General features: G+C 46.9%; 1 protein-coding gene across 1 annotated transcript; it reads right to left on the reverse strand.

Annotated features, from left to right (window-relative positions):
• Positions 1–20,562: 20,562 nt before the first annotated feature.
• On the reverse strand, positions 20,563–48,622 carry LOC142289906 (promotilin-like). The gene is made up of 4 exons (XM_075333846.1): positions 48,581–48,622; positions 45,448–45,569; positions 24,381–24,467; positions 20,563–20,770 (listed from the first exon to the last, which is right to left on the reverse strand). The coding sequence occupies exons 2-4, from the start codon at positions 45,565–45,567 to the stop codon at positions 20,666–20,668; spliced, it is 312 nt and encodes a 103-aa protein (XP_075189961.1). The 5' UTR covers positions 45,568–45,569; positions 48,581–48,622; the 3' UTR covers positions 20,563–20,665.
• Positions 48,623–72,089: the final 23,467 nt, after the last annotated feature.

Raw genomic sequence — 72,089 nt, forward strand, 5'->3', positions numbered from 1 at the left:
GCTGCCTTTCCGCTTGGTGGACACACAGGATTTTAGAGACCTTATGTCTGTCGCTGTGCCCCGGTACCAGATGCCCAGTCGCCACTACTTCTCTAAGAAAGGTGTGCCTGCGCTACACCAGCATGTCGCACACAACATCACCGCTTCCTTGAGAAACTCTGTGTCTGAAAGGGTGCATTTCACCACCGATACTTGGACCAGTAAGCATGGACAGGGACGTTACATGTCGCTGACTGGGCACTGGGTAACTATGGTGATAGATGGTGAAGGGTCTGCTGCACAAGTCTTGCCGTCCCCACGACTTGTGCGTCAATCCTCTGTCTGTCCAAGTTCCGCCACTGCTTCTGCCTCCTCCACCTCGTCTGGGCCCTCCACCTCCGCCCCAAGCCTGCCTGGTCAGGCCACCAGCGTTGTAACTGCGCAGAAGGAATCACGCACCCCTCATTACTATGCTGGCAGCAAGCACAACGGCATCAGGCGGTCTTTAGCTTGAAATGTTTTGGAAATAAGAATTGATGATAGAAAGAAAGGAGGGCACACTAATAGGGGGATGAGGTGCTAGTGAAGGGGAAGGTCCCACACAAGTACATATATAGTTACACTGCACACTCAAATGTCAATAAATGATGATTTTATTCAGAATCAAAAAAGCCAAGCAAAGGAATAGAACTTCTTTGGGGTAAACAAGTAATCTGACGTTTCGGCCTATGGCCTTATTCACAGAGTTAACTATGAGAAATGAGATACAAAAAATAAAACGAAAACAATTACATAAAGAAGAAATTACATTTCTTTACAATCAACTAGGGAAGAACACAGATACAGCTCTTGTCCATAGTAGAGGTACAGGATTTTTTAGCGGGAATATACATATACAAATAAACATACATATATATAAGCCATATGTCAAGTCCAGAGTAACTATCATTAAACATGAAACATTGGGAAAAATAGGGGCTGGAGAGTGGAAAAAGGGGGGGGGGGGGTAGAGAGCTGGTATCAGCATATACTGAGAGATATGTGCACAAAAGTTAGTATTGGTAGGGAAGGAGTGTTTAGAGACAGTGAATTCAGGTATAATACCTGTCCCCGATGGTTCATAGTTCCAAAGAAAATAGCTGAAGAAAAAAAGAATGTGAAGAAAAAAAAAAAAAAAAAAAAAAAAAGGAAAATGACAATTTAAATAGTGAGTGGGTGTTTTACCTGTGGCTATAGGTTTGGGTGGAACAATTAGACAATAGGGTCCTGTATGCCAATGGCATGTAGTCTGCATGGAAAGAAAAGTACATCATGTATAAAAGTCCAGTCAGGCAGAAAAGGAAAAAACTCCAGAGTATAGACTTACCAGAGCCTATGTGGATGCTGGCACTCCCATGCCTTAGCTGTGTGTGAAGGCTGCTAATCAGCTGTAGCATGTGGCTTTAAATGTGCTGCATGCTGGGAGGGGTATGATGTCACGAACAAGTGTGGTAACGCCCCTTGAGGTTATAGAGATAGGAAGTAATCACATTGGCCTAAAACGTAGGCGCAGTTAGCTGTACCACGATTCTATGGTGACATTACACTAGCTGACGGTGGAGTGGAGTATAAGATGACGTCGGCATCTAAATGTTCAGAGTGTTTTTGTGAATTTCCATCCCAGTTTCACATGCTAAAAAGCCGAGCGCGCACGCGCGCGATGTGACTCTAAACACTTTTTACTACATCCACTATACCACAAGCGAAGACTACTACCGCGCACGCGCGCGACGTCACTCGCCAGCCTGTCATTCCTTTTCACCGCCCCCTTCATTCTATTCCCCCTCCTTCTCATCTCTGAACATTTAGATACCGACGTCATCTTATACTCCACCCACTGCATTCCCTACAACAGAGACGGTGATGACAGCCGCGCATGTGCGCGACGCTGTCCACCGATCTTCAACTCCTTCCATTACTACTAGTATTGGGAGATCGCTGCGCACGTGCACTACGTCACCCTTCCCAGATACACATGACCCCGTCTCACAGCGTCAGCTAGTGTAATGTCACCATAGAATCCTGGTACAGCTAAGGCCGGTTTCACACATCCGGCTTTTTGCCGTTTTGCCGGATGCAGCGCTCTCCCGTACAGTTAATACAGTACAATGACAGCGCTGTAACTTCCGGGTCACATGCGCCAGTCACATGACAGCATGTAACCGGCGCTTGTTGCGCTGTCATTGTACTGTATTAACTGTACGGGAGAGCGCCGCATCCGGCAAAACGGCAAAAAGCCGGATGTGTGAAACCGGCCTAACTGCGCCTACGTTTTAGGCCAATGTGATTACTTCCTATCTTTATAACCTCAAGGGGCGTTACCACACTTGTTCGTGACATCATACCCCTCCCAGCATGCAGCACATTTAAAGCCACATGCTACAGCTGATTAGCAGCCTTCACACACAGCTAAGGCACGGGAGTGCCAGAATCCACATAGGCTCTGGTAAGTCTATACTCTCTGGAGTTTTTTCCTTTTCTGCCTGACTGGACTTTTATACATGATGTACTTTTCTTTCCATGCAGACTACATGCCATTGGCATACAGGACCCTATTGTCCAATTGTTCCACCCAAACCTATAGCCACAGGTAAAACACTCACTCACTATTTAAATTGTCATTTTCCTTTTTTTTTTTTTTTTTTTCTCGTTTTTTCTTATTCACATTCTTTTTTTTTTTCTTCAGCTATTTTCTTTGGAACTATGAACAATCGGGGACAGGTATACCTGAATTCATTGTCTCTAAACACTCCTTCCCTACCAATACTAACTTTTGTGCACATATCTCTCAGTATATGCTGATACCAGCTCTCTACCCCCCCCCCCCCCCTTTTTCCACTCTCCAGCCCCTATTTTTCCCAATGTTTCATGTTTAATGATAGTTACTCTGGACTTGACATATGGCTTATATATATGTATGTTTATTTGTATATGTATATTCCCTCTAAAAAATCCTGTACCTCTACTATGGACAAGAGCTGTATCTGTGTTCTTCCCTAGTTGATTGTAAAGAAATGTGATTTCTTCTTTATGTAATTATTTTCGTTTTATTTTTTGTATCTCATTTCTCATAGTTAACTCTGTGAATAAGGCCATGGGCCGAAACGTCAGATTACTTGTTTACCCCAAAGAAGTTCTATTCCTTTGCTTGGCTTTTTTGATTCTGAATAAAATCATCATTTATTGACATTTGAGTGTGCAGTGTAACTATATTTGGAAATAAGAGTCACACAGCGGCTGAGTTGTGGGCAGCTCTAGAAACTGAGTTTAATAAATGGTTGTCTCCACTCAACCTGCGTCATGACGTATAGCCTGGGCCAACAAGATGCAGAGGTGGGGCAGATCACCCTGATGGAGTGGTCTCAGATCAAGGACCTATGCACCCTTCTGCACAGTTTCGACATGGTGACGAATATGTTTAGCGCTGACAATGCCATTATCAGCATGACCATTCCAGTCATTTACATGCTGGAGCACACGCTAAACACTATTCGGAGTCAGGGGGTGGGACAACAGGAAGGGGAGGAACTACAGGAGGATTCATATGCGCAAGACACAACAACATCACCAAGGTCCAGACCTTCATCATCACCAACGCGGCAGGCATGGGACCATGGGGGACAGGGATCAACAAGGGCGCATAGTAGCAGGCGAAATGTTGAGGAAGGTGCAGGAGAACATGATGAAATGGAGGACGGACTGTCCATGGACATAGAAGACTCAGCGGATGAGGGAGACCTTGGTCAAATTTCAGTTGAAAGAGGTTGGGGGGAGATGTCAGAGGAAGATAGAATGGTTAGCACCTCTATGCCACAAACAAAGCGTGGACTTGGTCCGCATGGCTGCGCAAGACACATGAGCGCCTTCTTGCTGCACTACCTCCAACATGACCCTTGTATTGTCAAAATTAGAAGTGATGATGACTACTGGCTTGCCACACTATTAGATCCCCGGTACAAGTCCAAATTTTGTGACATAATTCCAGCCATAGAAAGGGACGCACGTATGCAGGAGTATCAGCAGAAGCTGTTACTCGATCTTGGCTCGGCTTTTCCAACAAACAACCGTGGTGCACGGAGTGAATCTCCCAGTTGTAACTTGACAAACATGGGACGGTCTCGTCATCTTCAACAGTCTACCCGTACTAGTAACACCGTATCTGGTGCTGGTAACAGCAATTTTATTGAATCTTTTCATATTTTTTTTTAGACCATCCTTTGCAAGGCCACCAGAGACAATAAGTCTGACACATAGTCAACGGCTGGAGAGGATGATACAGGAGTATCTCCAAATGAACATTGATGCCATGACTTTGCAAATGGAGCCTTGCTCATTTTGGGTTTCAAATCTTGAAAAACGGCCAGAGCTCTCCACTTATGCCTTGGAGATTTTGTCGTGTCCAGCTGCCAGCGTTGTCTCTGAACGTGTCTTCAGTGCTGCTGGGTGTGTGCTGACAGATAAGCGCACGCGTCTGTCCAGTGACAATGTGGACAGACTGACGTTCATCAAAATGAACAAGTCATGGATCCAGAAGGAATTTACTACCCCTGTGTCATCTTGGGGAGAGTAAATGCTTGTGGATTTTAAATGTGCTTGATGCAAATCTACCTGTGAAGTGTACAACTGGGGCACAAATGCTGCCACTGAAGGGGTGGGTGTGTGTGGGGCCCAATTTTTGGAAAAAAGGGAGACTCCGCTTGGAGTAACCTTGCGGTGTTTTACATGATTTTAGAAGGGCATGCCATGCCTATATCTGTGTCTCCCCCTCTTTTTCCTTGTCCAGCTCTTTTGTTTTCGCATGAGTATATGTCCTTGTCACTTTCCCATGTGTTTGTGTTGTGAGTTGCTTGTCACCTTTTGGACACCTTTTGAGGGTGTTTTTATGTGTTTGTGATTGCCTCCCATTGTTTCCTATGCGGTTCGAGTGGTTTGCCGAACCAGTTCTCCGAACCGAACTCGAGCCGAACCGCGACCGGTTCGCTCATCTCTACCACTAACATGATCTCTCACATCACAGGAGCAAATGTATGTCTGTAACACTACAGAAAGAAACTGAGATACTGCTCTGTCCTGTGACATCACTGTGTGTATTATCCCTGTACTGTGACATCATTGTGTGCATTATCCCTGTCCTGTGACATCACTGTGTGTATTACCCCTGTACTCTGCAGAGTTTTATTATGGTTCCTAAAGAGTGCTTTACATGCTGCAACATCGTAAGCGATAGCTAGCGATGTCGTGCACGATAGCACCCGCCCCCGTCGTTCATGCGGCATTTGGTGATCGCTGCCGTAGCGATAATGTGTCACACGCACATACCTTTTCAGCGACGTCACTGTGACCGTAGAACAATCCCTCCTTCAAGGGGAAGGTGCGTTCGGCGTCATAGCGATGTCACTGTGGCGTCACTAAGTGGCCGCCCAATAGCAGAGGAGAGGCGGAGATGAGCGGATGGAATATCCCGCCCACCTCCTTCCTTCCTCATTGCCGGTGGACGCAGATAAGGAGATGTTCGTCATTCCTGCGGTGTCACACATAGCGATGTGTGATGCCGCAGGAACGACGAACAACATTGTACCTGCAGCAGCAATGATATTATGAAAAGGAGTGACGTGTCTACGATCAACGATTTTTGACGCTTTTGCGATCGTTGATTGTTGCTCCTTGGTGTTACACGCTGTGATGTCGCTAACGGCGCCGGATGTGCGTAACTAACGACTTGACTCCGATGATATATCGTTAGCGATGTCGCAGCGTGTAAAGCACCCTTTAGGCTATAAAGGGGGTCATCATTTGTTACCATTATATGGGGAAGACAGATGTGAAAATTTATATTGTGTGTGTGTGTGTGTGTGTGTGGTGAGGGGCACAAAGGGAGGACATCGCTACTTTAGACCAAGTTCACACACTGCAGATTTTGGGAGGGATTTGCAGTGTGAACCCACTGGTCTTTGTGCAGTGGACTTTGCTCAGAAACAGGATGGTAGTTATATTAAGACTCTATATGGTAATAATATTTGGTCATGGTGGCAGCATTATATTGCATAGTATAGTGGTGTTATAGGTTTTGGTATGGTGGGTGTTGTTCAGTATCACTGTCGTATGTATTATTTGGTAATTGTATGACTAGTTTGCTGATGCGTTACTAAGAAGAAAATTAAAAAAATTGTATTTAATTATTTTTATGGTGGCAGTAAACGTATCACTAAATACTGTGAAGCACTTTAGCATGACTATTTTTATTTTTAGTACTGTTTACTCTGGAGTTCTTTGTTTTGTTGGCTGCAGCTGATTCCACTGTTTGCAGGCACTGCGGGGGTCAGCGAGTGTTAGAGGCCCTTTGCACACTACGACAAGCAGATGCTGCGATGGCGAGCGCGATAGTTCACGCCCCCGTCGCAGCTGCGATATTTTGTGATAGCTGCCGTAGCGAATATTATCGCTACGGCAGCTTCACATGCACTTACCTGCCCTGCGACGTCGCTCTGGCTGGCGACCCGCCTCCTTCCTAAGGGGGCGGGTCGTGTGGCGTCACAGCGACGTCACACGGCAGGTGGCCAATGGAAGCGGAGGGGCGGAGATGAGCGGGACGTAAACATCCCGCCCACCTCTTTCCTTCCGCATTGCAGACGGGACGCAGGTAGATGTTCCTCGCTCCTGTGGCTTCATACACAGCGATGTGTGCTGCCGCAGGAATGAGGAACAACAACGTACGTTGCTGCAGCCAAAATAATGAAAATGACCGACACTACACCGATCATACGATACCGACGCTTTTGCGCTCGGTAATCGTAGTTAAAACTATTTACACACTACGATGTCGAGAGCGACGCCGGAAGTGCGTCACTTTCGATTTGACCCCACACACATCGCACCTGCGATGTCGTAGTGTGCAAAGGGCCGCTTAGGCACTGCGGTGCTGAGAGAGCGTCAAGCCCTGCAGTGCTCAGCGAGCGTCAGGCTCTGTGGTGCTCAGCGAGCGTCAGGCCCTGTGGTGCTCAGCGAGCGTCAGGCCCTGTGGTGCTCAGCGAGCGTCAGGCCCTGTGGTGCTCAGCGAGCGTCAGGCCCTGTGGTGCTCAGCGAGCGTCAGACCCTGCGGTGCTCATCGAGCGTGGGGTCCTGCAGTGCTCAGCGAGTGTCAGGTGTCGCGGGCGGAGGAGGGGACGCTGCGCTCTCCCACTGCTCGGGTCCGGCTGCTGCTGCTACTGCTGCTCGGTGGTGGCTCGAGCGGTAGGCCGGATCCCGGGGACTCGAGCGGCGTTCCTCACCCGTGAGTGAAAAGGGGATTTTGTTTGTGGGGATTTGATATTGTCCGTGACGCCACCCACGGTTGTGGTGATATTGGTGACACCACCGCTGCTCTGGACGGGGGATCCCGGGAGCGATGACAGGGAGCAGCCTGGATGTTAGTTCTCCCCTCCGTGGGTAGGGGTTGGTTGTCCCGGGGCCCGGTGATGGGGTAGGGATGGATGGCAGGCGGGTTACGGGGCCTGGCGAGGTGCAGGGTCGCGGAGATAGCCCTGTGTCGCACGGCACGGTGGTACTCACTCAGCCAATGATGAGGACACAGTTCTCGGTAAAACACACGGCTGGATGGACGGGTCCCACAGACGGCTGCGGTGTTTCTCCTCCCGGCAGGTTGATGGTGACTGCCTTTCCCTGCACCTATGTAGTGTAACGGTTCCAATGGGTTCCCACCGGTAACCCGCTCCCCAGCTTGGATATGGGCTGGAGGAGCCCCTTTTGCCCGCAGGCTCTGGCCCTGGGAACTTTAGCCTTGGCGGTGACTGTTTCCCTCTCTCGTTTGGACTGTTGCCTTCTGTCGGGACTTGGCTGCTGGGAAACCCAGGAGGTTCCCTTCGCTAACGAATTTGGCAAATTCAAGGCGACTCCTAGCCTTGCTGGGGTCCGTAAGCCCCTGCTGGATGGTGCTGGCTTCTCTTTGCATACCGGTCTGGTACCGCCGGGCCACCGCCCGTCCACGGTCCTTACGGTTGGCTCCAATAGGCCACTCCTGCAGACGGTCACCACCGTCTGCCAACCTTGCTGATCCGTCCGGGCCACACACCCGGACCAACTTCTGTCTGCTCAACTGCTACTTCCCACCTTCCACTTTCACCTCCAAAACTGAACTCTCTACTTTTCCCGCCTCCAGGACTGTGAACTCCTCGGTGGACGGGGCCAACCGCCTGGCCCACCTTCCTGGTGTGAACATCAGCCCCTGGAGGAAGGCAACAAGGGTTTTTGTCTGACTTTGGTGTGCCTGACCGGGAGTGTGGGGTGTGTAGGTGTTGTTCTCTGTGGCCCCTGGCTTGTCCAGGGCACCACACAGGCACTGTAGTGCTCAGCAAACATTAGCACTGCGGTACTCAGTGACCGTTATGCACTGTGGTGCTCAGCAAGCGTCAGGCCCTACGGTGCTCATCGAGTATTAGGCACTGATGTGCTCAGCGAGCGTCAGGCTCTGTGGTGCTCAGAAAGTGTCAGGCACTGCAGTGCTCAGTGCATTGCACACAGTCACAAAACAGGCGCACAGCACTGCCTAGATTAGTCCTCTGCTGACGGAGCTGCAACTGATAATATTCTACTTACTGGACTAGTAGATGTATAGCCTGACTAGGATAAAGATTAATTCATAATGTGTGCCCACTCAATAACTTGTATGTCCCCCCCCTCACTAGCCCCTAGTAACTTGTGTGCTGCCCCCAGTAACTTGTATGTCCCCCCCAGTAACATGTAAGCCACCCCCCAGTAACGTGTATGCCAGCCCCCAGTAATGTATATCTTGTTTATTATGTTAATATTTTATTGTAATTTTTTTTATGGGGTGAGTGCCCATTCAGACTTTTGCTATGGGGCACCATGATTTTTATGTATGTGTGCCGCCCCCTTGCCAGCAGCCGGCGCTGCTCGGATCCGGATCTATGGTATGGCTCGAGGGGTTCTGCCAGACCCGGGGGTCGCATAGACACTCCGACAAAAAGGGGACGTATTTGTACGGGGATGGCAGTAAACTGTCTGTGACGCCCACCCACGGTGTGTGGTGAGATGTGGCACCACCGCTGCTGTTGTGGGACACCCGGGGCGATGGGATGGCAGCTTGTTGTTAACCCGGTGACTTGGTGCAGGGGACGGTGATGGCAGGGACAGGTGCGCCTGGTCAGACCAGGGAGTCTCAGCTTACTCACGATTAAAGAAGTCAGACAAGTCCATTGGTTAACCAAGGTGATGGTGGCCGGCCGCCGCGGCCAGGTGTATTCTAGTCCCCCACCCGGGCTGGTGGTCCATATCTCTTCCCTCTGCACTGTGCTGTAGTGTTTTGGACTTCCCGATCTGGAACTCGGGAGTCCGCTCCCGGTAATACTGTTGGGAGCCGTGCCCGCTGACCCGTGGGATCTACAGGCTCTGATGGATGCCCTATCTCTCTCTGTGGGTGGTTGTCTCTTTTCGGGACTTAGGTTGGGACAGGACCTATAATCCTGCCCTCAATCGGTTGATTAGCTAGGCCGCTGGTTCCGGTCCTGGCTTCAGGGTCTGAGTACCCTCTCTGTGCACGGTTTCCAGTCGTGTCTCCGGTGTCTGTACCGGCGGGCTCCAACCCTGTCCAACTCGGATCTGCCGAGCCGTCTTCCCGTCTCCTGCTAGGGCCCACCATCTGCCACCTAGCTAATGTGTCCGGACTCCGACCCTGATACCTGTCAGTTCAGCCTCAGGCCTGAATCAGAGGCCTGGACTCCACTCCACTCACTCCTTCCTCCTAACTCCAACAACAACTGCTGTCTCCTGCCCCGGGCTCTCCAGACCCCTAGGTGGGCATTCCCTTCTGTGTGGTCCCGCCCACTGGTGTGCCTTTCTTTCACTGGGGGAGGTGACTAGGGTTTTCTGGTTGGCTGTGTGTAACCTAGGTGAGGGAAGGTGTTTTGTGGGGGCCTATGTGTGACTACCTGCAATGTCAGGGCGTCACATTCCCCCTTGGTTAAATACAGACCATCCGCGGGCTGTCCGACCACCACCATTTTTTAATCTGGAACTGTAGAAAAAGGGGATAAAATAGGTTTACAAGTATAATAACATATTTACATCGAGATAACTTTCTTCCCTTACGAGAGGCACAAAGCTTAAATGTTGCATAACGGACCGGGCCACCTTCTGTTCGCCCCCGCCACCCAAACAACCTGTTCCCTGGTGCCACCACTAAGACAGGTAACACCGCTCTACCCAAGTTCAGGAACGGGCCCAGGTAGCGAACACACAGGCCGGGTAATAAGTTCCTTACCCGGCAGTCCTTGCTACGGGTCCCCACGGTCTGGAGGGTGGTCACCAGTTGCAATGGTGACGGGCCTCGGCCAACTCCACCGCAGGCCCTTCCTCCAATCTGCCTCTCCGGAGACCGGGTTGGTGCTGTATGAAGGTGGACGGTAATTATTTGCAAGACCCAATAGTTCTTGGGTTGGCCTGCCAGTTCACGGCCGTGGTTCATGTTTAAAACGGTGTAACTGCAGAATGGTCCCAACGGGGAAACATAACTAGGGTAGCCGGGAATCTGCTACCTACTCATTTTGCTATAAGACAATCAGGTTAAGTATTCGGGTAATTGGAATTCATTCTCACACACACTATTTTCACAACGAGCAAACGCCACTCACCAGTAGAGATAAGCTAACTGGCCGTGGTTCGGCTCGAGTTTGGTTCGTCGAACGGAGGTCTCATTCGAGTTCAGTTCGGCGAACGTTCGACGAACCGAACTCAAACCAATACGATATAATGGGGGGCAATCACAAACACATAAAAACGCATTATAAATGTACACATACAGTTAATAAACATTGCCATAACACTTACCGGTCCCCGCGATCCCTCCTGCACTCTGTCTCCTGCCGCTATTCCATCCGATGATCGCTGAATCCTCCCGGTGACCGGCACTGCCAGCAGAGATGCAGGACCTATCGTGACGTCAAAATAGCCATGTGACCAGTCACGTGGCTATTATCTCATTGGCCACAGACTGGTCACATAACTATGACGCATCATGTAGGACCTGTCATTGCACTCTCCGGTACACGGTGCACATTTGTGTATCGCCGTGTACTGGCGACATGCTCTAGCACACGGTCAACTCCCCGTTCCGTTAGGGACCGGCTGACACAGCCGGTCATTAATGGAGATCACCGTTGCCATAGCAACGCAGTTAGCGGTGACGTCACCGCTAACCGCGACTCCGGGAATCACCTGATTGGAGCCCTGTTGCTATGGTAACGCGTCTGTCACCGCCAGCAGCACTGATCTCTCACGGAGTGAAGGCTGCACGCTGCTTCCCGTGCAGCCTTCACCGAGTGAAGGCTGCACGGGAAGCAGTGTCTTCCCCCATGCAGCAGTGATGTAGCAGAGCTGCATTTGTTGAATGAGAAAGACAGAAGACCATGGATCGTGGAGGGCTGACAGGGGGTAATAAAGATGGAGTCTCTAATGTGTCTGTGTATTTATTTCTATTAAAGTATTTTTTCTCTGTGTGGTGTCTTTTTTTTAACCCTTTATTGGAGATTCTTAATGGCCGGGTCAAACGTGCCTGACATTAAGAATCTCTGGCTTAATACTGGCTAGTAAAACAAAGCCAGTATTAACTCATGATTACCCAACAAGCCACCCGGCTCCAGGGCTGTTGGAAGAGTTGGATACAGCGCCAGATGATGGCGCTTCTATGAGAGCGCCATTTTCTGGGGCGGCTGCGGACTGCAATTCGCAGCAGAGGCGCCCAGAAGCCTCGGGCTAACCTGTGCTGTGGATTCCAATCCCCAGCTGCCTAGTTGTACCTGGCTGGACACAAAAATGGGGCGAAGCCCACGTCATTTGTTTTTTAATTATTTCATGAAATAAGTGAAATAATTAAAAAAAAAACGAGCTTCCCTATATTTTTGGTTCCCAGCCGGGTACAAATAGGCAACTGGGGGTTGGAGGCAGCCCGTGGCTGCCTGCTGTACCTGGCTAGCATACAAAAATATGGCGAAGCCCACGTCATTTTTTTGGTGGGCAAAAAACTTCTGCATACAGTCCTGGATGGAGTATGCTGAGCCTTGTAGTTCTGCAGCTGCTGTCTGCTCTTCTCCATACAGACAGACAGCAGCTGCAGAACTACAAGGTTCAGCATACTCCATCCAGGACTGTATGCAGAAGATTTTTGCCCACCAAAAAAATGACGTGGGCTTCGCCATATTTTTGTATGCTAGCCAGGTACAGCAGGCAGGTACGGCTGCCCCCAACCCCCAGTTGCCTATTTGTACCCGGCTGGGAACCAAAAATAAAGGGAAGCCCTTTTTTTATTATTTCATGAAATAATTAGAAAACAAATGACGTAGGCTTCGCCCCATTTTTGTGTCCAGCCAGGTACAACTAGGCAGCTGGGGATTGGAATCCGCAGCAGAGGTTGGCCTGAGCTTTCTGGGCCCCACTGCTGCGAATTGCAGTCTGCAGCCGCCTCAGAAAATGGCATTTTCATAGAAGCGCCATCTTCTGGTGCTGTATCCAACTCGTCCAGCACCTGCCTGTTATACCTGGCTAGCATACAAAAAAATGGCGAAGCTCACGTCCTTTTTTTGTAGTTTTTTGGCAAAAAAAATAAAAAATGCTTCCCTGGATTTTCCATTGCCAGTGAAGGTAACACCAAGCAGTGGGGGTTAGCAGCCAGTAGCTGCTTGGATTACCCTTAGCTAGCAATACAAAAAATGCAGCGGGAGCCCATATATATTTTTTTTTAATTATTTATTTAAATAACTAAAAACAAATTGGGCTTCCCTGTATTTTGATTGCTGGACATCACAGTGCTGTAAAAATAAATCTTTAAAAAAAATGACGTAGCGCTCCGCGGTATTTTTGATTCTCAGCGCAGATAAAGCAGACAGCTATGGGTTGCCACCCCCATCTGCCTGCCGTTACCTTGGTTGGCAATCAAAATACAGGGAAGCACATTAATTTTTTCTATTTAAAAATTAGTTAAAAAAAAAAATGACGTTGGGTCCCCCCATTTTTGAGCAGACGGCTGTAGCCTGAAAACCACAGCTGGCAGCTTTACCGTGGTTGGGGTTCCAATGTGGAGGCCCCCCCAGGCTTTTTTTTTTTTTTTTTTTATAATTATTTTATAAATTATTAATAATTACACAAAAAAAAGTAGGGTCCCCCCCCAAATTGGATCACCAGCCAAGGTAAAGCGGACAGCTGTGGTCTGGTATTCTCAGGGTGGGAAGGTCCATAGTTATTGGGCCTTCACAGCCTAAAAATAGCAGGCCGCAGGCACCCCAGACGTGGCGCATCCACTAGATGCGCCAATCCTGGCGCTTCACCCCAGCTCATCCCGTGCCCTGGTGCAGTGGCAAACTGGGTAATAAATCGGGTTGATACTAGCTGTAAAGTCACCTGAGATCAAGCCCAGCAGTTTGTGATGTCATGGTGTCTATTAGATACCCAACATCATAAACTGTCAGTACTAACAAAAAAAAAATCGACAAAAGAAATTTATTTGAAAAAACAGTCCCCAAAACATTTCCTCTTTCACCAATTTATTGTAAGAAAAAAAAATAACGGGGTCCCATGACGACTCTGGACCGTCTAGAATATGGGGGGGGAGACACTCAGGGAACGTATCCCCCATTTTCTAGGAGTGCGGACCCTTCATGTGAGGAGTGTGGGTGCAATGATCTGCACTCACTCTCCCCGGGTCCACAGCAGCAGAGTCAATGTCGTAATGATTGCTACCAAAACTGCAATGCCCTGCTCCTGAGGTAAGGGCATGCCTAATCAGGAGAACTATTCTACATTTCCAAATATTGGTATTTGCTGATATTATTGCTATTCCACCTACTATATATTGGGGATAGGATCTTGGAGATGGAATACCCCTTTAAGTCCAGTTATCCAGCTGAATGAATACTTAACAACAGAGATCGCTATTTAGATGTGTTTTCTTGTGACGTATAACGGACTCTCATGTTTGGTAGTCGTTCAGCAGGGAAACTATAAAAGCAAATCCCTCAATTTGGAAATGTAGTATATAACTCTCCTGATCAATTATGTTCCTTACCTCATGAGCAGGGCATTGCAGTAATTTTAATAATTTATTCATTTATATAGCGTTATTAATTCCATAGCGCTGTATGTCTTTGGAGTGTGGGAGGAAACCGGAGTACCCGGAGGAAACATACGCAAACACGGGGGGAACATACAAACTCCTTGCAGATGGTGCCCATGGTGAGAATTGAACCCAGGACCTCAGTGCTGCAAGACTTCAGTGCTAACCACTGAGCCACCGTGCCGCCCATTTAGCTTACAGATGCATAACCACCACTCACTGTGTCTGAACACAGGAAGCTGAGCTGACAGCCGCTCTGTGCATGCGGCAGCGTCTATTGTGAAGGAGAGGGCCGTGGGGGGATCAACGCTGCACAGGTACCGTGGGACACCGGGGAACACCGGTGGGGTTATAGGGGGTGACCTGGCAGGGCCTGGGGAGGAGTTTTCTGTCGCATGTGTCATGGTACATACAACAGAAATCAGAGGAGTAGGGTGAATGCGGCCGGCGCGCTGCTTTGCGCGCGGCCATCTTGGATTTCTGGGAGGGCATCAAGGGGGGCACTTTGGCGACACCGGGGGACCGGAGGGGACCAGGGAGGATATTTATCATGTTTGTTCATGCCAGATGGGAGATAAATAATTATTTACCGGCGCTGTCATTTACTGTAACGTGATCATCGGTATACGGTGTATACCTGTGATCACTTGAGCGGGGACCGGAAAAACCGTCCTGAATCATGATCTCCAGGGTCTCAGCTAGCCCTGAAACCCCGGAGATTTTCTGACGCTGGGGGGCGTTATTCACTTATTTCTGCCTGCTGTTTATAAACGGCAGATCAGAATAAGGCTACATTCACACGACCGATCCATTTTTGTGGTCTGCAAAAAACAGTCCGTTTTTTTTCACGGGTGCATCCGTGTGGCATAAGTTTCCGTTCCGTAGACGGTCCATATGTCATCTGTTTGTCATGTGTGTGCCTTCCGTTTTTTTTTTGTGTACTGCAAAAAAACTGAAGGAGGGAAAATACATAAATTTACCCAGGATCCTTAGCTTCAACCTACATGAGGCGGTCACATGTTCACTCCAGTGCCATTTTCTACTGCTTTTCACAGCGTAGAGCGCTCTGGTGATTTTCCTGTGCTTGTACACTTCATATCAGTCTTTTCTGTCATTATAATGGCAGAAAGACACATAATGTCCCACTCTCCTGCATTTTGTAATTTTGCACCCTTTGGTGCCTTTCATGTGGCACTAAGGGGTGCTTAGCTTTGTATTTTAGCCAAAAAAATGAAAAAAAAAAAGACGTAGGGTTCCCCCTATTTGTGTAGCCAGCTTAGGGTAAAGCAGACGGCTGCAGCCTGCAGACCACAGCTGGCAGCCTCACCTTGGCTGGTAATCCAAAACTGAGGGCACCCCACGCTGTTATTTTAAGTTAAATAAATAATTAACAAAAACACGTAGGGGTCCCCCCAAAATTGGATCACCAGCCAAGGTAAAGCAGACAGCTTGGGTCTGATATTCTAAGACTAGGGAGGTCCATGGTTATTGGACTCTCACCAGCCTAAAAATAGCAGGCCGCAGCCGCCCCAGAAGTGGCGCATCCATTAGATGCGCCAATCCTGGTGCTTCGCCCCAGCTCATCCCGTGCCCTGGTGCGGTGGCAAACGGGGTAATATATGGGGTTAATACCAGATGTGTAATGTCACCTGGCACCAAGCCCTGGGGTTGATGAGGTCAGGCGTCTATCAGATACCCGACATCACCAACCCAGTCAGTAATAAAAAAAAAATAGACAAACACATTTTTATTTGAAAAAACACTCCCCAATACATTCCCTTTTTAACCAATTTATTAGAAAGAAAAATAAATCCAGGTCTGTTGTAATCCAAGGGGTTGCCATGACGATCCACACTGTCCCAGTCAATGAAGAGCAGGATGTTCCCATTGGCTGGGAGAGCAGTGCAGTGACCTCAGCTAACATCAATGGGTCAGCCCAGGTCACTGCAGGGGATGACAAGTGCTGCTGTCAGCGAGGTACATTACCTGCGCTGATCTCCTGCACTGCTGACAGCACCTGTCACTGAGTTCAATGACCGCCGCCTTCACAGCCAAGTATCGCGAGAGGCCCGTGACGTCACCGCTAGTCAGTCTCGGGTCGGAAGCGAGCGAAGGTGATGTGACAAGCGGCGGCCATGGAGGACAGTGACAGCGCTGAGGTCGGGACTTCATCACCGCAGGTAAGCCGAGCGGGACCATGTGTGCAGAGTGCCAGGAGGACGTCAGTGTCGTGGACTGCATGGCTGGGGACGTGTCTGTGTGTGTGTGTGTGTGTGTGTGTATATGCCGCGTGCAGGAGGGGGCGGAGTGAGCTGAGCGGGGAAGTGTGGGCTTCCTGCACGTAACTAGGATAAACATCGGGTTACTAACCAAAGCGCTTTGCTTGGATACCCGATGTTTATCTTGGTTACCAGCTTCTGGCAGGCTGCCAGCGATGGCTCCTTCACACTGTAGCTGTAAAAAGCCCTGCTTTTTGCTGCTAGAACCGTTCTCGAACGTATCTAGAACTATCGAGCTTTAGCAAAAAGCTCGAGTTCTAGTTCGATCTAGAACAGCCCCCAAAATCACTCGAGCCGCGAACTGGAGAACCGCGAACCGTGCTCAACTCTACTCACCAGATCTCAGTTTCTCTGTATCTAAGTGGTAGCCGACCTAAGTTAGAGTGTGTGGACGTTCTTAGCCCCCTACTCTCACTTAGTGCTGGTGGGATAGAGTGAGTTACGGGCTCTTCTTCTCTAAGGTCAGGTACAGCTGGTAAGGATCTACGGGGGCGTGGTGATGGTAAAGGGTCATCTTTGGGTGTAGGTGTTAGTGTATTGCCGATAGGCCTCCCTGGCTCTGCATCTTCCACGGGTTGTGGGAACATTTTAACGGGAACAATCACCGCTCCATTTTGCATGTGCCAATAAGCTGGGAAATCACCCATAACTGTGTGAATCACCCCTTTCATCTTGAATATCTGCAGGGCATCGGGCTTTCCATCATACTGAGGTAACCAGGCAGCGCCGGGCACATAGGGTAAGGTAATCGGCATTACTTGGGTGATCGCTGGGGCCGCAGCTCCCGCCGCTCCTGCGACCGGAGCGGGAGCCGCCACGCCTCCGTCATTCACCGTGTTCGCGGGCACCGCCGCTTCAGCAGCGGGCGCAACTCCACCATCAGCATTGGGTGAGGACATCTTCCCGCTTCTCCCCCTTGGTCTTTTGCGAGCACTCTCTTCGCTCTGCTTTCTAGTTTTGATTTTGGCCTCAGGGTTCTCCTTCTGGCCGTGTTCCCAGGGGACGGGGCTTCGGCTTCGCGCCCTTTCTCGGGGAAGAAGATGCTGGGTTGTCCTTTTTCGCGCCTAAAAATGGCGGCTAAAAGGGCGGTTTTCCAAAATTTTGCAGCGGAGCACCGCTGACAGTCTAAAACAAGGTGCACTTTCACCAGGTAAGTGAGCGGGTAAGTATCCTGTTCGTGACGCCAGAAATTGAGGTGTGCCAGCAGCCAGCGCTGCTCAGATCTGGATCTACAGTACGGCTCGAGGGGCTACTGCCGGACCCCGGGGTCGCGCAGACGCTCCAACTAAAAGAGGATGTATTTGTACAGGGATGGTAGTAAACTGTCTGTGACGCCACCCACGGTGTGTGGTGAGATCTGGCACCACCGCTGCTGTTGTGGAACACCTGGGGCGATGGGATGGCAGCTTGTTATTAACCCCTCCGTGTATGGGAATGGTGGCCCCGGGACCCGGTGACTTGGTGAGGGGACGGTGATGGCAGGGACCGGTGCGCCTGGTCAGACCAGTGAGTCTCAGCTTACTCACGATTAAAGAAGTCAGACAAGTCCATTGGTTAACCATGGTGATGGTGGACGGCCGCCGTGGCTGGGTGTATTCTGGTCCCCCACCCGGGCTGGTGGTCTGTATCTCTTCCCTCTGCACTGTGCTGTAGTGTTGTGGACATCCCAGTCTGGAACTCAGGAGTCCGATCCCGGTAATACTGTTGGGAGCCGTACCCACTGATGCTGACCCGTGGGATCTACAGGCTCTGATGGATGCCCTATCCCTCTCTGTAGGTTGTTGTCTCTTTTCGGGACTTGGGTTGGGACAGGACCTATAATCCTGCCCTCAATCGGTTGATTAGCTAGGCCGTTGGTTCCGGTCCTGGCTTCAAGGTACAATTAATCCCTCTGTGCATGGTTTCCGGTCGGGTCTCCGGTGTCGGTACCGGCGGGCTCCAACTCTGTCCCGCCGGTCCACCTCAGATCTGCCGAGCCATCTTCCCATCTCCTGCTAGCTACGGGCCCACCATCTGCCACCTAGCCAATGTGTCCGGGCTCTGACCCTGACACCTGTCAGTTCAGCCTCAGGCCTGAAGCAGAGGCCCGGACTCCACTCCACTCACTCTTTCCTCCTAACTCCAACAACAACTGCTTTCTCCTGCCCCGGGCTCTCCAGACCCCTAGGTGGGCGTTCCCTTCCGTCTGGTCCCACCCACTGGTGTGCCTGTCTTTCCCTGGGGGAGGTGACTAGAGTTTTCTGGTTGGCTGTGTGTAACCTAGGTGAGGGAAGGTGTTATGCGGGGGCCTATGTGTGACTTCCTGCAGTGTCATGGCGTCACATATGCCCCTGTTAAGACTTGCATACAAAACACCATTCTTCATGAATCAGGACCTTAAGACCCCATACACATTAGATAGCTGTCTAATCAAGTTTTGTCTGATGGTTTTTAGACTGACTTCTCCATATACAAGAGAGCTCAACTGTGGTTTTTGAGAGATCCGCTGCCAAACGTCTCTGGTGGCTAATGTAATAAAAAAACAAATGATTAACTCTACCAGGGGAGAGTCTAGAGACCTCCATACACATTAGACTGTTGATGATATCGAAGAGTTTGGCCAACTTTAGTCTATTGTGTATGGGGGACTTTATTTTACAGTGACTTTTGTTTTCCATCTGCCAATACCTGTGGATTTGGTTTGGATTGATCTGAACATAGTTTGGATACTATGTGTCTGTGATACATTATATACAGCTCTAAGGTCTCTGGGTGTCATATAGAGAAAGCAATCACTTTCTATATAGAAATAGCCAGATAAAAATGTATGTGCCATTGACTAAAATGAAATAACCCTTACAGATTAGAGATGAGCAGATCCCAGGGTTGCCAACTTGACTTTTTATTGTTTTCTGGACAGATTATCAAAAAATCATGGGCAGACAATATTTTTAAGGGGAAAAACCATAATAAATCATTATAACTGATCCATGTCTACTGACCATAATTTTTAAAAAGCTGGAAATACAGAAAGACGCAAATGGTGTCTTACCTGGTATTACCAGTGATTTTAACAAGGAATCACTAACCTGATGTGCTTGTGTGAGGCACAACCACTGTGATGAGTATAGGATAGTGTCGGCTGCTGCAGACCCCGAGGTTAACAATATTGTATGGAGTGGATAAGAAAAGGGTTAAACTGCACTCCCAGGTAACGGAATGATCACTGAAGGCCAGTAAGATAAGTCTTGTGATTTTATTATTCAACGCGTTTCGGAGAATAGTAACTCCTTCTTCAGGAACAAAATCAATTATGTAAATCATTGAGTTTGTTCCTAAAGAATTAATTACTATGCTCCTAAACAGAGTGATCATTCCATTACCCAGCAGCTTGGTTAACCCATTAATCCTCCACTCCATACAATACTGCCTATAACTGTGATATGTAGGCATCAGCTGCTTTCATTGAAAATTGCAAAATGATAATGACTATAGTCAAAAAAATTTACACAAGTTTCTTCAGCTTCAAAAACAATTACAGATGCCTTCAAATTTTTTATGGACAGGGACAAAAAGTGTCCTGCAATTTCTGGATAGTTGGCAACTTAGGCAGATGCATCCCCGGTGGATCCACTTCGAGTCTTGGTAGTTTGTTATTTTAAAAACTAAACATTGGAACAAATACGGGGTCTCCTTTATTAAGAGAAACTGGTCTTACTACCCGTAGCAACAGATGGGGTTTATCTTTCACTTGTTAAGCTGCCCTATAAGAAATAAAGCTTTACTTTGATTAGTTGCTACAGGTAACAAGTCCAGCTTTTCTGTTAGACAGTTTAGATAAATGAGGTCTAACGTGTTGCTAACAAAATGATGGGCCATAGATTAATAGCATGTGTGCTTTAATAATGTAGGATAAGCTACAGTGCTTCAATTCTCCTTCTGCAGGAATGATTTATTTTGTTTACCTCCATGTTCAGATCATGCTGCCACACCGCTCGGATGATAGTAAAGCATTCATATTGTCATGGAAACAGAATTAGTCTCCGCAGTGTAATGCTGAGCATTTTCAGACAGATTAACACGACACGTCCCAGTCATTTTATGCCCAGAATACAGAACTGAGAATTTTTATATTTATTCAATACATCTAAAAGATTTTAGCACTTTTATGCATATTTTATGTTAACATCTTTATTTGTGTTGCATAGCTATATTGATAGGAGTTTTAGTAATGCATTTTTTACAAAGAATCAAGCAACTTCATGGCATCCTAGGACTTTTGTGGTTCACCTCCAAAGTTGTCCTCCACAGTGTTTCGATAATTTTCTATTTGCTGGGAGTCCAATCTCACTTCAATCTCCATGGGAGCTTTTAGCTGTGAAAAATGGAAATGAGCATTGTTTGCATTGATGCATGAAGGAATGACAGGCACCATACTGTATAATGAATACATGACCAATATATATACTAAAACATTTCATTTGTAAGACAAATCAAGTTATTTCTTGCAGGGTAAAATTCCAAATTGCGAGTCCAAACTAGGCTGATATGTGGTCAGCCGGGTTTTCAAATAGGTTTTTCATTGGTCACACAATTTTGCGTATAGTAACATGGCTTCACTTACAAAACCACATAGTTATTAATATGGTAATGGCTTTCTTTCATTAGGTCACTAAAAGCAACTTCAGTAGTGATGAGTGAGCACTACCATGCTCAGGTATTGTCTACTCATAATGAGCAGTCCGGATGCTCGGCAGGCTCGACTCGTGTTGACTATTATAAAAGTCAAGATCTTCCGTAAAAATGGTCCCATTGACTTCCTTTATACTCGTTACATGAGTTGTGCCCATCCTAGCATCCAACTGCTCATTACGAGTACCAAATACCCGAGAACGTTAGTACTCGCTCATCACTAGTCATCAACAAACACTTTTCTCACAATGGACTCAAAGCATATTTGAAGAATAAATTACAGATGCCATAACCTTCAATCTTCAAGCTGTGACATTCCAACTTTATGCTTTACCATATGTACAGTGGCATGTAAAAGTTTGGGCACCCCTGGTCAAATTACTGTTATTGTGAACAGTTAAGCAAGTTGAAGATGAAATAATCTCTAAAAGGCATAAAGTTAAAGTAGATAAATCTCCTTTGTATTTGTAAAAGTTTAATCTTTTACATTTTAAAACGAACAAAAAAGGAAAATGGGATGATGCAAAAGTTTGCACACCCTTCATAGTTCGTTTCTAGTAGCACTCCCTTTGGCAAGTATCACTGATTGTAAATGCTTTTTGTAGCTAGTCAAGTCTTTCATTTCTTGTTTGAAAGATTTATCTCCATTCTTCCTTGGAAAAGTCTTCCAGTTCTGTGAGATTCCTGTGTCGTCTTGCAGGCACTGCTCATCAGATTTCCAATGATGTTCAGATAAGGGGACTGTGAAGGCCAAAGTGAAACCTTCAGCTTGCACCTTTTGAGGTAGTGTATTGTGGATTTTCATTTGTCTTTAGGATCATTATCCATTTGTAGAAGCCATCCCCTTTTCAACTTCAGCTTTTTTACAGATGGTGTTATGTTTGCGTCAAGCATTTGTTGAAATTTCATTGAATCCTTTATCCTATACCTGTGAAATGTTCCCTGTGCCATGGGCTGCAACACAAGCCAAGGCATGATTAAGGCTACTTTCACACATCCGGTTTGAGCCGTGCGGCTCAATCCGGCTGTGAAACCTATGCAACGGATGCGGCGAAAACACCGCATCCTTTGCATAAGTTTTTACATGCGGCCGGTCCGTTTTTTTCCGGTTGTGGCACGCTACTGAGCATGCGCAGTGGAAGAAACCGCATGCGGCGGCCGGATGCGTTTTTTTCCGCATCGCGCCGCATCCGGCATCCATAGACATGCGCCGCAGCGGCTGGATGCAGCGCAATGCGGTTTTTTTTGGCGGAGCAAAAAACGTTGCAGGCAACGTTCCATCCGGCCGCGGCATCAGCTAAATCTGCCGCATGCGGCAAAAACCGGACCGAACGCAAGCCCATGCGGCACAATACGGCACTAATGTAAGTCTATGCAAAGAAAACCGCAACCGGCGGAAAAAAAAAGGTTGCGGTTTTTCTGCAGAGCGCCGTATTGTGCCGCAGAGCAAAAACCGGATGTGTGAAAGTAGCCTAACCCCCCCATGCTTAATGGTTGGTGAGATTTTCTTTTCCTGAAATTCTGTGACCTTTTTCTTCCACACATATCTTTGATCATTGTGGCCAAAAAGTTCTCTTTTAACCACATTGGTCCGCATAACTTGTTTCCAAAATGCATCATGCTTGTTTAGATGTTTAGATATTTTGCATACTTCTGACCAGCGTCAGACTGGCTACCGGAAAAATCTCCAGTAATTCCAGGCCTGGATTCAGTTACCTGCATTGCACTCCAGAGCTTTCACCTGAGCTCCAGAGTGCAGCCTAGACTGAACCGCGAGCGCCGAGTGAATGATTCCCCAGCGATTGCGGTTCAGTTCATGACAGCTGCAGACAGGCCGGGCTGATCTCCGGTGCTCTCACCTGAACTCCAGAGATCAGCCTGTCCGCAGCTGTCATGAACTGAACCGCAATCGCCGGGAAATCAATCACTCGGCGCTCACGGTTCAGTCCTGCAAACTCTGAGATCAGTCCAGGCTACAGGTGAGAGCACCGGAGTGCAATACAGGTAACTGAATCCAGGCCTGGCATTACTGGAGATTCCTCCGGTAGCCAGTCCGACACTGCTTCTGACGCTGAATTATATGGTGAGGATGCAGGAGAAGTTTTCTTCTAAAGACTCTTCCATGAATGCCATATTTATGTAGGTGTCTCTGAACATTATAATAATGTACTACAACTCCAATCTGCTGAAAATTCATGAAGGTCTTTTGTAGATAAGCGGGGTTCTGATTTGCCTCTTTATGAATCCTACTAGCAGCTCTCACAGAAAGGCCTCTATCACACGTCACTATATTGCATCAGTGTTTTCATCAGTATTTGGATACCAAAATCAGGAGGGCATCCAAAACACAGAACAGGTGTGAGTCTTTCAATTATAGTTCTTCTTTGTAAGTTCCACTCCTGGTTTTGGCATCCAAATGCTGATGAAACACTGATGCAAAGCACTGACATGTGAAAGAGGCCAAATTTTGCTTGGTCTTCTGGTCTTCTAGATCTTATCTTGACCTCCACTGTTCCTGTACTGCCATTTCTTAATTACATTTCAAACAGAGAAAAGGGCAACTTGAAAATGCTTTATTTTCTTTTACCTTTCTTCTGCTTGGTGGGCCTCCACCCTTTTCATTTTCACAAATCTTCAAGGGTGCCAAAACTTTTGTATGAGCCCATTTTTGTTTTTGTTAATTCTAAAATGTAAAAAATGGAAATGTTTTTTGCGGGGATTAAATACAGTGGAAATGTGTCATCTTTAACTTTATGCCTTTTAGGGATCATTTCATGTTCAACTTGCTTAACTGTTCACAATAACAGTAATTTTGACCAGGGGTGCCTAAACTTTTAAATACAATTGAACCTCAAAATGTCTATGCGTACATGACAGTAAGCCTCTCCATATTGTAATGTTTTATTAACAAAGCATGATGCTTATTTAGGTATCACAGTAAAGCCAACCATTAGATGTTTGTTGGCAGACTATGATAATCATTACCAATTTTCATCGACTCTCTATAGATTTTCCTGGTACTGTTCCAATGTAATAAGTGGCATTAGACCTTGCTGGCAGGATCATTTCCTGTTCAACTGATATAACATGCATGTTTTGTCAATCGGTAATTCATGTTAATGATGAAATTCATCATGTCAGCTCTTATTCTATCTTAACACAAAAGATTCACCCGCAGTCTAAAAGATAAGCTCCCCACCCCAAATAATGCAGGTAGATTTACTAGGCATGAAACAAATAATTTATGTATATGATCAGAAAAGGTAAAGCAGCTGTATAATATTATCATGTACCTTAAAAACCTCTTCTTCCAAACCTCCTACATTTCGCAGATCACCACCTTCTGATCTTTGTTGTAAAAATTTCTTGCATGGTCCACCCTTCCCCGAAAGGGTAGATTAGAAGACAGAATAATGTGTTAGTAATACTTAGCCAATATTCAGTTACATCAAGTTTCAACAGTACAGAAAATAAAATCCCATTCAGCAGAGTAAGAATGGAGAAATCTGTCTTGTAGTCATAGAGCATACAGTCATGGCCAAAAGTTTTGAGAATGACACCAAAATTATATTTTCACATGATCTGTTGCCCTCTGGTTTTTAATTGTGTTTGTCTGATGTTTACATCACATACAGAAATATAATTGCAATCATATTATGAGTACCAAAAGGTTCTATTGACAGTTAGAATGAGTTAATGCAGCAAGTCAATATTTGCAGTGTTGACTCTTCTTCTTCAGGACCTCTGCAATTCTCCCTGGCATGCTCTCAATCAACTTCTGGACCAAATCCTGACTGATAGCTGTCTATGCTTGCATTTTGCCAGAATTTGTTGGTTTTTGTTTGTCCACCCGTCTTTTGATGATTGCCCACAAGTTCTCAATGGGATTAAGATCTGGGGAGTTTCCAGGCCATGGACCCAAAATCTGTATGTTTTGTTCCATGAGCCATTTAGTGATCACCTTTGCTTTATGGCAAGGTGCTCCATCATGCTGGAAAAGGCATTGTTGGGCGCCAAACTGCTCTTGGACAGTTGGGAGAAGTTGCTGTTGGAGGACATTCTGGTACCATTCTTTATTCATGGCTATGTTTTTAGGCAAGACTGAGTGAGCCGATTCCCTTGGCTGAGAAGCCACCCCACACATGAATCGTTTCAGGATGCTTAACAGTTGGCATGAGACAAAACTGGTGGTAGCGCTCACCTCTTCTCCTAATAAGCTGTTTTCCAGATGTCCCAAACAATCGAAAAGGGGATTCATCTGAGAAAATGACTATACCCCAGTCCTCAGCAGTCCACTCCCTGTACCTTTTGCAGAATATCAGTCGGTCCCTGATGTTTTTTCTAGAGAGAAGTGGCTTCTTTGCTGCCCTCCTTGAAACCAGGCCTTGCTCAAAGAGTCTCCGCCTCACAGTGCGTGCAGAAGCACTCACACCAGCCTGCTGCCATTGCTGAGCTAGCTCGGCACTGCTGGTAGTCCGATCCCGCAGCTGAAACAGTTTTAAGATACGGTCCTGGTGTTTGTTGGTCCTTCATGGGCGCCCTGGAGCTTTTTTGGCAACAATGGAAGCTCTCTCCTTGAAGTTCTTGATGATGCGATGAATTGTTGACTGAGGTGCAATCTTTGTAGCTGCGATACTCTTCCGTGTTAGGCCATTTTTGTGCAGAGCAATGATGGCTGAACATCTTTCTTTAGAGATAACCATGGTTAACTGAAGAGAAACAATGATACCAAGCACCAGCCTCCTTTTAAAGTGTCCAGTGGTGTCATTCTTACTTAATCATGACTGATTGATCGCCAGCCCTGTCCTCATCAACACCCACACCTGTGTTAATGGAACAATCACTTAAACAATGTTAGCTGCTCTTTTTAAGGCAGGAAATGCAATGATGTTGAAATGTGTTTTTTGGGGGCTAAAGTTCATTTTCTTAGCCAATATTGACTTTGCAAGTAATTTCTGTTAAGGTGATCACTCTTTATGACATTCTGGAATATATGCAAATTGCCATTAGAAAAACTTAAGCAATAGACTTTGTAAAAATTAATATTTGTAGCATTCTCAAAACTTTTGGCCATGACTGTACATGAAAAAAAAAGATTATGCAATGTTAGTCTGTGTACTTCTGCAATACATCACATGAAAAAGATCTGTTTATTCAAGGATCAAAGCTCAATAAAGAGGACATTTCCCAAATGTCATACGCATGCAAGGTGTTAACAAATAAATAAAAATAAATAATAACATGTAGAGTACATTTTAAATCTGTATCATATATTTGTTTCATGAATTGAGGATTAAAGGGAAACTTTCTTTAGGTTTTTCTATATAAAATTTAAGAACAGGATAACATAGGGCAAGAAAGTCTGATCCCAGAGATGTGTCACTGCCTACTGGGCTGCTTGGTGTAGTTTTCATAGAATCTCTATATTATCTGATGTAGCAGAGCTATGTCTTCTGGGCTGTGTATAACCCCCTCACACACACTCCTGACTGACAGATTCCTGCATTGTCAGTGGTTGGGAGGGGTTACTCAGATTAACCTGAGAGCCAACTTTTTGAAAATAGGAAGAAGGACAAATCATGAGTTGTGCGCAGCGTGCCACGGCTGATTTTGGCTACGCTCCTAACCACACCCCAAGCTACACCCATTTGGCTGTGAAGGATGTTCAGCAGACGCCCCGGACTATTCATTCATTTAAATTGTAGGAGCCAGAGCTTCCTCATAATTTATGTAGCTTCACTATATCAGGCCTAAAACACACTTCCGCAAAAAAAACGTCCGTGTGACACGGTCCGTTTTTCGGGTCCGTGTTCCGTTTTTTTGGGGCGTTTCTCCGGTACGTATGGCATCCGTGTGATGGCGTATGCGAGCCGTGTGTACGTGTAAAATGCCCGTGTATGTGTACGTGGAATGTCCGTGTGGAATGTCCGTTTGTGTGTTGCACAATGTCGTTGATACATGTCGGCTGACAGCAGACAGAGTTGCGCGATGAGAATGAACTCGGGTGAACTTCACCCGACTTCATTGTCATGCCGCGGCTCTGTCTGTGTGCCGCGTACTGACTAGCGGTCACCTGTGAAGGATTCACCAGTGACTGCTAATCCCCCCACAGAAGTGAGCGGCCCTCTCTCATACTTACCGCTCCCCGATCACCAGCGCGGCGAGGAACAGCTGTGCAGAGAATACGCGGCAACAATTACTTTGAACATGCCGGCCGCTCATTAATCAATCTCGTATTCCCTGCTTTCCCCACCCACAGACGCCTGTGATTGGTTGCAGTCAGACACGCCCCCCACGCTGAGTGACAGCTGTCTCACTGCACCCAATCACAGCAGCCGGTGGGCGTGTCTATACTGTGCAGGAAAATAAATAAATAAATAATTAAAAAAAACGGCGTGTGGTCCCCCCCCCAATTTTATTACCAGCCAGATAAAGCCATACGGCTGAAGGCTGATATTCTCAGGATGGGGAGCCCCACGTTATGGGGAGCCCCCCAGCCTAACAATATTAGTCAGCAGCCGCCCAGAATTGCCGCATACATTATATGCGACAGTTCTGGTACTGTACCCGGCTCTTCCCGATTTTGCCCTGGTGCATTGGCAAATCGGGGTAATAAGGAGTTATTGGAAACCCATAGCTGCCAATAAGTCCTAGATTAATCATGTCAGGCGTCTCCCCGAGATACCTTCCATGATTAATCTGTAAATTACAGTAAACACACACACCCGAACAATCCTTTATTAGAAAAAAAAAACCACTAACAAATTGCCTTGTTCACCAATTTAATAAGCCTGAAAAAGCCCTCCATGTCCGGCGTACTCCAGGATGGTCCAGCGTCGCTTCCAGCTGTGCTGTATGAAGGTGAAGGAGCTGCAGAAGACACCGCCGCCTGTCAGCTCCACGCAGCTAATGAAGGGAACAGCGCGATCAGCTGTATTCAGCGTTGGCCGCGAGTAACCTCAGTGACAGCTCAGCTGATCGCGCGGCTGTCTTCATTAGCTGCGTGGAGCTGACAGGAGCAGATGTGTCTTCTGCAGCTCCGGTCACCTTAATTATTTATTTATTTATTTATTTTCCTGCACAGTATAGACACGCCCACCGGCTGCTGTGATTGGGTGCAGTGAGACAGCTGTCACTCAGCGTGGGGGGCGTGTCTGACTGCAACCAATCACAGGCATCTGTGGGTTGGGAAAGCAGGGAATACGAGATTGATTAATGAGCGGCCGGCATCTTCAAAGTAATTGTTGCCGCGTATTCTCTGCACAGCTGTTCCTCGCCGCGCTGGTGATCGGGGAGCGGTATGAGCCGGGGGAAGAAAAAAACCGAGCGCCAATGTAAGTATGTCTGAGAACAGCAGAAAAAAAGGTAAGTATACTGACTTTAATTTAAAAAAAACAAAAAATAAGATCGCTAGTGTAAAAACACACACGCACGAAACGTGTTGAACACGGACATACTCCGTGTGCGGTACGTGCAGGCACGGACCCATAGACTAAAGCGGGTCCGTGCCGGCCAAAAACTGACATGTCGTCCGTGTAGAAAAGCGCACACACGTACTTACCACACGGTCACACGTTTCGTGTGATTTTACGTGTGTGTGCCATCTACCATTGAATAACATGGGTCTCCGTGTGTACGTGTCTCCGGTACGTGCAAATACGTACTGCACACGTGCAAATTAAAAGGATGTGTGTTGCGGGTCTGACATAGTGCTTTTTAGTGTTTGTAAGGCTATGTCCGCACTTTGCGTCATCCTAGTTGCAGTTCTAAACGCATCCTCTCGCAGAAATTGCTTTAGCCAAAGTTGCTTTTGACCATATTTGCGGTAAATACGCATGCGTTTTACCGCGTTTTAGCCACTTTTTACATGCTTTTCATTTGCATTTAGACAGATGCATTTTGAACATAGACACTGCTAAATAAAGTTTAAACAGTCAAACACAATGAAAAAAGGGAAAAAAAGGAACACATAATTATTGAAATAATAATGAAAATAGTTATATTTCATATAATTATAGCGGTTTTATACTATTTATCGCTAAAATAGCAATAAATTTATATTTTTCATTAATTTAATTGTCGGACTATGTGTGTGTGTAAAGGGACATATCATTTCATTATTTTGATGTCAGAAAAACATGCGTTTATGTAGTCCAAAATGTATCCTTTCTGCGGCCAAAAAGCATGTTAAACGCTGGAATTTTGATGTTGCTTGCTTTTTATAACTTCTCATTGACTTCAATGTTAGCAAAACACAGCCCAAATGGCAAAAACAATTGGCATGCTGCTTCTTTGAACGCAGAGTTTTTGCCCAAAATTATGCAAATTAAAGGCAGCGTTTGAAAACGCAAAGTGTGGACAGGAAATCCCCATTTCCCATAGACTTTGCTGGAAAATCAAAACGCATGCATTTTGGCATGAAAACGCTGCAGTTCAAGACGCTTCAGAAAAGCAGGTGAAAAGCAGGTGATAACGCAAAGTGCGGACACAGCCTAAAGCGGGCTTTACACACTGCGATATCGGTCCCGATATCGCTAGTGTGGGTACCCGCCCCCATCTGTTGCGCGACACGGGCAAATCGCTGCCCGTGCTGCACAACATCGCCCAGACCCATCACACATACTTACCTGCCCGGCGATGTCGCTGTGACCGGTGAACTGCCTCCTTTCTAAGGGGGCGGTCCGTGCGACGTCACAGCGATGTCACTGAGCGGCCGCCCAATAGCAGCGGAGGGGCGGAGCTGAGTGGGACGTAACATCCCGCCCACCTCCTTCCTTCCGCATAGTGGCCGGGAGGCAGGTAAGGCGAGCTTCCTCGTTCCTGCGGTGTCACACGGAGCGATGTGTGCTGCCGCAGGAACGAGGAACAACCTCGTTACTGCTGCAGTAACAATTTTTGAGAATGGACCCCCATGTCACCGATGAGCGATTTTTCACGTTTTTGCAACGATGCAAAATCGCTCATCAGTGTCACACGCAATGGCATTGCTAATGCGGCCGGATGTGCGTCACCAATTCCGTGACCCCAACGAGTTCGCATTAGCGATGTCGTAGCGTGTAAAGCCCCCTTAAGGCCCCCTTCACACGCACGTGAAAAACACGTGCGTGTCTTGCGTTCCGTTTTTTGGGTCAGTGTTTCGTATTTTATGTCCGTTTCTCCGGTGTGTGTGTGACATCCGTGTGATTGCGTATGCTAGCCGTGTGTGCGTGAGATACGTACATGTACTGTCCGTATGTTGCCCGTGTGAAATGTTCCGTGTGTGATGCACAATGACGTTGCTACATGCCGGCTGACAGCAGACAGCGACACGCGATGAGAATGAACTCGGGTGAACTCTGTCTGTGTGTCGTGTACTGATTAGCGGTCACCCGTGAAGGACTTACCGGTGACCGCTAATCCCCTGAGTGACTGAAGTGAGCAGTGCAATTAGTGCTGCCGTCACTCAGGTTACCCGCGGCTAGCAGTAGTCCTCCACCCGAAACCGCAACTCACCTGTGACTTCATCGCTGTCACTCGGGCGACTTGCTGTCACAATTGGAGGATCCAGCGGTGGCTGCGAGTAATCTGAGTGACATCATCGCTGATCGCACAACTCATCTAGTTGCTGTGTAGAGATGACAACAGCGGCGGTGTTCTACTGCAGCTCTTGTCAGCTTCCGATGTAGCAGAGCTGAGAGTGTCGTGGGACCTCCGTGGATTACGCCGGACCTGGAGGGGTTTTCGGGGCTTAATAAAGTGTTGAACGATGATGTTTTTTTTTCTTCTTCAAATAAAGGCTTTTTCGTTGTGTGTGTTTCTTTTCTTTAACTTACAGGTTAATCATGGAAGGTATCTCGGGGAGACTCTTGCCATGATTAATCTTGGACTTCGTGGCAGCTATGGGATGCTGCCATTAACTCCTTATTACCCCAATTGCCACTGCACCAGGGCAATTCGGGATGAGCCGGGTACAGTCCCGGGACTGTCGCATCTAATGGATGCGGCAATTCGGGGCGGCTGCTGGCTGATAATGTTAGGCTGGGGGCTTCCCCATAATGTGGAGCTCCCCATCATGAGAATACCAGCCTTCAGCCGTTTGGCTTTACCCTGGCTGGTATCAAAATTGGGGGGAACCACACGTTTATTTTTAAATTATTTATTTATTTTTTTTACTGTTCGATATTGAAACACCCACCGGCGGCTGTGATTGGTTGCAGTGAGACAGCTGTCACTCACCGTGGGGGCGTGTCTCACTGTAACCAATCATAGGAGCCAGTGGGCGGGAAAAGCAGAGAATGCGAGATTTGATTAATGACGGCTCTTTCAAAATAGTAAAAGTCACCGGAGTTTTTTTAATAGCTGTGCAGCGCCGCGCTGGTGATTGGGGATCGGTGAGTATGAGAGAGGGGGAGAGACTGATCAATGGACTGAGAGAGATTGACTGACATACACAAAAAAAAAAAAAAGATTGACCGACATCGCTTCAAAAAAGCACAAAACATACACGGACCATACGGAGATGCATCCATGTCACATACGTGTGCTCACAGACCCATTGAGTTTAATGGTTGCGTGTGTGTGTGCTCCGTGAGGAAAACAGACATGCATCCGTGTTTTATGGACAAACAAACGTATCACGGACACGGACACACGCACTATATGGAATAACGCACGTGTAACTCCATACATTGATTAACATTGGAGTACGTGTGTCCGTGTCTCCGGTACGTGCAGGAATGGACCTAACACATACCGGAGACACATGCGTGTGAAGGGGGCCTAAGGCTGTGTTCACACCGTGCATAAATACTGGGTTTTCTGTAGGTGTCGGTACTAGAGATGAGCGAACCGGTCGCGGTTCGGCTCGAGGTCGGTTCGCCGAACGGAGCTCACGTTTGAGTTCGGTTCGTCGAACGTTCGACAAACCGAACTCGAACCAATATAGGCTATAATGGGAGGCAATCACAAACACATAAAAATGCATTATAAATGTACACATACAGTTAATAAACATTGCCATAACACTTACCGGTCCCCGCGATCCCTCCTGCACTCTGTCTCCTGCCGCTATTCCATCCGATGATCGCTGAATCCTCCCAGTGACCGGCACTGCCAGCAGAGATGCAGGACCTATCGTGACGTCAAAATAGCCATGTGACCAGTCACGTGGCTATTATCTCATTGGCTACAGACTGGTCACATGACTATGACGCGTCATGTAGGACCTGCGAGTGCATCTCTCCGGTACACGGTGCACATTTGTGTATCGCCGTGTACCGGCGACATGCTCTAGCACACGGTCGACTCCCCGTTCCGTTAGGGACCGGCTGACACAGCCGGTCATTAACGAAGATCACCGTTGCCAGCCGGATACAAATAGGCAACTGGGGGTTGGAGGCAGCCCGTGGCTGCCTGCTGTACCTGGCTAGCATACAAAAATATGGCGAAGCCCACGTCATTTTTTTGGTGGGCAAAAAACTTCTGCATACAGTCCTGGATGGAGTATGCTGAGCCTTGTAGTTCTGCAGCTGCTGTCTGCTCTTCTCCATACAGACAGACAGCAGCTGCAGAACTACAAGGCTCAGCATACTCCATCCAGGACTGTATGCAGAAGTTTTTTGCCCCCTGAAAAAATCATGTGGGCTTCGCCATATTTTTGTATGCTAGCCAGGTACAGCAGGCAGGTACGGCTGCCCCCAACCCCCAGTTGCCTATTTGTACCCGGCTGGGAACCAAAAATAAAGGGAAGCCCTTTTTTTATTATTTCATGAATTTCATGAAATAATTAGAAAACAAATGACGTAGGCTTCGCCCCATTTTTGTGTCCAGCCAGGTACAACTAGGCAGTTGGGGATTGGAATCCGCAGCACAGGTTGGCCTGAGCTTTCTGGGCCCCACTGCTGCGAATTGCCGTCTGCAGCCGCCTCAGAAAATGGCATTTTCATAGAAGTGCCATCTTCTGGCGCTGTATCCAACTCTTCCAGCACCTGCCTGATATACCTGGCTAGCATACAAAAATATGGCGAAGCTTGCGTCCTTTTTTTGTAGTTTTTTGGCAAAAAAAATAAAAAATGCTTCCCTGGATTTTCCATTGCCAGTGAAGGTAACACCAAGCAGTGGGTTAGCAGCCAGTAGCTGCTTGGATTACCCTTAGCTAGCAATACAAAAAATGCAGCGGGAGCCCATATATATATTTTTTAACTATTTATTTAAATAACTAAAAACAAAATGGGCTTCCCTGTATTTTGATTGCTGGACATCACAGTGCTGTAAAAATAAATCTTTAAAAAAATTACGTAGCGCTCTGCGGTATTTTTGATTCTCAGCGCAGATAAAGCAGACAGCTATGGGTTGCCACCCCCATCTGCCTGCCGTTACCTTGGTTGGCAATCAAAATACAGGGAAGCCCATTAATTTTTTCTATTTAAAAAATAGTTAAAAAAAAAAAAATGACGTTGGGTCCCCCCATTTTTGATAGCCAGCTAGGGTAAAGCAGACGGCTGTAGCCTGAAAACCACAGCTGGCAGCTTTACCGTGGTTGGGGATCCAATGTGGAGGTCCCCTCAGGCTCTTTTTTTATAATTATTTTATAAATATTAATAATTACACAATAAAAGTAGGGTCCCCCCGAAATTGGATCACCAGCCAAGGTAAAGCGGACAGCTGTGGTCTGGTATTCTCAGGGTGGGAAGGTCCATAGTTATTGGGCTTTCACAGCCTAAAAATAGCAGGCCGCAGGCACCCCAGACGTGGCGCACCCACTAGATGCGCCAATCCTGGCGCTTCACCCCAGCTCATCCCGTGCCCTGGTGCAGTGGCAAACGGGGTAATAAATCGGGTTGATACTAGCTGTAAAGTCACCTGAGATCAAGCCCAGCAGTTTGTAATGTCATGGCGTCTATTAGATACCCAACATCATAAATTGTCAGTACTAACAAAAAAAAAAAAAATCGACAAAAGAAATTTATTTGAAAAAACAGTCCCCAAAACATTTCCTCTTTCACCAATTTATTGTAAGAAAAAAAATAAAGGGGTCCCACGACGACTCTGGACCGTCTAGAATATGGGGGGCAGACACTCAGGGAACGTATCCCCCATTTTCTAGGAGTGCGGACTCTTCATGTGAGGAGTGTGGGTGCAATGAATCTGCACTCACTCTCCCCAGGTCCACAGCAGCAGAGTCCATGTCGTAATGGTTGCTACCAAAGCTGCAATGCCCTGCTCATGAGGTAAGGGCATGCCTAATCAGGAGAACTACTGTAGAGGAAGCTCTGCTCACTGGTATATAGGTGCTCAGAGGTAATAATAGATAAAATTAGTGAGTAACCTCGGCACTCTAAATCTCCCAGACTAAGTCAGTAAGTCACAACGGATCGTAATGCAAAATCACTCTTTATTGGTCCGTATTAAGAAAACATTTTTTTTCCGAAGCATATATGTTTTTGTCCAAAACAAGTTACAAATGACGTTTCGGCCTGAGCCTTCGTCAGATTGGACTTATCTGCATGTAATCATGAAAAATGACAATAATCAGTATCACATAAGAGTGAGAGAACAATAACATAAACTCGAACAATGTAGAGGTACAATTGGGATGCAGCAAAAAAATTGCAACACAGCAAGAAATGAAACACATGATACAAATGTCATAATACAGTACAAGGACAATACAGTAATGACAAATATGGGGTCAGAGTAGGCTTAGACAGCTCTAGTACGAAAGAGATGTCAATCATAAAGTAACATGTGCAGTAGGTGTAGAGCTACACTATGCATGGCAGTGCTAATGGGTAGACAGACCATAGAAAAAGAATGGAGAAAAAGTGTAGAAAAAGTGGAGAAAAAGTGGAGAAAAAGTGAGAAAAGGTGTAGAAAAAGTGTAGAAAAGGTGTAGAAAAGGTGTAGAAAAAGTGGAGAAGAAGTGGAGAAAAAGTGTTTGTTCATGCCAGATGGGAGATAAATAATTTTTTACCGGCGCTGTCATTTACTGTAACGTGATCATCGGTGTACGGTGTATACCTGTGATCACGTGAGCGGGGACCGGAAAAACCGTCCTGAATAATGATCTCCAGGGTCTCAGCTAGCCCTGAAACCCCGGAGATTTTCTGACGCCGGGGGGCGTTATTCACTTATTTCTGCCTGCTGTTTATAAACGGCAGATCAGAATAAGGCTACATTAACACGACCGATCCATTTTTGCGGTCTGCAAAAAATAGTCCGTTTTTTTTCACGGGTGCATCCGTGTGGCATCCGTTTCCGTTCCGTAGACGGTCCGTATGTCATCTTTTTGTCATCTGTGTGCCTTCCGTTTTTTTTGTGTACTGCAAAAAAACTGAAGGAGGGTAAATGCATAAATTTACCCAGGATCCATAGCTTCATCCTGCATGAGGCGGTCACATGTTCACTCCAGTGCCATTTTCTACGGCTTTTCACAGCGTAGAGCGCTCTGGTGATTTTCTTGTGCTTGTACACTTCATATCAGTCTTTTCTGTCATTATAATGGCAGAAAGACACATAATGTCCCACTCTCCTGCATTTTGTAATTTTGCACCCTTTGGTGCCTTTCATGTGGCACTAAGGGGTGCTTAGCTTTGTATTTAGCCAAAAAAAATGAAAAAAAAAAATGACGTAGGGTTCCCCCTAGTTTTGTAGCCAGCTAGGGTAAAGCATACGGCTGCAGCCTGCAGACCAGAGCTGGCAACCTCACCTTGACTGGTAATCCAAAACTGAGGAGGAGACCCCACGCTGTTATTTTAAATTAAATAAATAATTGAAAAAAACACGTAGGGGTCCCCCCAAAATTGGATCACCAGCCAAGGTAAAGCAGACAGCTGGGGTCTGATATTCTCAGACTAGGGAGGTCCATGGTTATTGGACTCTCCCCAGCCTAAAAATAGCAGGCCGCAGCCGCCCCAGAAGTGGCACATCCATTAGATGCGCCAATCCTGGTGCTTCGCCCCAGCTCATCCCGCGCCCTGGTGCGGTGGCAAACGGGGTGATATATGGGGTTAATACCTGATGTGTAATGTCACCTGGCATCAAGCCCTGGGGTTGGTGAGGTCAGGCGTCTATCAGATACCCGACAGCACCAATCCAGTCAGTAATAAAAAAAAATAGACGACAAACACATTTTTATTTGAAAAAACACTCCCCAAAAGATTCCCTCTTTAACAAATTTATTAGAAAGAAAAACAAATCCAGGTCTGGTGTAATCCAAGGGGTTGCCATGACGATCCACACTGTCCCAGTCAATGAAGAGCAGAATGTTCCCCATTGGCTGGGAGAGCAATGCAGTGACCTGAGCTAACATCAATAGGTCAGCCCAGGTCACTGCAGGGCATGACAAGTGCTGCTGTCAGCGAGGTACATTACCTGCGCTGATCTCCTGCACTGCTGACAGCACCTGTCACTGAGTTCAATGACCGCTGCCTTCACAGCCAAGTATCGCGAGAGGCCCGTGATGTCACCGCTAGTCAGTCTCGGGTCGGAAGCGAGAGAAGGTGATGTGACAAGCGGCGGCCATGGAGGACAGTGACAGCGCTGAGGTCGGGATGGCAGGAGTTCATCACCACAGGTAAGCCGAGCGGGGCCATGTGTGCAGAGTGTGTGTGTGTGTGTATGTGTACGTGTGTACATGCCGCGGGCAGGAGGAGGCGGAGCGAGCTGAGCGGGGAAGTGTGGGCTTCCTGCACGTACCTAGGATAAACTTAGGGTTACTAACCAAAGCGCTTTGCTTGGATACCCGATGTTTATCTTGGTTACCAGCTTGTGGCAGGCTGCCAGTGATGGCTCCTGCACACTGTAGCTCTAAAAAGCCCTGCTTTTTGCTGCTAGAACCATTCTCGAACGTATCTAGAACTATCGAGCTTTAGCAAAAAGCTCGAGTTCTAGCTCGATCTAGAACAGCCCCCAAAATCACTTGAGCCGCGAACTGGAGAACCTCGAACCGCGAACCGCGCTCAACTCTAGTCTGCACCAAACCACACAATAACAATCTTCTCTGATCACTGCATTTTTGCTGGGTTTTTTTTATGCCTTTTTCCCATTATTTCATGAGTTTTTAGCGCAGATGTGAGTGTTTTTATAGTACAGAAAATCTTTGATTCTGCACTTATAATAAAAGTAACTGCAGTGTTTTACATACATTTTAATGCTTCACATAGACATCTCTAGAGAAAAAGCAACAAAACTGCAGAGTTCAGAGACATCTTTAGACGCACAGTGGGCGCAGTTTTTATTAAACCACATCCACTTTGCTTGGACATGTAAACACAGCAGAATTTCTGTGCAAAGAGCAGAAAAAATGCAGCATTTACGCTACATGTGAACACGGACAAAATGTCAATGCAAAGTGAATTGGATTTCATGAAATCTCCACCCAATGAGTGTCTTAAGACGCCGCTGAACGGTGAGATTTTGTGGGTTTTTTCTCTACTGTGGAGCCTGAAAGAAACGCAAGCAAAAAACATGAAGTTGTATTTTAAAAGCAGAATCAAAGCTTTTCTGTAGCATTAAAATGCATTAAAAATCCGAATTCACATCTGCAAAATACATTTAACAAATATCTGGGAAAATGCATGGAAAAAGCAGCAAACACACAGTAATCAGAGAAGGTTGTTATTGCGTTGCGTGCAGCGGACACCTGGAGAAAAAAACTGCAGCATTTACACTACGTGGGAACACGTCCTCAGCGTTACATTTTTTTATGGGTTTAATAGAGAAAACTGATCATTATCATCATGTTTTTACTCTCTTTTCTGATTCATTTAAATAATCTGATTGCATTGTTGTGCGGGTTGTTACAATTACAGGGACACCAAATACAGTGAGGAAAATAATATTTTATACACTGCTGATTTTGCACGTTTTCCCACCTATAAAGAATGGAGAGGTCTGTAATTTGTATCACAGATACACTTCAACTGTGACAGACAGAAGCCTCTCCAAAATACAGAAAATCACATTGTATGATTTTTAAATAATTAATTTGCATTTTATTGCATGAAATAAGTATTTGATACAATAGAAAAACAGAGCTTAATTTTTGGTACAGAATAATTTGTTTGCAATTACAGAGGTCAGACGTTTTCTGTAGTTCTTGACAAAGTTTGCACACACTGCAGCAGGGATTTTGGCCCACTCCTCCATACAGATCTTCTCCAGATCTTTCAGGTTTCTAGGCTGTCACTGGACAATATTGAGCTCCCGCCAAACATTTTCTATTGGGTTCAGGTCTAAAGACTAGCTAGGCCACTCCAGGACCTTGAAATGATTCTTTTGGAGTCATTCCTTAGTTGCCCTGGCTGTGTGTTTCAAGTCATTGTCATGCTGAAAGACCCAGTCATGAATTATCGTCAATGCTCTTATTGAGGGAAGGAAGCTGTTGGTCAAAATCTCGCGATACATGATCCTATCCATCGTCCCTTCAATACGGAGCAGCCATACTGTCATCTTTGCAGAAAGCACCCCAAAAAGTATGATGTTTCCATCCCCATGCTTCACAGTTGGGACGGTGTTCTTGAGGTTGTACTCATCCTTCTTCTTCCTCCAAACACGGTGAGTGGAGTTGATACCAGAAAGTTCAATTTTGAGATCATCTGACCACATGTCTTCTCTGGATCATCCATATGGTCATTGGCAAACTTCAAACGGGCCTGGACATGTGCTGGCGTGAGAAGGAGGACCTTGTGTGCTCTGCAGTATTTTAATCAATGATTGCTTAGTGTGTTACTAACTGTAATCTTTGATACTGTGGTCCCAGCTCTATTCATGCATTGAGCAGGTCCTCCCATGTAGTTTTGGGATAATTCCTGTCCTTTCTCAGAATCATCCATACCCCACAGTGAAGATCTTGCATAGAGCCCCAGACCAAGTAAGATTGAAAGTCAATTTGTGTTTCTACCAATTTTTAATAATTGTGCCAACAGTTGCTGCCTTCTCACCAAGCTCAACAAACCTATTGTCCTGTAGCTCATCCCAGCCTGTGGAAGTCTACAATTTTGTCCCTAATGTCCTTAAACAGCTTTTTGGTCTTGGCCATGGAGGAGAGGTAGGAATCTAATTGAGTGTGTAGACAGGTGTCTTTTATATGGGTAACGCGTTAGAACAGGTGAAAATATCTGGTCTGTGAGAGCCAGAATTCTTGCTGGTTGGTAGGTGATAAAATACTTATTTCATGCAATAAAATGCAAATTAATTATTTAAAAATAGAACTATGTGATTTACTGGATTTTTAGGGGATTTTGTGTGTCACAGTTGAAGTGTACCTGCAATAAAAATTACAGCCCTCGCCATTCTTTGATGGTAAACCTACAAAATTGGCAGTGTATCAAACACTTATTTTCCTCACAGTATGTCCATGTTATATGCTGATTTGTGATGTTTATTATTTTTTTTAAAAGTGCATTAATAATGACATTATTCTATTTTTTTTTTTAGTAATTTTTTTGTTGAGCACTGTCAATATGATTTTGAAAAAACACTTTATGTTTTCTTGTGTTCTTTTGTCAGATACAACGCCCGGGTACTACAGCTAGTATGTGTGTATGTGTGTGTGTATATATATATATATATATATATATATATATATATATATATATATATATATATATATTTTACAGATGAATAGTCTGCTTCTGGGTTCCCTGCCTGCAATAGAGAATAGAGACCAGCAGTACCACATTCTACTTTGCCCCTCAGTATAGGCAGTGGCCCAATGGTAGGGCTGCTGCCTATAGAGAGAAAGTTCCTGAGCTTTTGTCCTGGGGAAAGCAGAGAAGGATACTTAATTAATGAACTTCACTGAGAGGAGGAGCTGCCAGACTGTAATGGGGTCAACAAGTCCGACTGTATCCCTTCTGTAGAAATGGCTTTGAATACTGTTCCAGCAATTGCCCACAAGGGGGCAGCGTCGTACTGTACAACGACAAACACAGAGCTGGGAAATTCCCCACAGGAGCTGGTGTGTGAAAAACCAGAAGAGAAGACGCGGGAAAGGGTTGTTCAGCTCCGGAGCTCAGTGAGGAGAGTCCTGCGTGTGGTCTCCCTGAAGAGAGGGCTCGTTTTGCCGCAAAAGTCAGGAAGAAATCACCCGGTGAAAGCAGTTTCTGTCACTCCCAGTCTGCAGAACTTTGTTTTCCTCAGGGAGTTAACCGGACTACCGAGCACCGCCATCTGAGTGTAATTGCAGGGACTGTTACCTGCCTTCTTCTGCCCGGCGTGCTCCGGGACCAAAAGACTACTTATAATCCGTCACCAGCTGGGGAAGATAAAAGAAAAGAAAAGACCGAGGAGCTTCATCTCTCCAGCGCTGCACCGGGACCCATCACCGCGAGACCCCAGGCCTGCGACGTGGGAGCGACATCTTCTTTCGGGATAGACTGGTACGTGTTTGTAGGGAAAGTTAGGGAAAGTTGCCGCCATTTTTTTGTTGTTGTTTTTTTCTTGCTGCATACCCGGAAGGAGTGAAAGTCCAGGGGCTTCCTATACCCATGTGTGCAGATAGCTCAGTTGATTGTATTATAAACATGTTTCCTAGTAAAGAAATGTTACTACCGGTAAAATCTGAGTATGGGGATTTTGTTGGAATAGAGCATACACACACACCCGCGGCCCTCCCATCGGTCGCTTCATGTGGCGTAGTCGGCAGGATGTGTGACCAACAAAATCATCCCCCGGTAGTAACTTATAACCAGACAGCTCCCCCGCCGTCTATTGTCAATCAGGTGAGGAAGTTTGACGGACGGAACTATCCTGTAACGGAATGGACTGAACAACTTAAGATAGTGGGGGAAATGTATAACACTGACCCTAAGACCTTAGCAGAAATGGCCATGCTAACACTAGAAGGGGAAGCGTGGACGACAGTCAGGCTGGAGACGGTTAGGGGCCAGCGTACGTTGGATGACTTAGTGCGGGTGCTGGAGAACACCTATGGACCGACCACATATGCGGGAACATTGCGCTATATGTTTTTCCGGCGGACGCAACTCGAGTCGGAGGACATCCCTCAATATGCCAATGCCCTTCAAGTGCTACTAGAACAAGCCTGTAGAAAAGAAGAACAGATAGCTAGTACGGGTACCCGTGACCTGGTGTTGAGAGATCAGTTTGTGACCGGATTGAGAGACCCGTACCTTAACCGCTCATTGCAAGATCTACTCCGGATAAATCCGGCCTTTACGTTCGCTGAGGTCAAACAAGAAGCTATAGAACGTTCAAGGGGGCCTGTCGTGGAGACACAGACATATACCGCGGCTTGCAGGTCCATATCTGATATCGGGACGCCGAACAGCAACACGGAGGAACTGAAACAGATGGTGGCAGAGTTGCAGAAACAGGTGTTACAGCTCACCTTAGATCAACAGGCGGGCCGGCAAGCGAGACAACAACCCAGCCGGCCGATGGGAAGATGCTGGACATGCGGCGATCCCCGCCATAGAGCCAACCGTTGCCCTCAGAACTTTCAAGCTCCTCCACAGTCCGATCTACCAGAACCAGCAAGTCAGGTCCCACAACAGAGGCCGCCTTTAAACTAGACACCCCTGTCAAAGAGGCTCACTCGACAGGGGATGCCAAAGAGAGGGGTGTAGGAAAACAGAGCCAGCCTGACTCCCCTACCACAGTACCCGGAGGGGATGACACTACCAACACGACTGACGACGCGGACGTTTCCCGGCACAGTGATCACTTTGACTCTGAGATCAGTGACCTCCCTACACAACCCAGTTCTTTCCCCGGGGTGCTGACTGGAGTGGGGCGTAGAGACAGTGACAGGGAGGGGAACAACCGACCCTTGAGGCGCACTGACCGCACCACTGCTGGGATCCCGCCCGGGCGGTCTTACAGGGACCAGTACGTATGGCCCACTTCTCAACCAACCCCTGTAACGTCTGCAGTCATCGCTGCCTGGGAACCGACGGTAGTTGACAGGGACTGCCAACCTTTAAGTGGGGGGGTATGTAATGGGGTCAACAAGTCCGACTGTATCCCTTCTGTAGAAATGGCTTTGAATACTGTTCCAGCAATTGCCCACAAGGGGGCAGCGTCGTACTGTACAACGACAAACACAGAGCTGGGAAATTCCCCACAGGAGCTGGTGTGTGAAAAACCAGAAGAGAAGACGCGGGAAAGGGTTGTTCAGCTCCGGAGCTCAGTGAGGAGAGTCCTGCGTGTGGTCTCCCTGAAGAGAGGGCTCGTTTTGCCGCAAAAGTCAGGAAGAAATCACCCGGTGAAAGCAGTTTCTGTCACTCCCAGTCTGCAGAACTTTGTTTTCCTCAGGGAGTTAACCGGACTACCGAGCACCGCCATCTGAGTGTAATTGCAGGGACTGTGACCTGCCTTCTTCTGCCCGGCGTGCTCCGGGACCAAAAGACTACTTATAATCCGTCACCAGCTGGGGAAGATAAAAGAAAAGAAAAGACCGAGGAGCTTCATCTCTCCAGCGCTGCACCGGGACCCATCACCGCGAGACCCCAGGCCTGCGACGTGGGAGCGACATCTTCTTTCGGGATAGACTGGTACGTGTTTGTAGGGAAAGTTAGGGAAAGTTGCCGCCATTTTTTTGTTGTTGTTTTTTTCTTGCTGCATACCCGGAAGGAGTGAAAGTCCAGGGGCTTCCTATACCCATGTGTGCAGATAGCTCAGTTGATTGTATTATAAACATGTTTCCTAGTAAAGAAATGTTACTACCGGTAAAATCTGAGTATGGGGATTTTGTTGGAATAGAGCATACACACACACCCGCGGCCCTCCCATCGGTCGCTTCATGTGGCGTAGTCGGCAGGATGTGTGACCAACAAAATCATCCCCCGGTAGTAACTTATAACCAGACAGCTCCCCCGCCGTCTATTGTCAATCAGGTGAGGAAGTTTGACGGACGGAACTATCCTGTAACGGAATGGACTGAACAACTTAAGATAGTGGGGGAAATGTATAACACTGACCCTAAGACCTTAGCAGAAATGGCCATGCTAACACTAGAAGGGGAAGCGTGGACGACAGTCAGGCTGGAGACGGTTAGGGGCCAGCGTACGTTGGATGACTTAGTGCGGGTGCTGGAGAACACCTATGGACCGACCACATATGCGGGAACATTGCGCTATATGTTTTTCCGGCGGACGCAACTCGAGTCGGAGGACATCCCTCAATATGCCAATGCCCTTCAAGTGCTACTAGAACAAGCCTGTAGAAAAGAAGAACAGATAGCTAGTACGGGTACCCGTGACCTGGTGTTGAGAGATCAGTTTGTGACCGGATTGAGAGACCCGTACCTTAACCGCTCATTGCAAGATCTACTCCGGATAAATCCGGCCTTTACGTTCGCTGAGGTCAAACAAGAAGCTATAGAACGTTCAAGGGGGCCTGTCGTGGAGACACAGACATATACCGCGGCTTGCAGGTCCATATCTGATATCGGGACGCCGAACAGCAACACGGAGGAACTGAAACAGATGGTGGCAGAGTTGCAGAAACAGGTGTTACAGCTCACCTTAGATCAACAGGCGGACCGGCAAGCGAGACAACAACCCAGCCGGCCGATGGGAAGATGCTGGACATGCGGCGATCCCCGCCATAGAGCCAACCGTTGCCCTCAGAACTTTCAAGCTCCTCCACAGTCCGATCTACCAGAACCAGCAAGTCAGGTCCCACAACAGAGGCCGCCTTTAAACTAGACACCCCTGTCAAAGAGGCTCACTCGACAGGGGATGCCAAAGAGAGGGGTGTAGGAAAACAGAGCCAGCCTGACTCCCCTACCACAGTACCCGGAGGGGATGACACTACCAACACGACTGACGACGCGGACGTTTCCCGGCACAGTGATCACTTTGACTCTGAGATCAGTGACCTCCCTACACAACCCAGTTCTTTCCCCGGGGTGCTGACTGGAGTGGGGCGTAGAGACAGTGACAGGGAGGGGAACAACCGACCCTTGAGGCGCACTGACCGCACCACTGCTGGGATCCCGCCCGGGCGGTCTTACAGGGACCAGTACGTATGGCCCACTTCTCAACCAACCCCTGTAACGTCTGCAGTCATCGCTGCCTGGGAACCGACGGTAGTTGACAGGGACTGCCAACCTTTAAGTGGGGGGGTATGTAATGGGGTCAACAAGTCCGACTGTATTCCTTCTGTAGAAATGGCTTTGAATACTGTTCCAGCAATTGCCCACAAGGGGGCAGCGTCGTACTGTACAACGACAAACACAGAGCTGGGAAATTCCCCACAGGAGCTGGTGTGTGAAAAACCAGAAGAGAAGACGCGGGAAAGGGTTGTTCAGCTCCGGAGCTCAGTGAGGAGAGTCCTGCGTGTGGTCTCCCTGAAGAGAGGGCTCGTTTTGCCGCAAAAGTCAGGAAGAAATCACCCGGTGAAAGCAGTTTCTGTCACTCCCAGTCTGCAGAACTTTGTTTTCCTCAGGGAGTTAACCGGACTACCGAGCACCGCCATCTGAGTGTAATTGCAGGGACTGTGACCTGCCTTCTTCTGCCCGGCGTGCTCCGGGACCAAAAGACTACTTATAATCCGTCACCAGCTGGGGAAGATAAAAGAAAAGAAAAGACCGAGGAGCTTCATCTCTCCAGCGCTGCACCGGGACCCATCACCGCGAGACCCCAGGCCTGCGACGTGGGAGCGACATCTTCTTTCGGGATAGACTGGTACGTGTTTGTAGGGAAAGTTAGGGAAAGTTGCCGCCATTTTTTTGTTGTTGTTTTTTTCTTGCTGCATACCCGGAAGGAGTGAAAGTCCAGGGGCTTCCTATACCCATGTGTGCAGATAGCTCAGTTGATTGTATTATAAACATGTTTCCTAGTAAAGAAATGTTACTACCGGTAAAATCTGAGTATGGGGATTTTGTTGGAATAGAGCATACACACACACCCGCGGCCCTCCCATCGGTCGCTTCAAGACAGTCCTGCTGAATCTGGGATATGTGTGCGCTATGAAATATTGGTTTTATTGATAATACAATTCACAGTCTGATAAGTGACACATCCCTGGAATAAGTTACATCCTCTGTATTATACTACTCTCAGATAGCAAATAACAGCTGAAAGATTCCCTTTAAGTTCAATAGAATAGCCAAAATCTGTAACAATACCCCAACTGTTGTAGATTTGCTGCAACCCCCCCCTTCCCCGTAATAAACCTCTTTCAACAAATGATTGGCTCCTTCCCTCATGAGAACGTAAATCTACAATATGTGTAACAAATGTATTAGTATGCTCTGTTTGTTTAACATGGCGATAGTTGGTCAACATAAACAAGCAGGACCTCTATAGCCAATTAAGGAAAAGGTAATCAGCTCTTAAAAGTACATTTTACACTCAAGGATTATACCCTATATCTCAAAATAGTTTGAAATAAAAACATTGTCTTTAATACCTGCATATTACAAGCATCGCTGTGCGAGAAAAAATGAAGGAAACTCCCGTGAGTCTTCTCAGTCAACATGCAGAGACCAAGTATTATAAGGAAACTTGACATAATCACATGGGAGCCCATAGCTGTAATGGAAAAGCATAAATAACTTAAAATATTGTATACATCAATACAGGATTAAGAGAGCTACAAAATGAAAACAACATGTTCTATAGAATTATATGGGATGAAGAATTGCAAATTCATTTTTGCATTGTATTTGTGCTGCATTTTGTATTAATAGGAAAAATACCTAAAAAATCTGCTTGAGTGAAGTTGGTATAGTAAAATAAGAATCTTAAATTTCCTTTAATTTCTTATAAGCATTTATGAATTCAAACTGACATCTTGCAATAGTAGAAAATAACATTTCTTCTCAGTGGTTTTATCAACAGAATTGATGTTACAGCCTTATTAAAGGTAATGACAATTGTTGTTTATCCTTAGGATAGGTCATCAATATGTGATTGGCTGGGATCCGACACCTGGAGCTGGTCACGGCAGCAGCAGGCATCCAGAAATCCTCCATTTTCTGATAGTGGCCGTGGCCATGTACTGCACATCCACCTCCTATTGATTTGAATGGGAGGTGAATGTGAAGTACCTGGCCACAGCCTCTATCAGAAGACGGAGAAGCTCCACTGAGCATTTGTGCCACCTGCTTTCGCCATGGGCACCAAGAACAGTTGATTGGCAGGGATGCTGGGAGATGGCTCCCGGCTGATCAGACATTGAAGACCTAATCGAAGGATAGGCCATCAATGTTAAAGTAACAGACAACTTCTTAAAGCAGAAGTTTCCATATTAGGGTTTGTTCCCATGTAGCATTCCATGGAAAAAAACCACAGTATTTTATAGTACTAACAAATTGAATGAGATTTCTAAAATCTCATGCACATTCTGCTTATTCTTTCCTTGCCATTCAAATACTCATTCAAATGACTGAACCCCCCCACTAATAAAACACACAAAGAGTGCACACTGATGCTTGAGAGAATTGAACAGACCAGCCCCCAAAGCAACCATCACTAGTAATGCTTCATTTCAGGATGGACAAAACGGATACAGTAGTGACCATTGACATTCATTGCCCTCTCATCAGGTCCTTGTTTGAGTATCCCAGCACAAACTCACTGGCCGGCTCTACGGCGAAGTAACGAGCAGGAATGAAAGTGCACTCTCAGTGTAAGAAGAATACCTGGCATGCATGAAAAGGAGAGACCAGCCCCATCCGTTCAAGTGATACCTCCAGAGCATACATCAGAGCTGACAACAAATGCATGCTCAGCAGAGCAGAGACTAGCCTAGGAATTGAAACACAGAGGGAGTAGAGACTTTCACAGTAAACATAGCCCCTGTCACCTGTTGACAACTCATTTTACTATCACAGCATGCACTGGGATTCTCAAACAAAGCATCATCAGACAGGAAGTAGTAAAAAAAATAAAATAAAAAAATTACTAGATAAATAGGAAATTTTTAATTAATTATATTAGAAATGAGATTAAATTATGACATTAAATATACAGAGAGATAGAATTAAAATACATTTTAGTTTCTGATTACCCCTTTAAGTCAGTTAAGCAGATATAGTGTGGCGCCCCAGGATCTGGTTGCCACAACAGCATTGCCCCTCCAAAGGGTTAATGCTGAGCCTGGAGGTAATTGGGGAAGTCTATTAACCAGTAGGTACCAACATCCAACACTGTTCCTCTCTCAGGCCAGCAGAGGGAGCTCTAAACCTGGAGTTCCAGGGAGCACTTCCTTAAACCTGACTTGGGGAAGGAGTTAGGCAGTCTGTTAGTGAAGTTCAAAGAGAGAGGAGCTAAGCAGTGAGTAGTGCGGTCTTGTGAGCTGGGGTTTGGAGCTAGGCTAGCTCAACACAGAGAAACAGGAGCCGTAGCGAGGCAAAGAAAAGATCCTAGAGAACTGTCACAACCTGTTCGCCTCAGAGGAACATACTGAAAATTAGACATCGGAGTCTGTGGTTGCCAGGGTGTAAAACCCTTACCTGGTAGCCGAATCCGAAGGGCAGGAGGTCTGTAGGTCTCCTGGCCCCCAGAACAATCCGAAAGTACAGCTGCATCACCAGGGCCCGGTGTGGACCCCAGCAGGGAAGTATCAGAGAGGGCCTGCGCAGCCTATCCTAGGAGAAAGGGACGAACCACCGGTCCCAGCAGCAAGAGGGCCACTGCTAAACCCAAAGTGCGGGGTCCTGTGGAAGCAAAGGAAGAACAGAGAGTAGGCCTCAATACTCAACTGGCCAAGGGGATCACCCCAGTTACTTCCAGGCCGGCCGGATCCCCTTCACCACCTGTGATGGTCTCCCAGGACTGAATTGTTGCACAGTAAAAAGAAAAGAAGGTAAAGAGACTGTTGTTTGTGTCGGTTCTTTTCACTGTCCTGATTAGCCCTGCACCCTTCCCAAGCACCAACGGTTGCCCCAGGGTATCGCTCCACCTGTGGGGAGCAGAACCATCCCAGCTGATAGTCCATCAACCCCGGAGGTCCCATCCAGCAGCGGCGGCTCCCTAGCCGCATTCCACAGGTGGCGTCACGAATAACCTACAAACTCTATTATTGATTACCATCCCCACCACTGCCATATTAGTTGACCCCGCCAGGGTCACGGAGTCGGGCCCCGCCACCACTGACTACCTCCCGGACTAGGCCGGCCCGGCACCGGGTGTCCCAAAGCCCTGGGGTGGGCGAGTCAATAGTATTTAGCAAATGCTCTTACAATCATTTCTTTCTAAAATGTTCAGCGCAAACATTAAAATATATGTAAAAACAGTAACTTCGCTGATGAATACACATGTGAATTGCAGATCTTTCAGGTTATGTGAGCAGCATGTGAACGTGGCATGCTTGTTTTCTTATGTGTAGTCTTACAATGTTCTACTGGAAAAAACAATATTAGTCTGGAGGGATAATGAAAAAAAGAAGACAAATGCAAAACAAAAGAGCATTAGCATAAAGTCATTACTCATACGTCTTCTAAGGAATGATGCCCTGTGTACAGTAGATTTCGCTCTACACAAGTGACAAGCAAAGATTAAAGTAAAGACTTGAAAATGTAACAAAATATTTTACTCACCTATCTGTATCTTCGCTTGTTTTAAATCACGAGCTGGAAATCCTCACACCATATCTCAGTATGGGGTGTCATTGCTATCTTTTATATGCCACGGTTGGAGGCGTAGCACTGACATCAAATACAGATTTCTTTGGCCCCTAGAAACAATCATTTTTATTGCTCTTCTGATGTCAAACTGTTGTGCAAAAAGATTTTGTGCTGCCCTAGTACTGCACTTACTATAGCTCAATGTCAGTGTTTCCATCCAGAGATAGAACACATTATTGAGAACAATTCCTACATTGTAGTGCTATATTATCATTGCTGGAGCTATATTAATATAGTTACACAGATATCCTGGTAATATTATTTGGGGGCCTGTCGCTTTATGATTTATTATACCTTTGTTGCTTATTTTCATGATTGTAGCTTGGATTTGTTAGATTTCATTGCATATTTACACCTATTTTTTATTAACATTTTCTGAATACCATTGACTTTTCTAGTAGTTTGTAAAGCATTAAAATCTACCTATGGTTCTATTTTTTCGAAGAGCCTGGCAGCATAACTGACTTGAAGCATTTTGCTTACTTATTTTCTGATAAGACCATGGTGCTGGGCTTTGCTAGAAAAGTTTAATGTCCCATTATGTGACTGCTACTGACCTTTTTAGAAGCTGCCCACACATTGGATTCCTATTGGTGGCAACAGGAATCTCTGATTATTACAAGTGCACAGTTTGGACCAGAAATATTTGAAACATATTCCAGATACAGTTATAAATTCAATACGCGCTTAAAGAGCAGAATTTCAGCTTTAATTTGAGGTTATTCACATTCTAATTGGAGTAGCCGTTTATGAATTCTAGCTCTTTAAACTTTAGCTGTCACATTTTCTTGGAACCAAAGGTAATTGGATAATTATCTCAAAATATCTTCCAGGTACTGCATGGGATATTCACTCATTAATCAATAAAGAGTAAAACAGGTAAAAGGTCTGGAGCTGATTCCAGGTGTGGCATATGAATATGGAAACTGTTGCTGTGGACGCAGAACATGCCGACAAAGTAGCTCTCAATAAAAGAAAAACAGACCATCATGGGGTGGAGCAATGTAACATGAAAAGCGGCCATATTTAGACTGAGCTCCCGACATCCTGACCTCATCCTGTGGTAATTCTGCAGGTATGCAACCTCTCCTGTTCTCGGCGGTTGTCTCCTGCGAGTGGGGGTTCCCCTGGGCTTCAGTGGAGCAGAGCAGAATGCTCTGGACTACCAGGACTCCCATGCAATCCAGCAGGGAAGCAGTTCCTCCTCAGCATGGGCCATCTTGGTGTGCGATGCAACGGGGCCTCCAGCCACAACAGAGAGCTCCCTCCTTCCTCCCCAGGGTTGTGGTATAAAAATGGGGGACCCAGCGCCACTGCACCAGGCACCAGAGGGTGAGTGCCCTGAAAGATGGGCTCTGCATCTTCCCCTTCTCCATTAGTGCCCACCCTGTCAGCCATCTTCTCCTGTCTTCTCTACCCCACTGCTCTTCCTGTGTGTGGAGTCCAGCTCTACAGTCAAAACCTGGTACGTGGACCCTGGATATATCGTGAAGGCCACTGGCAGCGGAACAGCATTACTTCTGGGGGACACAGTTTGTTGCTCTGCAGCACCTAGCAGAGTATTTCACCCTCTCCCTGATGGATTATAAAGGGAGGGGGGAGGCATTTACCTCCCCAGATCATGCTCTGCTGAAATACAGCACTTCGTATAACCTAGGCCTTGATTTGCACACTTTACCCTTCAATCGGAGCCCTGATCCCTCTGTCGACTAATATGACCAGGAGACTACCATGCTCTTAAAGGGACACTGTCACATTTGAACATCAGCTGCTTCCATTATATGCTATGTGTCCCGCAAAGAATGCCAGCGCAGCTGATAAATTGAAAGTGTTTACCAGGGGGGAACCACCGGACTCCCCACCAGCCTAGAGAGGCAATCCCACCACTCTGGTTAGAGGCATGGATGGTCGCAGATCTCACCCTCCTGATAGTGAGAAGCAGGGGGAGACCTGACCCTCAAACAGGTCTCTGAGCAACTACTTCAGGCCATATCTCTATGCAAGTCATCACTATCAGGGAAAATAGAGGAGGTGCATTCTGGGGTGGGACTGCTTCGACAAGACCTACAGGACTTGAGGGGCCGAATCACAGGTGACATGACCAGGATATCCCACCTTGAGGATACTGTAATTCCTATGTCCTTTAACTAACCAAAGTGGCAGGGTCGATGAATACCTGGCAACAGAAAGTGGACGACCTAGAGAACAGGGTGCTCAGGAACAACACCTGTGTTATAGGTATTCCTAAGCACTTGGAAGGTCAGCAGCCTATGCTGTTCCTGGAGTAGTGGCTCAAAAACAATTTTGGCAATGGCTTTTCCGCAACCTTTGTAGTGGAGAGGGCCCACAGACTTCCTACACCACCTCTTCCTCCTGGAGCACCCCCAAGACCCTTCCTGGCATGGCTTCTTAACCCTAGAACGCATTCCTGGGGCCTTGCAGGCCTGCTAGGTTACTTGTTTTCTATGGTTGATTTCTGTGGTTGCTCGTTCTAGGGTTAATTGCAAGGACAGGGATACAGATTTGCATCTAGCCAGGCAGAAGGGACTGCTCAAGTATGATAATGCTATGCTTTCCATCTTTTTGGTTTTCTCAATGGATCTTCAGAAGCATAGAGCGCGGTTTCTGGTAGTCAAAAAGCCACTTACAGAGCATAACATCATCTACTTGATGGTCTAAACGGCTCGTCTCTGTATTATCTATGTGCCGCCCCGGCGCGGACCGGGGTGCTCGCATCTGGGGTGGTCGTGGCTCGAGGGGTCCAGACCCGGGCTCGGCAAACACTTCATTCCTTGAAAGGGGATTATTTACAGGGGAGAAGTTTTTGACGCCACCTGCAGGTTGCGGTAATGGGGGTACCGCCGCTGCTGGAAGGAGTACCGGGGCGGATGGTGTGGAGCAGCAAGGTGTCAGTCCCTCCGCAGGTAGGGAAGGCTCCGGCCTTTGGGGTTTGGTGATTATTTGGGAGCACAGGGTGCAGGGGACCAGAGTACTCACTGCGGGTCGTCGTGGTGCTTGATGAGGATTATAAAGTAGAGACAACGCTGGCAGCTGGACACGACAAAATCTCCAAAGCGTAAGTGGAGAGCTCTGGCCATTTTTCAAGATTTGAAGCCCAAAATGAGCAAGGCTCCATTTGCAAAGTCATGGCATCGATGTTCATTTGGAGATACTCCTGTATCATCCTCTCCAGCCGTTGACTATGTGTCAGACTTGTTGTCTCTGGTGGCCTTGCAAAGGATGGTCTAAAATAATTATGAAAAGATTCAATAAAATTGCTGTTGCCAGCACCAGATACGGTGCTACTGGTACAGGTAGACTGTTGAAGATGACGAGACCGTCCCATGTTTGTCAAGTTACAACTGGGAGATTGTTACGGGGGGCTGTCTGATAATAACTTAAAGGAGTATCAGACAGTCAGGGTCCACCGTGCAAAGACTTTGCTGCAGACTATGGCAGAGTGCAATACCTCTGTTAACTCACAGAAGGATATAATAAGTAAGTAAAGCAATTCCTCCCTTACTTGGAGGGTGTGTGGAATGATCTCTGTTAATAATCACAGAGACAAAGGCAATGTGTGCAAAATGGCACCTACCTAGGTCCGCTCTTCTAGTGGTGCAAAAGAGACGAACAGCAGCGTAAGCCGCACAAAGCTCCTACCTGCGTTCGCTCCACTAGTGTGCGAGGACACGAACCACTAGATATGGCACCTGCCTAGGTCCGCTCTTCTAGTGGTGCAAAAGAGACGAACAGCAGCGTAAGCCGCACAAAGCTCCTACCTCTGTTCGCTCCCCTAGTGTGCGAGGATACGAACAACTGCCAGACGCAGTATAAGGAACGTTACCCTAGCGGCAACGTCCACCTACGAGTTAAATCACAAGGCCCAGCCAGACCATGTGCCTCAGGCACCTGCCTATGTCCGCTCCCCTAAGAGGTAAGGATACGGACAGCAGCCGAAGCTGTAAGGTATAAGAACGCTACCCTGTCGGTAGCGCTCACCTAGCATAGACAGAGAAATGCCTAGAGGAACGCGCACAGAGCGTCTACTCTTATGCATGAACCAAGAGGACTGAGCGCCATGCGGCGTGTGTCAGGGTCTTATATAGACTCTGTTCCTCATCCAAGATGGAGGACACCAGAGCCAATCCGCTGCCAGAATGACAGGAGTGACGTCATGCTCGCCTATCACCGAGCAAGGCGTCACAAGCACATGACCAGCGACCAATCGGCATAGAAGGTGTCAGAGACATGTGACCTCGTGTCAGCGATGATGTCACCCGCACATGTGCAATGGCTCCAAGATAGGACTTAGTCTCCGGCGCTCGCACATGTGCAGTAGCAAGAAATCTGGACTTAGTCTCCGGCGCTCGCACATGTGCAGTAGCAAGAAATCTGGACTTAGTCTCCAGCGCTCGCACATGTGCAGTAGCAAGAAATCTGGACTTAGTCTCCAGCGCTCGCACATGTGCAGTAGCAAGAAATCTGGACATAGTCTCCAGTGCTCGCAGCAACCGTAACAGTACCTCCCCCTCAAGGACCCCCCTCCCGGCGACGCAGGTAATCGGCAACTAAGTCGGGAGCATGGACAGCCTCCTCAGGCTCCCAAGAGCGATGTTCCGGGCCATAGCCCTCCCAATCTATCAAGAAGAACCTGCGCCCTCTAACCATCTTAGAACCAACTATGGCTCGTACCTCATAGCTAGAGCGAGAGGAATCAGAGGCAGGAGAGTGCACTTCACGAGCGTGAGGTAAAATAGCCGGCTTTAGCAGTGAGACATGGAATTTGTCATGAATCCTAAGATAGACAGGTAACTTCAATTGGTAGACTACAGGATTTACCTGTCGAAGAACCTCATAAGGACCCAGGAAGCGAGGAGCAAATTTGACAGAGCTCACTCTATGTCTCACGTGTTTTGCAGAGAGCCACACAAAGTCCCCTGGAGAAAAGAAAGGAGCCGGGCGACGAAACTGATCGGACACCGTCTTCATACGGTCCTTAGCTGCTTGGATCGACTCTTGAGTCCGATCCCAAACCTCTCTGGCATTAGTTGCCCAGTCGGCCACAAGAGGAGGAGGTGCCGCAGCGGGAAACGGTACCGGTACCCTAGGGTGTTGCCCATTATTGAGTACGAACGGTGTCATCATAGTATCATAGTATCATAGTTTTTAAGGTTGAAGGGAGACTCTAAGTCCATCTAGTTCAACCCGTAGCCTAACATGTTGATCCAGAGGAAGGCAAAAAAAAAAAAAAACCCCAATGTGGCAAACAAGTTCCAATGGGGAAAAATTTCCTTCCTGACTCCACATCCGGCAATCAGACTAGTTCCCTGGATCAATACCCTGTCATAAAATCTAATATACATAACTGGTAATATTAAATTTTTCAAGAAAGGCATCCAGGCTCTGCTTAAATGTTAGTAGTGAATCACTCATTACAACATCATGCGGCAGAGAGTTCCATAGTCTCACTGCTCGTACAGTAAAGAATCCTCGTCTGTGGTTATGATTAAACCTTCTGTCCTCAAGACGTAGCGGATGCCCCCGTGTTCCAGTCGCAGGCCTAGGTGTAAAAAGATCTTTGGAAAGGTCTCTGTACTGTCCCCTCATATATTTATACATTGTGATTAGATCCCCCCTAAGCCTTCGTTTTTCCAAACTAAATAACCCCAAGTTTAATAACCTGTCTTGGTATTGCAGCCCACCCATTCCTCTAATAATCTTGGTCGCTCTTCTCTGCACCCTCTCCAGTTCAGCTATGTCCTTCTTATATATCGGTGACCAGAATTGTACACAGTATTCTAAGTGTGGTCGCACTAGTGACTTGTACAGAGGTAGAACTATATTTTTTTCATGAACACTTATACCTCTTTTAATACATCCCATTATTTTATTAGCCCTGGCAGCAGCTGCCCGACACTGTCCACTAAAGTGAAGTTTACCATCCACCCATACACCCAAGTCTTTTTCTGTGTCTGTTTTACCCAGTGTTCTACAATTAAGTACATAATCATAAATGTTATTTCCTCTACCCAAGTGCATGACCTTACATTTATCTACATTAAACTTCAATTGCCACTTCTCAGCCCAATCCTCCAATTTACATAAATCTCCCTGTAATATAAAATTATCCTCCTCTGTATTGATTACCCTGCAGAGTTTAGTATCATCTGCAAATATTGAAATTCTACTCCGCATGCCCCCAACAAGGTCATTTATAAATATGTTGAAAAGAAGCGGGCCCAATACTGACCCCTGTGGTACCCCACTATGAACTGAGACCCAGTCCGAGTACGTACCATTAATAACCACCCTTTGTTTCCTATCACTGAGCCAGTTTTTAACCCAGTTACACATATTTTCCCCTATCTCCATTATTCTCATTTTATGTACCAACCTTTTGTGTGGCACCGTATCAAAAGCTTTTGAAAAGTCCATATACACAACATCCACTGCATTTCCCTGGTCCAGACTTGAACTTACCTCTTCATAGAAGCTGATCAAATTAGTTTGACAGGATCGATCCCTCATAAACCCATGTTGATACTCTGTCATAAGGGTATTTTTCTTGAGATACTCCAGTATAGCATCTCTCAAGAAACCCTCAAGGATTTTACCAACCGTAGAGGTTAAACTTACCGGCCTATAATTTCCCGGCTCAGTTTTTGTCCCCTTTTTGAATATTGGCACCACATTTGCTATGCGCCAGTCCTGCGGTACCGACCCTGTTATTAAGGAATCTGAGAAGATTAAAAATAATGGTCTATCTATCACAGAACTCAATTCCTGTAGTACTCTGGGGTGTATGCCATCCGGGCCCGGAGATTTGTCAACCTTAGTGATTTCGAGGCGGCGGCGTACTTCCTGCTGGGTTAAGCAGGTAATATTCAAGGGTGAATTTATGGTATCACTGGTCATGTCATCTGCCATGGCATTTTCTTGTATAAAAACCGTAGAAAAAAAGTCATTCAGCAGGTTGGCTTTACCCTCATCCCCTTCCACCATTTCACCAAGACTATTTTTAAGGGGGCCAACACTATCGCTGTTCAGTTTTTTACTGTTTATGTAGTTAAAGAATATTTTAGGATTATTTTTACTTTCTCTCGCAATGAGTCTCTCTGTCTCAAACTTAGCTAACTTAATTTGCTTTTTACATATTTTATTTAATTTTCTATAATTATATAATGCCTCATCACTACCTACCCTCTTTAATTCTTTTAAGGCTTTCTGTTTTTCTTTTATTGCTTCCCTTACAGCTCTATTTAGCCACAGGGGTTTCCTCCTATTTCTAGCATGTTTGTTCCCATAGGGTATATTTTCTGCACAAGCCCTATTCAGGATGCTCATAAAAGTCTCCCATTTGCTTTGTGTACTTTTATTACTTAGTACATCATCCCAGTTTATTGCACTAAGATCATCTCTCAACCGTTTAAAATTTGCTTTCCTGAAGTTTAGTGTCCTTGTAGCCCCTCTACTAGACATCTTACTAAAGAATACATGAAAACTTATTATTTTGTGATCACTATTCCCCAAGTAACCCCCAACTTGTATATTTGATATGCGGTCTGGCCTATTGGTTAGTACAAGGTCTAGTAGTGCTCCCCCTCTTGTGGGGTCCTGTACCATTTGTGAAAGGTAATTATCTTTCATTGTTATCAAAAATCTATTTCCTTTGCTGGAACTGCAAGTTTCTGTTCCCCAATTTATATCAGGATAGTTAAAGTCCCCCATAATAATTACCTCTCCGAGACTCGCTGCTTTATCAATTTGCTTTATGAGGAGATTCTCTACCTCTTCCATAATATTCGGCGTCTTATAACACACCCCTATCAGTATTTTATTATTCATTCTCCCCCCCCTTATCTCCACCCATAGGGACTCTACATTCTCAGTACCCTCACATATGTTGTCACGCAGGATGGGTTTTAAGGATGATTTTACATATAGACACACACCTCCCCCTCGCTTATTTGTACGGTCATTCCTGAATAGGCTATAACCCTGTAAATTAACAGCCCAGTCATAGCTCTCATCCAGCCATGTCTCTGATATCCCCACTATATCATAATTTTCTTCCAACAATATTAATTCTAATTCCTCCACCTTATTTGTGAGGCTTCGGGCATTAGTGTACATGCACGTTACGTATGACTCTGTACCTGTATTCCTGCTTACTGTATTAACTGTTCTAACCCTTCCCCCCGTACCACCCCCAATTTCATTACTTGTGCCCTGGTCACTATCTGCACTACATTCCCCTTCTATAAAGTGAATACCCTCGCCCCCCATTCCTAGTTTAAACACTCCTCCAACCTTCTAGCCATTTTCTGCCCCAGCAGAGCTGCACCTTCCCCATTAAGATGCAGCCCATCCCTAGCATAGAATCTGTAGCCAACTGAAAAGTCGGCCCAATTCTCCAGGAACCCAAAACCCTCTTTCCTACACCAATTCCTGAGCCACCTGTTAACCTCCCTGATCTCTCTTTGCCTCTCTGGTGTGGCTCGTGGCACAGGTAGTATTTCCGAAAATACCACCTTTGAGGTCCATGCTTTAAGCTTACAACCTAATTCCCTGAAATCATCTTTAAGGACCTTCCACCTACCTCTAACTTTGTCATTTGTGCCAATGTGTACAATGACCGCTGGGTCCTCCCCAGCCCCTCCCAGTAATCTGTCAACCCGATCAGCGATGTGCCGAACTCGAGCGCCAGGAAGACAACACACTGTTCGGCGATCCCTGTCTTTGTGACAGATTGCCCTATCTGTCCCCCTAATAATTGAGTCCCCCACTACCAGTACCTGTCTTGCCTGCCCTGCACTCCTATTCCCCCCCTTACTGGAGTAGACACTCCACTGGCGTTCAGAGGTCATGCCTTGCTGCAGCAATGCTACCCCTGTAATGACATCCCCCTCATCTGCCAAGTTTGCAAACCTATTGGGGTGTGTCAGTTCAGGACTAGCCTTCCTAGCACTTTTCCCTTTACCCCCCTTTCTAACTGTCACCCAGCTACCTACCTCACCGTCCTGCCGCTCCCTACTACGATCCTCCCCCACATCTGACCCAGCAAGCTGCTGCTCAGTGAGCAGCACACTCCTTTCCATATTGCTAATGCATCTCAGAGTTGCCAGCTGCTCATTTAGATCCAGTATCTGGGCTTCCAAATGTGCAACTTGCTCACATCTCGAACAACAGTATGCACCCTCGAACGGCTTTTCAAGGACTGCATACATGAGACAAGATGTACACTGGATCGCATTAGCAATAGTGGAGCACATTTTCTAATGGGGATAGCACTAAACAAATGTTAAGTAATTAAACAACTAAATACAAACAATTCTATTCACACTTACTTTTGCTCACACTTTGCTCACTCACGCTCACAATGAAGAAGACAGGCAAAAATTCTAGGCGCGCGGTTTTCAGAAGTCTTCCTTCCGGCTGTAACGGCCAAAACCCGGTTCTCCTTGAGCTCGCGGTGACTCTTCACTTATCCCAGAAGGCACTGGGAATATGCAAATTATCCTCGCAAGACTCCTTCCCTGGCTTTCAGAAGTCTTCCTTCCGGCTGTAACGGCCAAAACCCGGTTCTCCTTGAGCTCGCGGTGACTCTTCACTTATCCCAGAAGGCACTGGGAATATGCAAATTATCCTCGCAAGACTCCTTCCCTGGCTTTCAGAAGTCTTCCTTCCGGCTGTAACGGCTAAAACCCGGTTCTCCTTGAGCTCGCCCAGTCTGCCCAGTGGCCTCAGCCAGCGAATTGTTAAGGGCAAATTCTGCCCAGGGTAGGAGGGAGGACCAGTTATTGTGGTTCTCAGCAACAAAGTGTCGAAGGTATATAATCATAGATTGATTGGTACGCTCAACCAAACCATTGGTCTCCGGATGGTATGCCGAAGAGAGATTCAACTCAATTTGCAGAAGGCTACAAAGATCTCGCCAGAAACGGGAAGCAAATTGCGGGCCTCTATCACAAATGATACGATCTGGCATCCCGTGAAGCCTAAAGACATGCTTGAGGAATAGTTTGGCTAGTACCCTGGAAGATGGGATTCTCGATAATGGTACGAGATGAACCATCCGGGAGAAATGGTCCGTAATGACCCACACAAATCTATGTCCCTGAGAACATGGAAGATCACCCACAAAGTCCATGCCTACCACCTCCCATGGTCTATCTGGCACCGGTAAAGGATGCAAGAGCCCAGCCGGTCTCTGCCGTAATGGACGGTTGCGAGCACACGAGTAGCAGGAACCGACATATCTCTTGACGTGGCTGGCTAAGGGGCACTTTGCACACTGCGACATCGCAGGTGCGATGTCGGTGGGGTCAAATTGAAAATGACGCACTTCCGGCATCGCATGCGACATCGCAGTGTGTAAAGGCTGGATGATACGATTAACCAGCGCAAAAGCGTCGTAATCGTATCATCGGTGCAGCGTCGGCGTAATCCATGATTACGCTGACGCGACGGTCCGATGTTGTTCCTCGCTCCTGCGGCAGCACACATCGCTGTGTGTGAAGTCGCAGGAGCGAGGAACGTTTCCTACCGGCCTCACTGCGGCTTCCGTAGGATATGCGGAAGGAAGGAGGTGGGCAGGATGTTTACATCCTGCTCATCTCCGCCCCTCCGCTCTGATTGGCCGCCTGCCGTGTGACGTCGCAGTGACGCCGCACGACCCGCCCCCTTAACAAGGAGGTATTCATAGTGACCGTCTCGGGTGTTAAAAGCGGTCTTCCATTCGTCACCCTTTCGAATTCCAAGTTATACGCACCCCGCAGATCCAACTTCGTAAAAACTTGAGCTCCTCTCAGTCTGTCAAAGAGCTCCGAAATTAAAGGTAATGGGTATTTGTTCTTTATTGTGATTGCATTGAGACCCCTGTAATCTATGCAGGGACGCAAATCACCCTCTTTCTTCCGAACAAAGAAAAACCCAGCTCCCGCGGGAGAGACAGACTTACGAATGAACCCCTTCTCTAAACTCTCTCTTATATAGGTCGACATGGCCTCCGACTCAGGTATCGACAGGGCGTAAACCCTGCCTTTAGGTGGAACCGAACCTGGGATAAGGTCTATGGCACAGTCATACGGCCTATGGGGTGGAAGAACCTCAGCACCCTGTTTGGAGAAGACGTCAGCGAAATCCAAATACGGTGTAGGTATGGGAGAGAGATCAGTTGATGCAACCGCAACGACCTTAGGTGGTAAGGGAAGACATCGGGACTGACATTTCGAACCCCAACTAATAATGCTGTCAGACTCCCAGTCAATGTGAGGAGCATGAGTCCGAAGCCATGGAAGACCCAGAAGGACGTCGTCTATACCCTCAGGCAAAACAAGAAAAGAAATCTCCTCTATGTGACCCTGAGACAGGGAAAGGCGCAAGGGAACTGTCCTCAATGTAATGGAGTCAGACAACATAGTTCCATTAACAACACGGACAGGAATAGGCGCCTCTAACATGATAGAGGGAATATTGCGTCCCTTTACAAATCCTGAGGACACAAAAGTCCCGTCAGCTCCGGAATCCACAAAAGCCATAATAGGCCATGTATTCTCAGATAACGAAAGCTGACCTGGGATACAACACTTAGAGGGTGCAGAAGACGTCTCTAGTAACCTAGGCCAGGGAGTTTCCCTGACGACTAGGACACTTGTTGGCATAGTGCCCAGCCTGACGACATACGTAACATATAGGAGGACCAGACTTGCGTAGTCTGGAGGACGTATGACCTAACTCCATAGGAGTGGGAGATGTTTCAGATGCTGAGGAAGATGGTAGTGGACCCTCAACAACTGGAATAGCCCGATGCTTAGGGCGTGAGGAAGAGGCCTCGAGTCTACGTTCCTTATGGCGTACATCGATCCTCGTTGCTACTGTGATCAAGTCCTCCAGAGATGCAGGGACCTCACGAGTAGCAAGAGCATCCTTGACATAGCCTGCCAACCCTCTCCAGAAGATAGGAATCAACACCTTCTCTGGCCAATCTAGTTCTGCCACCAGAGTTCTAAAAGCAATGGCATAAGAACTAGTGGATAACGAACCCTGAGATAGATCTAACAGTCTCAGAGCCGCATCATGGGTAACCTGCGGACCCATGAATACCGCCTTAAGAGCATCAAGAAAGTCTTGATGTCTCAGAGTAACCACATCAGAGCGCTCCCATAGGGGAGTCGCCCATTCTAAGGCTTTGTCCTGAAGTAAGGAGATAATAAAGCCTACTCTGGACCTCTCAGTAGAGAAGCGAGAAGAGTTGACCTCCAGGTGTATCTGACACTGACTAATGAAACCACGACATGATCTGGCATCGCCAGAATATCTGTTTGGCAGAGCAAGTCGAGGATCATGTGCAGCTGTCACCATGGTCTGAGGTTTATCCTCTATACTCTTGAGCCGTGACTCAAGTACTTGTATGTAACGGTGTAACTGCTGATATTCTGCCATAACTGCCAGACCCTTGGCTCAGTCCTAATGTTACGGGGGGCTGTCTGATAATAACTTAAAGGAGTATCAGACAGTCAGGGTCCACCGTGCAAAGACTTTGCTGCAGACTATGGCAGAGTGCAATACCTCTGTTAACTCACAGAAGGATATAATAAGTAAGTAAAGCAATTCCTCCCTTACTTGGAGGGCGTGTGGAATGATCTCTGTTAATAATCACAGAGACAAAGGCAATGTGTGCAAAATGGCACCTACCTAGGTCCGCTCTTCTAGTGGTGCAAAAGAGACGAACAGCAGCGTAAGCCGCACAAAGCTCCTACCTGCGTTCGCTCCACAAGTGTGCGAGGACACGAACCACTAGATATGGCACCTGCCTAGGTCCGCTCTTCTAGTGGTGCAAAAGAGACGAACAGCAGCGTAAGCCGCACAAAGCTCCTACCTCTGTTCGCTCCCCTAGGGTGCGAGGATACGAACAACTGCCAGACGCAGTATAAGGAACGTTACCCTAGCGGCAACGTCCACCTACGAGTCAAATCACAAGGCCCAGCCAGACCATGTGCCTCAGGCACCTGCCTATGTCCGCTCCCCTAAGAGGTAAGGATACGGACAGCAGCCGAAGCTGTAAGGTATAAGAACGCTACCCTGTCGGTAGCGCTCACCTAGCATAGACAGAGAAATGCCTAGAGGAACGCGCACAGAGCGTCTACTCGTATGCATGAACCAAGAGGACTGAGCGCCATGCGGCGTGTGTCAGGGTCTTATATAGACTCTGTGCCTCATCCAAGATGGAGGACACCAGAGCCAATCCGCTGCCAGAATGACAGGAGTGACGTCATGCTGGCCTATCACCGAGCAAGGTGTCACAAGCACATGACCAGCGACCAATCGGCATAGAAGGTGTCAGAGACATGTGACCTCGTGTCAGCGATGATGTCACCCGCACATGTGCAATGGCTCCAAGATAGGACTTAGTCTCCGGCGATCGCACATGTGCAGTAGCAAGAAATCTGGACTTAGTCTCCGGCGCTCGCACATGTGCAGTAGCAAGAAATCTGGACTTAGTCTCCAGCGCTCGCACATGTGCAGTAGCAAGAAATCTGGACTTAGTCTCCAGCGCTCGCACATGTGCAGTAGCAAGAAATCTGGACATAGTCTCCAGTGCTCGCAGCAACCGTAACAGAGATTCACTCCCTGCACCACGGTTGTTTGGTGGAAAAGCCGAGCTAAGATCGAGTAACAGCTTCTGCTGATACTCCTGCATATGTGCGTCCCTTTCTATGGCTGGAATTATGTCACAAAATTTGGACTTGTACCGGGGATCTAATAGTGTGGCAAGCTAGTAGTCATCATCACTTATAATTTTGACAATACGAGGGTCATGTTGGAGGTAGTGCAGCAAGAAGGCGCTCATGTGTCTTACGCAGCCATGCGGACCAAGTCCACGCTGTGTTTGTGGCATAGAGGTGCTAACCATTCTTTCTTCCTCTGACATCTCCCCCCAACCTCTTTTAACAGAAATTTGACCAAGGTCTCCCTCATCCTCTGAGTCTTCCATGTCCATGGACAGTTCGTCCTCCATTTCTTCATGTTCTCCTGCACCGTCCTCAACATTTCGCCTGCTACTATGTGCCCTTGTTGATCCCTGTCCCCCATTGTCCCATGCCTGCCGCGTTGGTGATGATGAACATCTGGACCTTGGTGATGTTGTTGTGTCTTGCGCATATGAATCCTCCTGCAGTTCCTCCCCTTCCTGTTGTCCCACCCCCTGACTCCGAATAGTGTTTAGCGTGTGCTCCAGCATTAAAATGACTGGAATTATCATGTGGATAATGGCATTGTCAGCGCTAAACATATTCGTCGCCATGTCGAAACTGTGCAGAAGGGTGCATAGGTCCTTGATCTGAGACCACTCCATCAGGGTGATCTGCCCCACCTCTGCATCTCGTTGGCCTAGGCTATACGTCATGACGTATTGCACCAGGGCTCGACGGTGCTGCCACAGTCGCTGTAACATGTGGAGAGTCGAATTCCAGCGTGTCGGCACATCGCATTTCAGGCGATGAACCGGCCAGCTGAAAGACTTCTGGAGCGATGCAAGTCGCTCAGCAGTGGTGGTTGAACGGCGGAAATGAGCAGACAGTTTTCGTGCCCTGTTTAGAAGGCCATCTAGGCCGGGATAGTGTGTTTAAAAATTGCTGGACAACAAGGTTCAACACGTGAGCCATACAAGGCATGTGTGTCACCTTGCCCAGGCGAAGGGCCGCACCCAGGTTTGCAGCATTGTCGCACACGGCCTTACCAGGCTGCAGGTTGAGTGGAGACAACCATTTATTAAACTCAGTCTCCAGAGCTGCCCACAACTCAGCCGCTGTGTGACTCTTATTTCCAAGACATTTCAAGCTAAAGACCGCCTGATGCTGTTGCGCTCTGCTGCCAGCATAATAATGAGGGGTGCGTGATTCCTTCTGCGCAGTTACAATGCTGGTGGCCTGACCAGGCAGGCTTTAGGCGGAGGTGGAGGACCCAGACGAGGTGGAGGAGGCAGAAGCAGTGGCGGAACTTGGACAGACAGAGGATTGAAACACAAGTCGTGGGGATGGCAAGACTTGTGCAGCAGACCTTTCACCAACTATCACCATAGTTACCCAGTGCCCAGTCAGTGACATGTAACGTCCCTGTCCATGCTTACTGGTTCAAGTATCGGTGGTGAAATGCACCCATTCCCACACAGAGTTTCTCAATGAAGCGGTGATGTTGTGTGCGACATGCTGGTGTAGCGCAGGCACACCTTTCTTAGAGAAGTAGTGGCGACTGGGCATCTGGTACTGGGGCACAGCGACAGACATAAGGTCTCTAAAATCCTGTGTGTCCACCAGGCGGAAAGGCAGCATTTCGGTAGCCAAGAGCTTACAGAGGGATAAAGTCAGCCTCTTAGCTTTGTCATGGGGGGTCGCAGGAAATGGCCTTTTATTTGTCCACATCTGAGGGACAGAGATCTGGCTGCTGTGTGTAGACGGTGTTGAGTAGGGTGTCCATGAAAAAATGCAGGTTTGTGAGGAAAGTGCAGGCATAGACATGATGTTGCCTTCATCCAACGTTGATGCTATCGATGTCTGAGAGAGCTGTACACACGCACTTCTTTCCCCTTCCAAACCAAATGACGACATACCAAGCAAACTGCCTGTTGCGGTTACAGTGGTGGAAGTTGTGCGTGGAAAACCAGGTGTGACAGCTGTCCCCACAGTCCTAGAAGATGAAGAGCGCGCGGATGCACTTGAAGGGGCAGGTGGTGGATGGTTCGCTCCGCTAGACCGCATTGCAGCACGGTGAGCTTCCCACTGGGACATATGATATTTATTCATGTGACGATTCATGGAAGAAGTTGTCAAACTCCTGAGGGTTTGCCCTCTACTAACAGAATCACGACAAATTTTACATATCACATGATTTGGGCGATCTTTTTCTATGTCAAAAAAGGTCAAGGCTAGGCAAGGCTTAGAGGGCATGCAACCTGCTGAGCCCCCCCGACTAGTGCTCAGAGGCAGAGTGGTGGCTGAGGATGCAGTTGTAGACGTGCTACCAGTACTACTCCTCTGTCCAGGAAGGCGCAAGGTAACTTCGTCGTCAGTAGCATCCTCCTCCACCGCCTCTGTTGACCTCCTCGAGTGCCTGACTGTGGGTTGACAGTAGGTGGGATCTAAAACTTCCTCATCATGCATTGTGACCGAGCCTCAGACCGAGCCTCTTCCTGACGTGAACCATTATTTAAGTTTTCATCCCAATCTGGTATCTGCGTCTCATCGTCATCAGTATGTTCCTCATTGTCTATAACAACAGGTGTTACAGTTTGTGAATAAGGGTCAACATTATGCTCAAAAACATGGTCCTCACGGCCTGAATCAGAGTCACAAAGGTTCTGGGCATCACTGCAGACCATTTCCTGGTCTGTACTCACTGTAGCTTGGGAGCAGACCTCTGATTCCCATACTATAGTGTGACTGAACAGCTCTGCAGACTCAGCCATCTCTGTTCCACCATACTCTGCAGGGCGGATGGAGACTTGAGAGCTGGGAGTCAGTCAGGGTCCACCGTGCAAAGACTTTGCTGCAGACTATGGCAGAGTGCAATACCTCTGTTAACTCACAGAAGGATATAATAAGTAAGTAAAGCAATTCCTCCCTTACTTGGAGGGCGTGTGGAATGATCTCTGTTAATAATCACAGAGACAAAGGCAATGTGTGCAAAATGGCACCTACCTAGGTCCGCTCTTCTAGTGGTGCAAAAGAGACGAACAGCAGCGTAAGCCGCACAAAGCTCCTACCTGCGTTCGCTCCACAAGTGTGCGAGGACACGAACCACTAGATATGGCACCTGCCTAGTAGAGTTGAGCGCGGTTCGTGGTTCGTGGTTCTCCAGTTCGCGGCTCGAGTGATTTTGGGGCATGTTCTAGATCGAACTAGAACTCGAGCTTTTTGCAAAAGCTCGGTAGTTCTAGAAACGTTCGAGAACGGTTCTAGCAGCCAAAAAACAGCTAAATCATAGCTTGGTTTCTGCTGTAATAGTGTAAGTCACTCTGTGAATCAAACTATTATGACATTTCAGTGTATAGTGTGCGTGAACAGCGCCTTCAGATCACTGCTGTTTCTATAATGGCGATCGCCATTTTTTTTTTTTTTTTTTCTTGTCTTCCTTCCCTAAGTGCGCGCGTCTTGTGGGGCGGGCCAGCATGTCAGCCAATCCCAGACACACACACAGCTAAGTGGACTTTGAGCCAGAGAAGCAACGGCATGTGTGATAGGATCTGCATGTCACATGTCCCTGCATTATAAAACCGGACATTTTCTTCACGGACGCCATTATCTGCCTTCTGCGTCTTTGGTGTCAGACATCACTGTCGCAGCTCCGTCTTCCTGAGTCCTATAGCCGATACAGCTGTATGCGCTGCATACACAGCGTTAGACAGCTTAGGGAGAGCACTTTATAGCAGTCCTTTTAAGGGCTCCAACCGGCAGGGTCAGAGAGCCATAGGTGACAGGTCCTGCAAACAGCAACAGCGTCTGTGTAGCCCAGGTCAGGGATTTCCTACCTGCATTTCACCATTAGGAGGGAATAGAAAGGCAGGCTTCCATTCCTCTACCCAGAGCACCACAATCCTGCCACTGTACCCTCTTGTCCTCTGCACACTCCAACTGATAACTAAGCCATTATACTAGCAAACACTCAGTGTACCTAGTGGCATCCTATACGTGGCTATTGGACTTTGCTATAGTCCCACTAGTGCAAAGACATTTGCAGAGCGCGTCTGCCTGCATTGCACACTACAACTCATTCTAAACAAGCCATTATACTAGCAAACACTCAGTGTACCTAGTGGCATCCTATACGTGGCTATTGGACTTTGCTATAGTCCCACTAGTGCAAAGACATTTGCAGAGCGCGTCTGCCTGCGTTGCACACTACAACTCATTCTAACCAAGCCATTATACTAGCAAACACTCAGTGTACCTAGTGGCATCCTATACGTGGCTATTGGACTTTGCTATAGTCCCACTAGTGCAAAGACATTTGCAGAGCGCGTCTGCCTGCATTGCACACTCCAACTCATTAAAACCAAGCCATTATACTAGCAAACACTCAGTGTACCTAGTGGCATCCTATACGTGGCTATTGGACTTTGCTATAGTCCCACTAGTGCAAAGACATTTGCATAGCGCGTCTGCCGGCATTGCACACTCAAACTCATTTTAACTAAGCCATTATACTAGCAAACACTCAGTGTACCTAGTGGCATCCTATACGTGGCTATTGGACTTTGCTATAGTCCCACTAGTGCAAAGACATTAGCAGAGCACATCTGCCTGCATTGCACACTACAACTCATTCTAACCAAGCCATTAGACTAGCAAACACTCAGTGTACCTAGTGGCATCCTATACGTGGCTATTGGACTTTGCTATAGTCCCACTAGTGCAAAGACATTTGCATAGCGCGTCTGCCTGCATTGCACACTCAAACTCATTTTAACTAAGCCATTATACTAGCAAACACTCAGTGTACCTAGTGGCATCCTATACGTGGCTATTGGACTTTGCTATAGTCCCACTAGTGCAAAGACATTAGCAGAGCACATCTGCCTGCATTGCACACTACAACTCATTCTAACCAAGCCATTAGACTAGCAAACACTCAGTGTACCTAGTGGCATCCTATACGTGGCTATTGGACTTTGCTATAGTCCCACTAGTGCAAAGACATTTGCATAGCGCGTCTGCCTGCATTGCACACTCAAACTCATTTTAACTAAGCCATTATACTAGCAAACACTCAGTGTACCTAGTGGCATCCTATACGTGGCTATTGGACTTTGCTATAGTCCCACTAGTGCAAAGACATTAGCAGAGCACATCTGCCTGCATTGCACACTACAACTCATTCTAACCAAGCCATTATACTAGCAAACACTCAGTGTACCTAGTGGCATCCTATACGTGGCTATTGGACTTTGCTATAGTCCCACTAGTGCAAAGACATTTGCAGAGCGCGTCTGCCTGCATTGCACACTCCAACTCATTAAAACCAAGCCATTATACTAGCAAACACTCAGTGTACCTAGTGGCATCCTATACGTGGCTATTGGACTTTGCTATAGTCCCACTAGTGCAAAGACATTTGCATAGCGCGTCTGCCTGCATTGCACACTCAAACTCATTTTAACTAAGCCATTATACTAGCAAACACTCACTGTACCTAGTTGTATCCTAAACGTGGCTATTGTACTTTTGTCAATTCACAGTATTGGAACGTTATTTGCAGCACGTCTGCCTGCATTGCACACTCAAACTTTTTTAAACTCAGCCATTTATAGTAGCAAACACTCAGTGTACCTAGTTGTATCCTAAACGTGGCTATTGTACTTTTGTCTATTCACAGTATTGGAACGATATTTGCAGCACGTCTGCCTGCATTGCACACTCAAACTTTTTTAAACTCAGCCATTTATAGTAGCAAACACTCAGTGTACCTAGTTGTATCCTAAACGTGGCTATTGTACTTTTGTCAATTCACAGTATTGGAACGTTATTTGCAGCACGTCTGCCTGCATTGCACACTCAAACTTTTTTAAACTCAGCCATTTATAGTAGCAAACACTCAGTGTACCTAGTTGTATCCTAAACGTGGCTATTGTACTTTTGTCAATTCACAGTATTGGAACGTTATTTGCAGCACGTCTGCCTGCATTGCACACTCAAACTTTTTTAAACTCAGCCATTTATAGTAGCAAACACTCAGTGTACCTAGTTGTATCCTAAACGTGGCTATTGTACTTTTGTCAATTCACAGTATTGGAACGTTATTTGCAGCACGTCTGCCTGCATTGCACACTCAAACTTTTTTAAACTCAGCCATTTATAGTAGCAAACACTCAGTGTACCTAGTTGTATCCTAAACGTGGCTATTGTACTTTTGTCAATTCACAGTATTGGAACGTTATTTGCAGCACGTCTGCCTGCATTGCACACTCAAACTTTTTTAAACTCAGCCATTTATAGTAGCAAACACTCAGTGTACCTAGTTGTATCCTAAACGTGGCTATTGTACTTTTGTCAATTCACAGTATTGGAACGTTATTTGCAGCACGTCTGCCTGCATTGCACACTCAAACTTTTTTAAACTCAGCCATTTATAGTAGCAAACACTCAGTGTACCTAGTTGTATCCTAAACGTGGCTATTGTACTTTTGTCTATTCACAGTATTGGAACGATATTTGCAGCACGTCTGCCTGCATTGCACACTCTAACTTTTTTAAACTCAGCCATTTATAGTAGCAAACACTCAGTGTACCTAGTTGTATCCTAAACGTGGCTATTGTACTTTTGTCAATTCACAGTATTGGAACGTTATTTGCAGCATGTCTTCCTGCATTGCACACTCAAACTTTTTTAAACTCAGCCATTTATAGTAGCAAACACTCAGTGTACCTAGTTGTATCCTAAACGTGGCTATTGTACTTTTGTCAATTCACAGTATTGGAACGTTATTTGCAGCATGTCTTCCTGCATTGCACACTCAAACTTTTTTAAACTCAGCCATTTATAGTAGCAAACACTCAGTGTACCTAGTTGTATCCTAAACGTGGCTATTGTACTTTTGTCTATTCACAGTATTGGAACGATATTTGCAGCACGTCTGCCTGCATTGCACACTCAAACTTTTTTAAACTCAGCCATTATACTAGCAAACACTCACTGTACCTAGTTGTATCCTAAACGTGGCTATTGTACTTTTGTCAATTCACAGTATTGGAACGTTATTTGCAGCACGTCTGCCTGCATTGCACACTCAAACTTTTTTAAACTCAGCCATTTATAGTAGCAAACACTCAGTGTACCTAGTTGTATCCTAAACGTGGCTATTGTACTTTTGTCTATTCACAGTATTGGAACGATATTTGCAGCACGTCTGCCTGCATTGCACACTCTAACTTTTTTAAACTCAGCCATTTATAGTAGCAAACACTCAGTGTACCTAGTTGTATCCTAAACGTGGCTATTGTACTTTTGTCAATTCACAGTATTGGAACGTTATTTGCAGCACGTCTGCCTGCATTGCACACTCAAACTTTTTTAAACTCAGCCATTTATAGTAGCAAACACTCAGTGTACCTAGTTGTATCCTAAACGTGGCTATTGTACTTTTGTCTATTCACAGTATTGGAACGATATTTGCAGCACGTCTGCCTGCATTGCACACTCAAACTTTTTTAAACTCAGCCATTATACTAGCAAACACTCACTGTACCTAGTTGTATCCTAAACGTGGCTATTGTACTTTTGTCAATTCACAGTATTGGAACGTTATTTGCAGCACGTCTGCCTGCATTGCACACTCAAACTTTTTTAAACTCAGCCATTTATAGTAGCAAACACTCAGTGTACCTAGTTGTATCCTAAACGTGGCTATTGTACTTTTGTCTATTCACACTACTGCAAATCTATGTGCAGCACCTCTGCATGACAACCTCGTGCTCTGTTTTTAATAAGCTATAATGATAGCACAAAATACTGCCATTTTGTGGCATCATAGAACTGGCTGTTGTATTCCATTAGTGCCCCACTGGTGACAAGCTATTTCTAGCACCTCTACATCACACCCTCATGCACATTTAGCTACGCTAATGTTATAGCAAACTCATGGAATTCATTGCTGCATTTCATAATTCGGAGGGATAGAAAGTCAGGCTTCCTTTAGCTTTTCCTTCTGTTCATAGACAGCATCTCCAAGACAAATTTCCCCTCCACGTCTAAGTGTGGAGAGGCAGCTAGTGCGCATGCGTGTGCCGATGTACCCCAGCTGCAGCATAATTACAGTGTTTCGCCTAGTGAGTATGCTCAGCCTGACTGTGCCATTCCTGACGCTAAGTCTTCATTTCGGGATACAGCGCATGCTCCCACACTAAGTGTGAAAAGCCTCTTTGCACAGGTGCTTGCATTCTGTGCCGGGTCTAAGTCCTGTTTTGTGCCTAGACACCATGCTAAAGCTGATAGTCTTTTTTCAGAGACTGTATTTCATGCTACTGAGCATGCTCAGGCACTTCCTGCATCAGAGACTAGGTCCGGTAATGAACTCTTTGGCCCTGGCCCTGATGTGGGGGTCCCATATAGACCACAGGGCATCAGGTGTCCTCCCAAATGGCTTGCAGAGGCCCACACCTATGACTTGTCACCGCATTATTGATGGTCAGACGATGACTGGTGAGGTGTTTGGGTCATGGCAGCCATGAGGTCATCATTGAAGTTGCGTTTCCAAATAGGACGCTAGTTATGCCACTCATGACGTGTCACTCTGCTTTTGTCTCCAGGAGGTGCATTGTGGTTCACCCTGGTTTGGGGCGGACCCAGGTTATAAAAGGGGCTGGAGCCAACAAGGAGGTGCGCAGTCTTCTATTATGCTCCGAAAGAGCACACCTCCATGTGTTGAACCCATTGCGGCTTTAGGCCAGAGGTAGGCAGGGATAGGGTGGTGGATGCAGGCCACCACCACAGTTGGTAACGCAGAACGGTTAAGACCAGCTCCTGTCCTAACAGTCCTGCTTGTGCAGCCCAGTGGCATTAACAGGCCTGCTGCTGCTGATGCGCCTGCTGTCCACAGGTGTGGCCCCTACGCACACGGTCAGCGTACTCAATGGCCCCTGTGTTGTTAACAGGGAGTTCCTGGGCTGGGTGGGCATGTGGACCCTGTGACGCTAACAGGGCTCACAGTCTCCAGATCCGAATGGCGTCTAACTCGGTTCAGGCTACTATTAGTTTCATAGCCACACAGCTCTGTATCCTCCACCAAACCTTCAAGTTGCCAACCTCTCCTTTTCCAACTGGGAGCACGGTGGACACTGACTGCTGAAGGTGATATATACCTTTCTCTTTCTTTTCTTATTAATTTTTGTTATATAGCGGTCACAGATTATATACCACTTTATCCAAATCTGCCAGTCCCACTGTAACAGATGTTGTTTCTTCAGCAAATGTTACAGTTGTTTAACCACCAAATCCACGGACCCAAATTTTTTTCCCCTTTCCAACACACCTGTTCCCCTTTCCAACAGCATCTGTCCTTTTTCAACTCATTTTGGGATATGACCAAAAGTGCAACTGTGCAGGGACACCGTACTCAACGCCATCTCAGCACAGCAGCCATCCCTCGGTCCCTCCGATGTGGACAAGTAAAAGACCATTTCCTCCTATCCATGACAAAGTGTTGAGATTCACTCTGTGCAGCACTGGTGTTTAGTGGAAAAGTAGATCTAAGATTGCGTACCACATTCTGCAGATACTCCTGTATACGTGCGTCTATTTCTATGGCAGGAATTAGTTCGCCAAATTTTGTCTTGTACCGGGGATCTAACAGTGTGGCAACCCAGTATTCAGGATTACTTCAAATTCATACAATCCGAGGGTCATGTAGGTAGTGCAGCAAGAAGGCGCT

Source organism: Anomaloglossus baeobatrachus, chromosome 2 (genome assembly GCF_048569485.1).
Source record: "Anomaloglossus baeobatrachus isolate aAnoBae1 chromosome 2, aAnoBae1.hap1, whole genome shotgun sequence".
NCBI lineage: Eukaryota > Metazoa > Chordata > Amphibia > Anura > Aromobatidae > Anomaloglossus > Anomaloglossus baeobatrachus.

Bases quoted from the DNA above. Each gene is read 5' to 3' on its own strand.
- LOC142289906 (XM_075333846.1), bottom strand. From the start codon at position 45,567: ATGGGCTCCCATGTGATTATGTCAAGTTTCCTTATAATACTTGGTCTC. The intron at 24,468-45,447 runs GTATTAAAGACA...CTTTCGGGGAAG, and splicing joins GCGATGCTTGTAATATGCAG to GGTGGACCATGCAAGAAATT. The intron at 20,771-24,380 runs GTACATGATAAT...CATTTTTCACAG, and splicing joins TGGAAGAAGAGGTTTTTAAG to CTAAAAGCTCCCATGGAGAT.